The sequence below is a fragment of the Helianthus annuus genome, chromosome 9 (assembly GCF_002127325.2).
Source record: "Helianthus annuus cultivar XRQ/B chromosome 9, HanXRQr2.0-SUNRISE, whole genome shotgun sequence".
NCBI lineage: Eukaryota > Viridiplantae > Streptophyta > Magnoliopsida > Asterales > Asteraceae > Helianthus > Helianthus annuus.
Genome location: NC_035441.2, coordinates 140,281,150 through 140,353,238, shown reverse-complemented (window position 1 = coordinate 140,353,238; position 72,089 = coordinate 140,281,150). Strand labels below are relative to the sequence as shown.

The window sequence follows — 72,089 nt, the reverse complement described above, 5'->3', positions numbered from 1 at the left end:
TTTCCAGCTATGTTTGGTTTTTTGTTGGGTGTCCTCGAAAGAGGTTAAGGGTGGAAACTCAACTTGGTACCCTGGGGAGGAAGGAAACGGAGGTGTTGTCCCGAGCATACAACACTCATTTACCTGGGTAGGTGGATGTCTCGGTCTGGAGGGTTGTGTCTGTTTGGGTTTTGGTTTTGAATCACCATACAGGACATAGTAGTCAAACTTTCCTGATGGTTCTCCAAGCAGACCAACATTTGGATCTCCAGCCTCGTATCTTTTCTTTAGGGCATTTTGGGATCCCTTTTTCTTTTTCCTTTTGGTTTCCTCCTTGTACTCAAGTTCGTATGCTTCGTCCAGGCATTCCTGGCAGTCACATACATCGAACGGGAAGTGTGGTTCCTTTGCCGGTTGCAACATGCTTATCGTAGAGAAAATCTCTCTTCGATCTTGTTTTGCAAATCGAACCTCTACTTGTCCATCCTGGTGGCGGACAAAGTTAGGGGCTGTGGTTGTCTGAACCGGTGCTTGGTGGATCTGTTCATAATTCGTTATCCATTTTTCAGGCAGAAGCTTTGTGAGTTCTTCCCTGGATAACTGTTTTGGAACATATGTGCAGGTTGGTGTGGCGTTGGAGTCGATGTCTATGAGTAGAGCATCGCCAGAGTTATCCTGCGATCCGGGAACCATGATGTCCAAAGAGTGGTTTTGGACACGATATGCCATCTGGTAATGAAACGTGGCCTGAAAGGTATTGACCTGTGGCGTACCACCGATCTGGATCTGGGCTTTCAAGGCTGTTAGCAACGAAGGATCATTAAGTGGCATATTAAAGTTGGGATAGAAGGTGACGAAGACTGTTCCGGCGTTTAACGTGGTCTGGATGGTACCTATGCAGGCATGCTGGTACTCCACGAATCTAGTATCGACTAGGGCGATACGAGAGAACGCAGGTAGACCTTTTCTTCCATGGAAGGTTAGGGCTAGTCTTATGGCACCGAAGTGGATATGTGTATATCCCTGGAATACACAGATCCTTGGAAGATCTGAGGGGAGAGAGAGAGGGACGAGGTGTTCAGAGGTTGTTGCTGGGAGTTGGTGTGAATCAAACTTGGAAGTTTGCACAAACACCTCCATTCCAAAAGAACAACTGCATGACGAATCGTCTTTGCATTTTATCTTCAAGTGTTTATCATTGCATGCAGACCCGAGTCTTCTTCCAGTTTTTTCAAATTCAACCAAAAACTGTTTCTGGTTGCATAACTTTGTCAGAGCATTCTTGATGAGCTGGTAAAGGCCACCAAGGGAGGCTTGAGCAACCATCATGCTCTTGGCTTCTAAGGCTCTGTAAGCTTCATTTGCGAGAGACTCTGGGAAGGAGTTCAGAAACACTTGCTTGAGATTTACATCATCAATGCCTTGGAGACAGTAAAATCTCTCAGACATTCTGTTGTAATGCTTTTCGAGGTCTTTTGGACGGAAGGAACAACATTTCATTTTTAAGAACTCTTCTCGGGCTCGAATTGTATGATCAACAGGATTTCCAATGAATTCATAAAAGATGTTGTTTATGAATTCTTCTGGAGTTTTGCTGTTTAGAATATTCGTCTGTCTGTATTCACCAAGGCTTACGTACCAATCCCGAAGTCGTCCTTGACATCTTGCCAAGAACCGTTTGATGACCATGTCGATGCTATAGTACTGGAGCTCTGCTGTGCACCAGGTCAGCATCTCAATGCTTCTGTCTCGCCATTTTGCTGGGAGGACGTCATCAAAGGTGAACTGTTGCTTTGAGTCTGTGTTTGGAGGAGCCCTTTCGGTTGTCTGAGGCGATGTTTGGGAGGCTTCATCGTCAATGTCAGAAACATAGACCCTTTCAGTGGTGTCCTCATTCATGAACAGATGCTCAAATTCATCTGTTGGAGGTACTTCTTCATAGGATTGGGAGGTGGAGCTTTCCTCATAGACTGATGATGCATCATCACGTGTTAGAGGAGCTATCACCGGAGCTACCATCGGTACGCTTTCTTTGCTTGTCTTGGTCAAGGCTTGCAAGAACGAGGAGATGCCATTTTCTCTGTTAGGCAATTTCTCCGGAGCTTTTGTGGAGGTCATCATCATGACATTATCACTCATGTCATGTTTACTTCCTGATGGCTCTTTTCCTTTGCCTGAGGACGCTGCTTTGCTAGTACTTTCAGAGGATGTGCTTCGTGTTGACGAAGCTTTTCTAGCCTTGATCTTTGCTTGTTCCTTTGCCCAGAGGTTTAAGGATGGGGAGTTATGCAGGAATGAAGACGCTGGCAACGGTTGAGGATCAAAGGATGTTCGCACAAATGGCGTTGTTGGTAGTCTCCATGGATCATCAGCATAGGTGGAAACCCTTTGCTGCTTGTGTTGTCTCTCAAGATCTGCAAGTTGAGCCTTGAGGAATTTCATTTCGGCTTCTTTTTGCTGGAGACCTTGTGGAAGCTGTGGTCCTGAGGAGTTTTGAACTAGCTGGAGGAGTTCGTGATGTAGCTCAAGTATTTTGGCTCTGACCTCATAGATGATACCTTCTAGCTCTTGAACTCTGCTTGTCAGATTTTCATGAGCCTTTGTGATATTGTTTTGGTGAGCTAAGATGGCGTTGAGAGCCTTGTTTTGGGCAACAGCATTTTCACTTTGCCAATTCAGAGTGGCTTCAGCAGCTGTTATTGACTCAGGAACACCAGTTGCACCAACGGTTGTTGGGTTCTTGATTTTCCAGCTATGTTTGGTTTTTTGTTGGGTATCCTCGAAAGAGGTTAAGGGTGGAAACTCAACTTGGTATCCTGGGGAGGAAGGAAACGGAGGTGTTGTTCCGAGCATACAACACTCATCTACCTGGGTAGGTGGATGTCTCGGTCTGGAGGGTTGTGTCTGTTTGGGTTTTGGTTTTGAATCACCATACAGGACATAGTAATCAAACTTTGTTGATGGTTCTCCAAGCAGACCAACATTTGGATCTCCAGCCTCATATCTTTTCTTCAGGGCATTTTGGGATCCCTTTTTCTTTTTCCTTTTGGTTTCCTCCTTGTACTCAAGTTCGTATGCTTCGTCCAGGCATTCCTGGCAGTCACATACATCGAACGGGAAGTGTGGTTCCTCTGCCGGTTGCAACATGCTTATCGTAGAGAAAATTTCTCTTCGATCTTGTCTTGCAAATCTGACCTCAACTTGTCCATCCTGGTGGCGGACAAAGTCAGGGGTTGTGGTTGTCTGAACCGGTGCTTGGTGGATCTGTTCATAATTAGTTATCCATTTTTCAGGTAGAAGCTTTGTGAGTTCTTCTCTGGATAACTGTTTTGGAACATATGTGCAGGTTGGAGTAGCGTTGGAGTCGATGTCTATGAGTAGAGCATCGCCAGAGTTATCCTGCGATCCGGGAACCATGATGTCCAAAGAGTGGTTTTGGACACGATATGCCATCTGGTAATGAAACGTGGCCTGAAAGGTATTGACCTGTGGCGTACCACCGATCTGGATCTGGGCTTTCAAGGCTGTCAGCAACGAAGGATCATTAAGTGGCATATTAAAGTTGGGATAGAAGGTGACGAAGACGGTTCCGGCGTTTAACGTGGTCTGGATGGTACCTATGCAGGCATGCTGGTACTCCACGAATCTAGTATCGACTAGGGCGATACGAGAGAACGCAGGTAGTCCTTTTCTTCCATGGAAGGTTAGGGCTAGTCTTATGGCACCGAAGTGGATATGTGTATATCCCTGGGATACACAGATCCTTGGAAGATCTGAGGGGAGAGTGAGAGGTACGAGGTGTTCAGAGGTTGTTGCTGGGAGTTGGTGTGAATCAAACTTGGAAGTTTGCACAAACTCTTTTACAACTGGGTTTGACACAGAACCGACTAATTGTTTAACTTTTTTGGAGAGGGAATTTTGGGGTTTTTTGAAGACACTATAAGGGTTGACTAAGGGTAGACTCGTAATAGGGACTTTAGATTCATCAGAGATATAAGAGATCTCATATAACTGATCAATCTTTGACGCAGACGACCGACGGAAACTGGAATTTGACCGGGAAAGACCCTGATCTGGATTCATATCTGGGTTTAGACTTCTAACACTTCTTATCTTTATCCTCAAGCCCGTACTTTGAGGAAATTACCGCGGACCCTTCCGACTTACGACTCACCTAACTAGCTTCTTTTGGACTCAAGATAAGAACTACAGCGTGTCGGACCAGACTGACAAGACCTTGTAAGGTTAGTGTTCAGTTGTTGAGAGATCAGAAGCTAAGTCTGCAGACAACAGAGCTTACTAAACAAACCTTAGAAAGGGATGGCAGGAGCGCTATGGCTCTGATACCAGATGTGGGGGAGTGTATGGCTGATTTATATAAAACCAGTAAAAGCTTTGGGGGAGGATAGGCTGACAAACATAAAAGAAAGGTGTAGAAGATAAAAGACTCAAGGGGGTTTGGACTCAGAAGGACTAGACTCAGATGAACTAAGAAGAAGACTCAAGACTCTGAACAAGACTCGATATTAAAATGAGAGAGAGAGAGAGAGAAGAGAAGAGAGAAGATAGAGAGAATTATAGAAGAAGATTTTATTTCTTTCGAAGGATGATTTACAACTGAGGGGGAGCCTTCCTTTTATAGACCAAGGAGAGGCTTGATTACATCATCCATGACATCACACATTCATCACACTTAATAATACATAGAGAAATCTAGAAAAACATGACATAAGCGCTTACGTCACTTTAAGAGTGACTAAAGCTTTTCCTAAGCACACCGTTTACCACTTTAAGAGTGATAAAACTTTATTTAGTCCTAAGCACACTATTAGCACACTTAATAGTATCCGTAGCCCGTGTTTACTTTAGTCTTGCTGGGTCGTGAATCTCGATAGTAAACGGGAGCGTATCTTTGTTGTTTTTGGCAGGATTTGGCACTGGGTCAGTTGGTTGAACGATTATGGGAGGGTGCGTAAATGCATGAATATTACTGAAATATTCGTTGACCGTTTTTTCCCATTCAATCGTCTGAGGGTCTTCTTTCTTCCATGGGTATTCACCATTCAGTATTTTTTGTGGCAAATCTTCAATCTTTATCTTGTTTGCCTTTGCAAGGTTAATGCGAGTTTCCATCCAAGCTTCTCGGTAGTTGATCTTGTAGTAATATCCTGCAGGATTCATATCATACCAAGAGTGTATGAAATTGGGTGGCCCTGTAGGGTTTAGATCATAATTCTTCTTTTTAAAATGGCTTGGCTTGTGGAATAGAACCATGCAGTGCTTTCTTGGGGAGTCCCTCAAGAGATGATCCCAGACATGAATTGGGAGGAACCATTCAAGGAACTTGGCAAAGTTTTCCTTCTCTCCTGATAAGCAGCCCAACTGATAATCTAAAAGATAGATTAACAGTTTGTTGGAGTTAAAGGCCATGGCTATGACAAAAGACTCTGTTAGGTACCACAGGAAGGCTAAGCCTTCATTTGATAACCCACGCAGGTTTTTGAGTCTGAACACATTTAGGAAGGGATAGTCTGGGAAAAACTCATCTCCATCCATTAATGGGCCTTGCGTTTTGAAAGTGAGAGTGAGGAGGTTTTTGTAGTTCAGGAGGGATTCATCGGTGATGGCGTGTTTATTGACCACCTTGATGATTTCTTCAGGGACCTCTTCTTTTTGGAGCTTCTGGATGAGAGGATTCATGACTGCTGCCTTTAGAATGGAGGTGTTTGGGTTGTGGGAGTTTTTAAATTTGCTTGCCTTTAAATAGGCAACATCATCTGGGAGAGAATCTTTAAGGATCTTTTCTTTATCTTCTTGAACCGCTATGCAGGATTCTTGAAGACTGGGTATCTCCTGTGATGATGAACTTCTGGGTTGCTTCTTCTGTTTACTCCCTGTTGCTGGCTTCGTGTGATTGGCTCCACGCCTTTCACGCCCTGATGGTTTTCCTGTTTCCTTTTTGACCCATATGACCTCTTTTGTCGTTTTGCCTTTCTTCCTTAGTAAGCTTCCTTTGTGACCACTCATTATTTCTTCACGTGGGCCTGACTCTTCATCTTTGCTTTTCTGACTGATTCCTTTGTCTGCGACAGGAATCTGCTTTTGCTTTTGCCTTGTAGTCTCTTTTGCTTTTTTGAGCTGAGCTGGAAGATTCCTTTTGGGTAATAGAGTACACTTTTCTTTGAACTGTTCGGACAGAGAATCTTCCACGTGATCCTTCAGGCTGGGGTACTGTTTGTTGTTTTGTGATTTTTGGATTTTCTGGAACATTGCCGCCGTTAGTGACTGGCCGCAGGGGTCACCGTGATCTTCTTGAGGACCTTCTTCCATCATGTAGATCTGTAGTGGCTCTTCTTCAGATTCAGATGTTTCACTTGTTTCTGATTCTTCACAGGAGCTATAGGAAATGGTACATATCATCCTTTTCCCCGGCTCGTCATCTAAAGAATATAAGGATTCGATATCAGAAACATCTACCGGTTCTTCTTTGTTGATGGCTTCAAGAAGGGCTTGGGTCTTTCTTGTGTTTTTGCAGTCCTTTGCAAAGTGACCTTCTTTGTTACAGACATAGCACCGATTTGTGTTCCGACCTCTTTTTGATTTTTTGTTGAGGAACTTCCATCGTCTTTGAGAGTTGTGTTTGCCTGACCTTGAATAGTAATCACCAGACTTCTTGAAGCTGACAAATCTGAATTTTTTGTGAGGCTTCGAACAACTGCATGACGAATCGTCTTTGCATACTATATTGTATCATAAGTTTTGGGTGTTAATATTCACACACGTGTCTCATCTCTCTATATATATATACATAGATATATATATATAGGGGATGGTTCAAATGAAAACCACTTTTATTGTGAAAACTCGAAAACTAACTAAAAAAGCCTAAAAAAACCTAAAAAACATACAAAAAAATTTTCTTTTTTTTTTACAATTTTTTTTAGAAAAATCGCTACTTTTTATATATGGAAAAAAATTTCAAAAAAAAAAAAAAAAAAATTTGTTTGTACTGCACATGTGCACTAATACGGAAAGCCTAAACCTAGGGCTGTAAACGAACCGAACGAACACGAACAAGGCCTTGTTCATGTTCGTTCGTTAAGGAAATAAATGTGTTTACGAACGGTTCATGAACACTTACCGAACAAGATTTTATGTTCGTGTTCGTTCATTAAGGAAATGAGCGTGTTCGCGAACGGTTCACGAACACAAATAAATTTGGCAAACGCGACGAAGGATACAGATAGATGGCCCAGAGAGTAGCACTCGAACTTGAATCCCATATTGTGGAACGGAGGTCGATCTATTCGCCGATGTAAATAATGAGAAACGAAAGGGAAATGATGCATAAATAAGGTGAAAGTGGGTTTCCTAGTTTAATTTTTAGTGTAATAAAATAAATAAAAGTTTAATAATCTAAAAAGTACAAATAAAATATAAGAAAGTACAAAGATCTTCAATTAATACACAAACATGCGAACATAAACGAACGCAAATCAACGAATGTTCACGAACACCTTACCGAACGTTCACGAACATAATCGAACGAACGAGACCTCTGTTCATGTTCGTTCATTTAACTAATCGAACGAAATTTCTTGTTCATGTTCGTTCGTTTATTAAACGAACGAACATAAACGAACTTCCCGCCGAACGGTTCACGAACTGTTCGTTGAACGTTCGGTTCGTTTACAGCCCTACCTAAACCACTTAACCCACCCCCCACCGACACCCCCCAAAAACCTAAACCCCCCACCCCCCCCCCCCCCAAAACCTAAATTCACCCTCCCACCAAAAGCCTAACCCCCCCCCAAAACCTAAACCCCCCCACCCCCCACCCTCCCGAAAACCTAAAACTAAACCCTAAACATAAACCCGAAAAAAACCTAACCCCCCCCCCCCACCCCCCAAAAATCTAAACCCCCCTCCTCCCACACCCAAAAACCTAATCCTAATCCTAAACCTCCAAAAAAACTAACCCTAAAAGCTAAACTAGAATCAAAAAACTAATTTTAAACATGTAATGCACATTGTAGTACATGTTATATTGCACATGTGCACTACTATAATAATAGTATTGAAAACAAGACGACACCATAAATATTTTTTTATGTCATAAAAAATATGCTCGAATATACTTGAATGAAAGATAAGAAAATTTGTGATCTTATGGTGCCATTTTTGTTTTAAAATGATAACGTATGGAGAAATGAGAAATGTTTGAAAAGTTATATATTTTTTGTTCCAATTTTACCCCTCCTTCATTAAAAGTCTTTCCTCCCTCCTTTTTAGTGGGTTTTAGTTAGTTTTCTAGTTTTCACAATAACTAGTGGTTTTCATTTGAACCTTCCCCTATATATATATATATATATATATAGTAAAAGGATGTGAGAATAAGAATTTAAGAATGTGGAAATAGAATGAGCTTAAATTTTTGTTACACATTATGGTTATTATTAAGGTAGTGGAGGGTTCAAATGAGAAGAAATTTTTTGTAAGAAGAAAAAAGAAGAAATTTCAACCAATAGGAATGCTTCATTAGACTTCATTTAATATTTGTACTTAATGTAACTATAAGGGTATACTAGTAAACTTACATACATCATTAATTTGTAGTTTCATCTTTAATAACTAACTATATTAAATTTGTAACTTAATTTTAAGATATATATTTTTCACAAAAAAATAAAAATAAAAATTCATTTATAGTGTAGGATAAATACGAGGCATGTAGGATAAATTACGAGTTGTGTAAGATAAATTTCAATATGTGTAGGATAAATTCCGAAATGTGTAGGATAACTTTTGATGTGTGTAGGCAAAAATATTTAGTGTGAAGGATTATAGTTTTAATGACTAATTAATTAGTCAAACATAATAATAAATGAGATGAGAAAGAAACTATTTAATGTTTTACAATTATAACATTTTATTCTTTTTCTTCTCAATAAAATTTTCTTCTCAAATGAACCTTCCCCTATTAAGGTAATTGATGAAACAATGGTTAACCGGGCAGGGTTAACACACTGGTCTCGTCAAGAAGGGTTAATCCCTTCCTCTCGGAGATCGCTGGCTGGGTCACCGGTGGATGATCTCCTGCACAAGGAAACAAGCCGTGACTCGTAACAAGGAGGATGGGGTGGGGGGTGCTCCTTGTTACCACTCTCCGGCGTGAGAATCAGTAGTTTGCTTGGGAAGCAAAGCAAGATAGTAGTAGTAGTGAGAGAGTTGTGAAGAGATACCTCAAACCTGGTTTGGGGTCGGTATTTATAGCCGAGGAGTGAAGGAGGAGATTGATGGATGGGCTGACGACGAGCTGCACCGTTGCAGGTGTGTCAGTCTCGCCGGCCGTGGGGGTTACGCCACGTCAGCCCGTTGCTTTAATAGCTCTGACAGGGGACTGTCGCCGGCGCCACTTGCCTCGTGGTGTCAGCCACTTGCCTGGCGTGTCAGTCCACTTGTTGGATATGCAGGGTGCGGTGCGAGCCGCATCGCTGCATGCGGTAACGCCTGAAGTTACCGCGTCTCCTACTTGTGATCAAGAAACACGCGAGATGCGGTGTTGGCCGCATCATCGTATGTGGAGACTATTTGCTCGCTTCCCTTGTCGTGACGAAAATGGCCATATGATGCGGTGCCAGCCGCATCGATATGTTCATGTTCTTTTGTACTTAGGTCAAGCTATTCATCTTCGGACCGAATGGGTTCGAAGGATGTGACCGCATGGGTGCGGTTTGCTTACTGGTAGGGGTTTGTTTGATGCGGGTAATGGTCGTTTTGGGACCATACCCCTTCAAGTCCCCCCAGTCTAGTGTTGCTACCTTGTGCAAGTTGCACGTGGGAGGAACACTGGACTTATGGTGTAGGAAGGTAGTTTGGCAGTCTGGAGAAAATTCTAGGCCAGATCAAGGTGGTGATCTGGTAAAAAATCCGGCTATGCCTCTTCCGTACCGGTGAAGGGGTTTCGCTTGATGCGAAATTCTCAGCCGTTGCATGTCATCAGGTGGGTTGCCACCTGTTGTTGTGTTGAAGGCCTGTTAGGGACCTTCATAGTAATGCTGCACAAACTTCGAACCAACCTCTGGGATGGTGGTTCGAAGGTTTGCACATGTTTCGAACCTCTTGGAGGTGGTTTCTTCTTCGAACCATTTGCCAGAATGGTGCACGAAGAAGAAAAGAAAAGCTTTTAAACCAACCTTTGCGGTCGGGTTTGAAGGTTTTGGATGTTGTGTTAGAACTTTGCTCAAGTTCTATGTTCAGCATCCTATGATGAGATGACCATCCCTTTTTTGTGGGGTGTTCGTGTTCGTCTTGATAGCTCTCAAGTAACCGTACGTTCTTTGCGGTTACTTCGTTGCGTCATTGTTGGCCCTGTTTGGTCGAACAATGTGGATCTAAACTATGGGTAAATAAACATGGTCATAGGCAAGGGGATGCCCATCGTTGTTTATTCCATGCGATCCATTGGTAGGTAAACAAAGTCCTAAGCAGACTTGTTACCGCGGTCCGTTGGCAGGTAAACAAAGTCATAGGCAGACTTGTTACCGCTGTTCGGACACTTGCTGCTTGATAAGTGCTTGTTTAGAGCACGTATCTGCGTTCTTTCTGGAGCCACTTTCCTTCACGCTCCAATACCGAGTTTATAACGAGGTAGCCTCGTTCGGTGATGTGGAGTGAGCTTTGCTCTTCCGTAGCAACCACTCTGCGGAAGCTATGGTTATGTCTGTAGCTCTTCATGGGTGTCTGCGATGTTGCAGTCCCATATTCGCTCAAAGTGTGCTTGTTGCACGGATGTAACTCTTGAAGGTTCAGGAGTCAGGGCTGCTGATGTGCGGGCGCGTAGATTCCGTTCCTTCTTTTTTCTGAAGAAGTTGTTCATGCACCCTCTGTGGTTGTGAACCGGACAGGAGGGATTTGAAGCTTGAAGAAAATGAAGGCAATGCGTTTTGCCTGTTCCTGAGATGCGGTTCAGTCCAAAGAACAACACTGGTTCTGAGCATCTGACACATCTGAATGGGTTCATGTGTGTCACTTCCGCATATTTCACGTGTGCTCGTGAGTGATGCGGAAAAGGTAATATATCCCTTTATAGTATAGATAGATATATTTCTACCTATTTTTTGATGAAACAATGGTTAACCGGGCAGGGTTAACACACTGGTCTCGTCAAGAAGGGTTAATCCCTTCCTCTCGGAGATCGCTGGCTGGGTCACCGGTGGATGATCTCCTGCACAAGGAAACAAGCCGTGACTCGTAACAAGGAGGATGGGGTGGGGGGTGCTCCTTGTTACCACTCTCCGGCGTGAGAATCAGTAGTTTGCTTGGGAAGCAAAGCAAGATAGTAGTAGTAGTGAGAGAGTTGTGAAGAGATACCTCAAACCTGGTTTGGGGTCGGTATTTATAGCCGAGGAGTGAAGGAGGAGATTGATGGATGGGCTGACGACGAGCTGCACCGTTGCAGGTGTGTCAGTCTCGCCGGCCGTGGGGGTTACGCCACGTCAGCCCGTTGCTTTAATAGCTCTGACAGGGGACTGTCGCCGGCGCCACTTGCCTCGTGGTGTCAGCCACTTGCCTGGCGTGTCAGTCCACTTGTTGGATATGCAGGGTGCGGTGCGAGCCGCATCGCTGCATGCGGTAACGCCTGAAGTTACCGCGTCTCCTACTTGTGATCAAGAAACACGCGAGATGCGGTGTTGGCCGCATCATCGTATGTGGAGACTATTTGCTCGCTTCCCTTGTCGTGACGAAAATGGCCATATGATGCGGTGCCAGCCGCATCGATATGTTCATGTTCTTTTGTACTTAGGTCAAGCTATTCATCTTCGGACCGAATGGGTTCGAAGGATGTGACCGCATGGGTGCGGTTTGCTTACTGGTAGGGGTTTGTTTGATGCGGGTAATGGTCGTTTTGGGACCATACCCCTTCAGTAATCAATCAATTTTTAAAGCATACATTTCAAGAAGCAAATTTAAAAATCGTTTGTAATTAGAAAGAATAAACGATGATGTAATAGTTATGTGGTAATGAAACATAGTTCAGCTTATAAATGCTCACTAACCAGCTTAGAGCTACATTTAGTTAGGGTGTACCTAAATAATCATAAAAAAAATAGTTGTGTGATGTGTTGTATTTTAAACTTGTTATGTTATGATTCTTACGTATTTGATACTTGGGTGGTTTCAATTCATCAAACATTTTTGAAAGTGACAAGAAAAAAAAAAAATATTAGATCCACCAATTCTTATGTGGTAGAGGCCACTCACATCTAGAGGTGTCAACTTCAAACAAGCTTCGCGAATAACATATTAGTGTTGGAACTAAATTTGTTCATGATATAAGCGAGTCAACATGTCTTAGGGTGGAGAGGGTGCCAAGCGGGTTGGCTAGGCGGGTTGATACCCTAAACGGGTACAACACCGTCACCCCCCGGGTAGGCTGGGTGGGTTGGGTTTGAGAGTGGAGGCAGTGACGGATCTAGAAAATCATTATAGAGGCAACGTTTTAAAAAAAAAAAAATCTAAAGGGGGACGAAATCTAAAAGACGACAATTTTCCCCAAGATTTACACTACCGCTAGAGTATCAAGGGGCAACGAGGGTTATCCCTTGTTACACTCTATGTCAAACCCTGGGTAGACGAACCCGAAGAAAAGGAAAAGAAAGTTAGCGTTGGTAGTGTGTGAAGAGAAGAGAGAGACCTACAGGTTGGGTTCTCTAGGCGGGTTGACCGTCGCCGGTTAAGTGGTATGTGCGTAATTGTCTCCAGGTAGTTGACGTGGCGCGGTTGTATTAGTTGGTGGGAAGGTACCTTTGGTAAGCGTCCCCTCCACCCTAACCAATTTTGTAAACATGTCAACCAATCTAACTGTTTATACTTTTTATTAATGGAGTAAATCTGCCAATAAGTTACAGTATAGGGAGTGGTAGCGGTAAACACTAGTTTACCGAATGTCTAACCAATGCCAACCAACTTTGCCAATCTTGTTTAACGAAATGAAGGGTGTTTTCGGTGCACCTTCACTGAATCGGGGAGAGGGAGGGAAGGGGAGAGGGAGGGGGTGTGGTGGGGTCCATGACTTCTCAACCAATCTCACATTTTTTTTTTATAAATAGTTTACCTATTCTAAAGTGTCTAACCACCGCCAATGTTTTTGAGCAATATGTAAACAAAATAGGTGAAATAACGTGGCACTGTTTGATTGGGTGATTTAATAGTTTACATATTCAAAGTGTCTAACCACTCTATACACCCGTATTAGTTAACACGTCACTATGTGTACAAAATAATTACAACTCCTTAGGGTGAGAGGGGCACTCCCCTCTTAGGGGAGTCCCCTCTCTTACGCACACCCAATCAGGTTATGCCACGTCAACTCCCCTCTTAAACTCCCCTCACACCCCAATTTGATGGCGGTACTCCTCTCTTAGGGGACTTGTTTTTTTTTTATTTGTTGTAATTATGCATGTTTATAAATTAAAAAAATATTAATAAAAATTAAATAAAATTTAATAAAAGAATATTCATTAAATTAAAAATAAAAATTACATTCAAACCAGAAAAATAAAAATTACATTCAAACTAGAAAAATAAAAATTACATTCAAACTAGAAAAATATAACAACAAACTACTCGTTGTCGGAACTCACTTCAAGGTGAGGTAGATCTAAACGTCCGAGATGCTCAACGAGATCGTGTTTTAGTCTCCAATGCGTTTCTTCGTCAATGAGCTCGCTATAAGCTGTATCATCGAAGACGGGTTCGACTGGAGGATCTTGAATGTGTACCGGTGCTATCGCCCTTCCGTCGTCTTTTATAATCACGTTATGTAAAATAAAGCACGTATACAGGATGGACCTTATCTTTTTCACCGTTTTCGAACGCATTGGACGATTTAGTATTCCCCACCAGAGCCGGCCCTTAAGGAGGGCGGGGAGGACAATCGAACAGGGCCCGTGATTTCGTAGGGCCCGTAATTTTAAAAAAAAATCCGATATTATATATGTAAAATTTTTTTTAATAGGGTATAACCAAAAAAATATTAACATAGGCCCACTTAAAAAAAAAATCCTATTGTTTAAACTATTTAGCCCATTAGGTTAGTGAGCTCAATATCCAAATATTATCTAAAAACTAATTAAAAAAATAAAGTGGCAGTGGGCGGCAATCAGGATTCAGGAAAAGAAAAGAAACGTCGGAAGTCGGAACTGAGGATTGGCGATCATCATTCATCATCAGCCGATCGGCGATCATCATTCATCATCAGCAGGCCTTCGATTTCATCATTTCAGTCACAACAAGCAGGTCAGCAGTAGTGCAGTACGCACAGCCTTCGTTTTAGCGTTTATGTTGTTGTCGATTGTCGAACATATGGAATTCATTTATTCAGTTATATGTCGAATTCATTTATTCACAACAGGATTGATTTCGGATTTATATGTCAATTATATATGTCGAATTTCAGTTATGTCGATTTCGGATTTCAGTTCATTTATGTTGTTGTTGAATTTCAGTTATGTCGTTGTCGATTTCGGATTTCAGTTCATATATGTCGAATTTCAGTTCATATATGTCGAATTTCAGTTATGTCGATTTATTTAGTTAACTTATGTTGATTTCGGATTTCAGTTCATTTATGTTGTTGTCGAACATTATTTAGGCATTAATGACTTAATGAAATAAAGAAAAGTTGTATGAAAAAGGTAATTGAAATTGTTTTGTTTTAGTTCCATTTATTCTTACTTAATTTTTTGTTGATTGTATTTAACAGGTAATGGAAATTTCTTGGGTCTAGTTGAGATGTTGGAAGAGTTTGATCCGGTTATCAAAGAGCATGTTTGGCGGATCACTAGTGACGATATTTATAGAGAACCGGTTTTCCTAAAGTGATTGAAGAAGCTACGGAGATTGCTAGTGATATGGAAATTGATCCCATATATAAAGAAAAACGTAAGATTAAAAGGAAAAAAAGAAAAGATGAGACTTCTAGTAGCGAAGAAGTTGCATTTACAATAGAAGAGAATTTCAGAGTAAACTTTTTCTTATATATTGTGGATCAAGCTATTGCTTCTTTAGAGAAAAGATTTGAACAATTTAAATGGTACGAGGGTTTATTTGGTTTTTTGTTTCCACGTACGTTGAGGATTATTAAAGATGAAGATCTTAAGTCGTCTTGTCATCGTCTTGAAAATGCACATAGGTTTAAAGAAAAATCGGATATTGATGGCGAGGCACTTTATACAGAGCTTAATTTATTTCGTGACTCACTAACCAATAAATTTAGCAGTCCTGTAGATGTTTTGGAGTATATGAAAGAAGACGGTTATTCCCCAGAAGCATGCATTGCATATAGGATATTGTTGACTATTCCAGTCACTGTAGCATCTGGAGAAAGAAGTTTTTCGAAGTTGAAGTTTAAATTTTTTATTTAGTTAAAACCTAAGGGCACGTTTTTCGAGCTCGAACAGGGTACATGAATTCTCAGGGTCGGCCCTGTTCCCCACTTTGCCTTTAACACACCAAACGCCCGTTCCACATCTTTTCTTGCGGCCTCGTGTTGTCTCTTGAACTTTTTTTCATTCGGGATGTGAGGATATGGAAAAGACTTCACAAACACGGACCAGCTAGGGTAGATCCCATCAGTAAGATAATACCCGCGTTTGTATAAGTGGTCGTTCACCTGAAATGGACAATTTGGCGCCGTTCCGTTTCGTTGAGTAAGAAATAATGGAGATTGTTGCAGCACGTTGATGTCGTTTTGTGAACCCGCCGGGCCACAAAAAGCATGCCAAATCCACAAATCTTATCTTGAGACGCCACCGCTTCTAACATAACCGTCGGGTATTGATGATCGCCTCTCATATATTGTCCACGCAATTCTGTGGGGCACATTCTTCAGACGAAGTGTGTACAATCCAGACTACCCAACATACCAGGTAGGTGATGCCTCTCCTCATGAGCCTGATACAATAGCGCAACGTCGTGGCTCGTTGGTCTACGTAAGAATTCACCGGCATACATTGTACAGACCGTCTCGCAGAAATATTCAAGGCACTCACGAGAGGTCCTTTCAGACATATTTAAATACTCGTCGTTTTCGTCTGGTGGGTTACCGGTTGCAAGTTGTTTAATCGCAGAAGTAACCTTTTGCAACAGCGTGAAACTTTTCTGCATTCTCCCGTCCAAGCCCTCTTGAAACCACTCGTTATTCGCTTCCACGTCACTAACAATTTTTAGGAACAAAGACTTGGACATACGAAACCTCTGACGAAAAATATCGGCATTAAATTTCGCATTTTCTACAAAATAATCGGGCCATGAGTGTTTCGTGGCCACCCACACGATTTCGACGGACAATTTTTTTTTACTAGACGATGCCGTGTCTAGTAGCTCCGCTTGTTGGATGAGATTTTGGAAGAAAATTAAACTACCATCGCTTGACGATGAATCTTCATCGTCGGGAAAGTCGGGCAGGGGAGAAAAAAACGGGAACTTGGAATCCATTTTTTTAAAGATTGGTTAAAAAAATTAGATGAGTTGAATGAGTAAGAGTTGTTTTGGGTTTGAAAAATAAAAAGGTTAAAGAGGTAGTATTTATAGGGTTAGGAAATTATTTTTATTTTTTATAATACATAACGGCTATATAGCCGTTAACATTCAATTCTTCATCGGTGAACAAGCCCCAACCCACCTCGCCGAATTTGGTCCCCGCCTTGATGGCGCCGGTGTTCCCGAGCGGGGACTTCGGTCACCGCATGGGGTCACCGAAAGTGCCCCGTACACCCTTAAGACATGTCGTGCTGATTATGTGTCAGATATGTCCATGCAAGGACTGAGTTTTCCAATACAAATAATTAAATGAGTAATGTTTGGGTGATATCAATTTGCCTACCCAAACCTAATACAAGTTACCAACCTCTCTCCAACGCAACACCAACATCCTACTCCCCCTACTCTTCAGGCAATATTTAGATCGGTGGTGCCGTGGTGGTAAAGAATATTTTCATGAAAATATTCTTTGTCTACCCCCGACAAATGATATTATTGGATGAAAAATAGATATGTATGATTTGAGTTAGAATATAATAGGAAGACCCATGACATTATAGCCTAGTGGTATTAGGGTGGGATAAGGCTTATGACCATTTGGTCATATGGGTTCGATTCTCACAAAGGGGGTTTTCCCAGATTTATTGGGTTTCCTCCTGAATTGGTGTTTAGGCATTATTGCCTAGTGGAGATGGATATGATCGGGTGGTTCTGCTGGTGGCACGATGATACTCCAGTGGTCCGTCAGTGATCCAAATTTGCCGTTCAAAAAAAAAGAATATAATAGGAAGATCTTTTGGTTAGGAAAGCTAAAAAGTAATTTTGACCATCAATTGATTTAATTAAGAGCTGAGATTAAATGAGTGAAATTGAAGAGAAGAAAAGAGGCGCGTGGGTTTGTGTAACGGCATTCTAGTCAATCCAGAACAATAGTTTCTCTCTCCTCTAATTTTCCCCCATTTTTTAAACGTTAATAACTTTTTCATACGACATTATTTTTTTTATAAAAATTGCACCAAAAAAATAAGCGTTTTTTAATCTTTAAAATAAGTATACTATTGCTATATTTTCGAATTTTTTTTTTTTGAAAACCCAGTTGCCTAAAACGCAATGGAAAAAAAACCCAGTTGCGTAAAACGCAATGGAAAAAAAACATAAAAAATGATTTTTTTTTCTAAAAAGCAATGCACCAAAAACACAAAGAAATGTCTTATTTCTAAAACACAATGGCTAAAAAACACTTAAAAATATCTGTTTTCTAAAACGCAATGGCCAAAAAACACAAAAGAAAATGTACTTTATAAAACGCCCAAAGTCAGGAGGTGGATGGTATGGTTCATCATACACCAGTGATAGGTATTCCTCACCCGGGTTGGTTTCGTACCATTTAGCCCAGCTGGATACGACTTGTCTTGGACGTAGGTTTGTGGGTGGAAGGTTTGTAATGAAGTTTGTTTAACCCTCCCCTAGTCGCAGACGATCAAATTGAAGTGGTGCCATGGTGTTCGTTGGAATAGTAACTATTTGAAAAAAAAATAGTTGTTGGAACATTAACCGTTTGAAAAAGAATAGACGTTGTAACAGTAACCGTTTGATAAAAAAAATAATATTTAAATAATTTATAAATGAAAAATTAATATTTAGATAATTTAAAAATCTTTAGTATCAAATACTTATAATTAAAAAAAAATTATTGTTTAGATAATATATAAATGGAAAATAAAAAAAAAAGCAAAAAACAACACCACAAAACTCCTCGCTAATCGATGTCTACTCCCCAATCACCAGGATAAAAAAAGGCCGGATCCTTGGGGGTTGTTCTCGGATGGGACCGCCTTCACCAGCCTCCCCGATCCCTTCCCCGATCACGACTCCATCTACCCTAATATAAAATATTTGAGAAAGCATGAAAGTAGCTATCTTCTTAAGGTGGACGGTGTGGGGGTTGGGGAACGCCTTGTTAAGCCTGACCCCGTCCAGAAACACTGTCCCCGAATCCGGTGACAAAATGGCCACGGTGAGTGGGGAGTTCTCAGCGATTCTCGATAACTAGGAGAGTAGTTGTTGGCGCACTACATCTGTCGACTTCGTCTTGGATCGAGTCCTACATTGTATTGTATAGATTAGGGCACGTTTTACGAGAAAACTGGAGATTGTATGTGTTTAGTAGGGAGGTTTCGCTCATATGGTCAAAGCATGTAGTTTCGCTTATGTGACATATGAGGTTTCGCTTATATGGACATGTCCATATAAGCGAAACCACTGGGTCTATATATAGTAGTCCATTCAAGCGAAACCATAAGCATCTCCTTATATTCCACGCCGAAGTGCTGCCGGTGTGAAGAACTGCGTGTAATCGAGTGTTAATCAATACAATTAGCAGTTTTAGTGAAGATTCAGCTGTTTCTACCTCCGTTTCTTGTAATTCCGCACCTGAAACGTAGTTGAACGCCTCTGAACGACTCAATCGGGTCAGAACACGATCCTACAAGTGGTATCAGAGCTCAGGAGGAGGAGTTCTGCAGAGATTAGCTGGAATTTATCTTGTTTTCTTGCTTCTACACCTTCTTTCATCAATTCAGAAAGTTTTATCGGTCGAAATTCGCTCAAAATTTCACAGACTGTGCGCTATTGAACATAGACAAATCCTGGAAAGTTTCGGATCAAAATACGGACTAAAAATGGATCAAATGACTTTCGAACTAGGTTTCACTCTTTCGGACATAGTGTAGTTTCGCTTATTTGAACCACTAGTTTTGCTTTTGTGACCAAAGATCAGAGGTATCGCTCCAAATTGTATGAAGGTTCCGCTCTTGTCACAACATAGGTTTCGCTCCAAGTGCACATTTGAGGTTCCGCTTCTAAGGATATCAGTAGTTCCGCTCTTCTGAACATATGTAGTTTCGCTCATTCGAACATCAACTAGTTTCGTTCTTGTGAACATCAACTAGTTTCGCTTTTAGGGTTCATCAAGGTTTCGCTTATTCAGACAAACTTTAGATTCGCTTATTTGAACATCAGAGGTTTCGCTCCAAGTACACATCAACAGGTTTCGCTCCAATGAACATCTGGGGTTTCGCTTTTTCAGACAAAATCCTAGTTTCGCTTTTGTGGACTATCTGGTTTCGCTTTTGTGTACAAACACCAAGTTTTGCTTGAAAAATGTGTCAAGTCATCATGGATACCGAGTTCTATAACGCGTGCGCAACACCATCTGGTCCAGCCGCCGTTGTTCAAGCCATGAATATAATGAGACGGGAACCACCCAAAAGCCCCTGAAATTGATGAGTATCGAAGAATATTACGGGTGGAAAGACAGATTCGAGAACTGGGTTCAGGCAAACCATCTTAGGTCGTGGGAATGTATCCTGAAGAAATACGTGTTGCCTCGAACAGAATTGCAGACTACCAAAAATCTATCAGAATTCACGGAGCAGGAACGGGTTATGTACAAAGCTGAGAAAATGATGATAAGTCTGCTTCAGCAAGCGATCAAAGAAGACATCTTCATTTTGCTACAGCACGACAAAACTGCAAAGTCAATCTGGGATGCACTTAAAGTCAAATTTGAGGGAAGCGAGAACATGATAAAGAGCAAGAAAGCGCTGCTTAAGAAAGAGTTTGATCTGTTCAGTAGTCTACCGGGTGAAGATACAAAGAAGCTGATTGAGAGATACTGCCACCTTGTGCGATCAATGTCGATGTTAAGTATTGAAAAAGATTGTGAAGAGTGGGTAGAAAAATTAGCCGATGCACTACCTCAGAAAGAGTGGGGAACATATCTGATGATTCTGAAGAACACGGGTGTTTATGATAGGCTAACTATCTCACAGTTTATCAAAAAGATAGAGAGTCAGGATCTGGAACAGCAAAAGATCGCGAGGATGAACACTCTGAGTGGTCAACAGGATGTTAAGATGTACTATAAAGGTAGTATTCCAGTTCCAGAATCTGAGAGAAGTCCGAAAATCCAAACTGCATTCAGTGCTGGAGATTCATCAGAAAAAGCTGATCAGGGTTCAAACAAAATCAGCAGGGGATTCTCATCATTTCGAAGTGTCAATCCTAAAGAGTCAAACACAAGCTTTCAGTCTCAAGGCACAAAGACAGGAAATGGTTATGTGATTCAGTGCAACATAGCTCTAAATCTTCCAGAAGGTCAAAGTTTTTCTGAGGAAACTGCGAAAGACCACATGGCTCTACTTGGTTATGTGTTGCTTTCATATGAAGGTCTTGTAGCTGGACGGATCGGAAATCCTATGCTCACCAAAGAGGATTACGATCAGATAGACGCCGAAGAGATGGAATTAATGGATATCAAATGGTGTCTTGCAAGTTTACTCAGACGTGCTGAAAAGTTCAAGACAATTACTGGGAGAAATGACTTTCTTGATGCTCATGTATCTACTTTAGGTTTTGATAAATCTAAAGTTACTTGCTTTCGATGCAGGGAGAAAGGCCATTTCAAGCGAGAGTGCAAGGGTAGAGAAGCTAATGGTGCTCAGAATCCGTTCGGAAAAGACGACTATTACAGGAAAGCCATTTATCAGCAGGTTGGTCAATCACAAGATTCACAGACGGCTCATGGTAGGAAGATTGAGGATTCCAAAAGAGCTTGTTTGGTGGATTTCAATTGGAGCAACTACATATCTCCTGATAGCAAAGCCTGTTTAGTTGATCAAGATGATGAAAAACTACCTGAAGGCTTCAGCTGGGATATGTTTGTTGATGAGAAAGGTGATTTCAAAGCTTTCATTGCCAAGATTGTCAGAGAACCAGACATGTTTACCACCTGGATGAAGTCTATTGGTGAGACAATGGAAAGTGTGGAGGAACAGTCTGTTACGTCTGATGAAAGCTCAGAAAGTGTTGATGAAAGTTCTCAGAGTGTTGATGAGAGTGTACAGAATGATGTTACTTTAGAAAAGGAAGTTGTATTTGATCAAACACCGTCTGATTCTGGTGTATCAGATGCTGATTCCGAAAAATCTGTACAGTTTGATCAATTACCAGTTGAGAGCAGTAGTGATGATGAGGAAGAGAAACATATCAATATTGCTAAAACTCATCTTTCTCCTGAAAGTTTTCATTTCTATTTTGCAGATCGCATGGAAAAGCTGAAGGAAAATAGAGCTACAAAGGAGCAAATGGAAATGAAGACTGAAAGTGTGGCTGAGGAGAATGATAATACTGAGCAGGCGAGTGAAGAAAAGATGTCTGTGTTAGGATCTGAGGCTGTCATGATTAGTTTTGTTTGCATAAATGATGAAGTGCAGCGGAAATGAGTAGCAAGCTTTGTAAACACAATCAAAGGAAAGAATAGATTGATAGACAATTGCTTTTCATTGTGTCAAATGATTTACATAGAAGCAAAAGATTACAGTAAAAGTTTACAATCTAAACTCCCCCTCAGCCTGATACACCAGAGTTGGTTGCACAAGATGAAAGGATGAATTGAGGAGAAGAACTCACTCAAAACGATCAAGTGTAACAGTACAGAGTACTGTCATACTTATAGGCAAACCAAACTACTGATATACTTCAGCTGACGTCACCATGATAGTGACATCTAACGACCCAACAAACTACAAATACTGTCCTGTACAAACTACTGTTATGTAACATCTGATATTCACTAACATACAAAACAAAATGAAAACTACTGCTACACGTTCCACTGTTGTAGCCTTAGCACAGATGTTGAGTCTTTAATGCTTTCTTCAAAGGTGATCAGTCTTTGAGAGGGCAGTGCTTGAGTCTTCAGCAGCACTTCGGAAACAGCAGTAGATAGAGCAACAGAGTTTGTCTTTAGCAGTTGTTAGGTAATCATCAGAGTTTGGTTTATCAGTTGTTGTAGTTGAGCAGCACTTAAGATTATCAGTTGTTAGATAACCACTGTCAAGGGGAGAGATTAGAGTAAACTGCTGCTTATTTGAAGTCCACTGATGGGATCCGGTTTTGGCTTTACATTATCTGTTCCTCTGTTAGGGTTCAATCCCAACAATCTCCCCCTGGAACAGATAATGCCAAAACCCTTCCTTATTCAGGACCTTTATTCTTCATCAGAAGTTCCTTTGCTTCTCTTTTAAATTTTTCCTCAAAATCCTTGGAACTTGTATCATCCTCATCCCTGCATAGTGTAAGCTCAAGGAGATCCTGTAGATCTTCAGCACTTAGGCCTAGTGCCTGATTCCTTGATATATGCTTCACATCACCATTGAATCTGAGCAAAGTCAATACGTGGGTCTTTTGATCAGACATCCACTTTAGTATTTTTGAACTCAATGGGTTTCTTGGGAGAGATTTATTATCTGATGAACTTGAAGTGATTGGCCTGGAGAAGAAGTGCAGAGCAGTATCATGAGCCTCAGACACTCGTATGAATGCTTGGTCAATAATTTTGTTGGCTTCAGCTATGTCTGCTTCAACTTCTTTGTCAATCAGCTCACTCTTTGTGAGATTTGCTGATAACTTTTGGCTTACTACTTCAACCTTTTTGGCAAGGACTTGTAGTTTAGCCAATCTTTCTTTATCTGAAGCTATTTTCTTCATGGCTTCTTCAATCTGTTCAGCTTCTTTGTTCTTATCTACTCCAGCAGACAGCATTTCCTTCTTTTCTTTACTCAGCTTTGAGATAAAATCTTCTGCTGTGCTGATCTGTGTTTCGAAAAGTTTGACTTGTTCTTGAAGCTTTTTGTAGTCAGACTTTTTGGGAGGGTTAGAGGCTTTCATCCTCTGCTTCTCAAGTCTTTCATAAGCCTCATCAGTTTGTTGCCTAGACCATTTTGATATGGCTTCAGCAGTGCCTATCTTAGCATCCACCAACTCCCTTTTCTTCCTTTTGTACTCAGCAGTGAGATCAGCAATGAGTCTTTTGTACTTACTCCAGTTTGGAGCAGTTTTCTTCTTTGAGGGATCATTTTTGACCTTTTGGATCCTTTCAGCCTCATGCTTCAAAGCTACTAATGGCCATTCTTTAAACTGGGATTCTTCAGCTGGATAGAACTTTTCTTTCATGATGAAGGCTAGAAGCTGTTCTGTCAATCTCTTCTTTTGATCAGCCTTTTCTTTGTCTAGCTCTTGTGCATATTCTTCCATCTGTTTAACCTTTGCAAGGTAGAACTCCAGTCTATTCGCAATGCCTTCTTCGCTTAGTTTTTCTTTCTCACTGTCAACCTTGGCTTTAACTTTTGCTTGCCTTGCCTTTATTTTGAGATAATCATTTATATCTTCTGGAGCTATATAGCCGATGAGTGAGGAGAATTTTCTTTTTGATGGGTCTGCTTCTGTATAAAACTGTCTCATCTCATTTTTGATGGCATCAAGCTCTAGTGGATATTTTTCAGCATTTGGATCATGTATCCCTTCATCGGCAGTAATTGGCTTTCTTTTTCTTTTTAGGAGCTGTGGTTGTGATATGGGAAGAGATATAGGAAGAATTAGGGCAGTTGTGGATGTCTGACTAACAGTGGTTGAAACAACTGGTGTCTCAACTGCTGTTGTCATTACAACTACTGATGTATCAGTTGTTGTCTTCTGCTTTTGAGCAGGGGATGGAGAATGGGAAATGATATTTGAATGTGGTGATGGAGGTGGTGACTCATCATCAGGAATGAAAACCCTTCTTCTTTTTGAAGAGGAGACTGATGATGTTTTGGGTGGATCAGTGGTTTGAGATTGGATGGCAGTGGATCGTGATTGACTAACAGTGGTTGAAACAACTGGTGCTTCAATCACTGTTGTCACTACAGCAGATGTTGTAACATCTGCTGTCTTCTGCTTTATTGCAGGAGGCAGTGGTGGTGATGTGATTGTAGATGATGATAGTGGTGGTTTTTGTGTTATAGACACAGGTGGTGGTGGAACAGTAGTTGTGATGGTGTGTGATGAGGTGGTGTGTGTTGAAGGTGTGTGTGTTGATGAGATGGCAGCTGTTTGGCTACTTGCAGCAGTTTTTGTAACTGCTGGTGTATCAGCTGTTTTGGGTTTCTCAGGTTTAATGTGCATCCCATCTTCTATACCTTTCTTTTTCAACCTGTTTTTCTCCCCCTTTTTGGCATTATCTGCCAGGGGTGTATCCATGAAGAAAATGGCAGAAGGAGCTTTCTCACTTTGAGCATTCTGTTGAATGCTGGCCTTTATAGCCTTGATATCAGCTTGTGTATCTTTGAACCGAGATTCAACCATGTTGGTCAGCATTTTTACTTGATTTGCGTGCTGTTTAGCAGCCAATTGTTGCTGATGTTCAAGCAGTGGTTGGAGAATATTCCATAGCTCATTTGCAGCAAATGCTTGTGGAGCAGGTGCTTGAGCAGGAGGGGCAGAAGATTGGGCTATTTGAGCTTCTAACAGCTGCTGCACCATATCTTTTATTTCTGCAACTGAAGATTCCAGGTTTTCAACTCTGGCCGTCGATTCATTATATCTTGAATCATCACCTGAATTAACAGGATCATCTGAATCCCCACCAGCAGTGGTTGTATCAATGTTTGACTTAGGAAGTGAATCCCAAATATCATCCATTGATGCCCCTTGTTCTTGGTACTGGGGACTTTTTTCTTCAGCAACCGATAGACCTTTGATGGTACCAGTGGTTATATTTAACTCACTGGTGGTTACCGATGTTGCCATGGAAGAAATTGCCTTCAAGGGAGTCTTAGTTATGAAACAACTGTCCAACTGAAGATCTGTTGATCCATCAGTTGTAGTTGCTGCTCCACTTGAACTACCACCAAGAGTTACTTGTAACTCAAGGGGTGTAACCTTCTCAACTGTTGCTGGGATAGCAGAGGTATTAACATCAAACCCAGTCACTTGTGGAGGTATGCTCTCAGTAATAGGTGATTGAGAGGAACTGGTTTTTTGTCTGTGCAATATCAACTGCATGCAACAGGGGTATTATTGATTGTGGCATTATTATTGGTGAGGGTGTGGGGGTAGAAAGAGACATGTCCTTGGGATCAGGACTGTGGAAGATAGATCCGAGTGGACCTAGAGCTTCATATTGTGGTGTCCCTGTGCTTACAACTTGATCCTTTTGTGAGGATGCAAGAGGAGTTTGAGGTTGGGGTTGAGATCTTTCTACCAACTGCTGTGAGGAAGTAGCAGCAGTGGTTTCTTGTGACTTTTGTGTTGTCACTGGCAGTTGCTCTGGGATCTCATCTTCCAGAGTTGCCTTTGTTTTGGGTTTGGTGGGTTTTCTGGATGGTTTTCTTTTGGTCTTTTTGGTGGTGGCAGGTGTGGGTTTCAGAGCAGTGGGTCTGCTACTCTGATCACCTGGAGCAGTGGGCTCAGCAGTGGTTGCTTCTGGGTCAGTGGCAGTTTCTAAAACCTGCTCTGCCTCTTTTGTTTTTAATTTTATTGGTGCCATCATTCTTGAAAAAGTTTCTATTGTTAAACTGTTTATTTTGAATGAGACACCTTGTTTGGGCAATTCTGCGTCTTCCTTTACAAAATTTTGTTCAAAATAATAGCTTAAAAATCTTGGAAAGAGCAGAAAAGCTTTATTGTCAACATTTTTTACCATGTCATTAAAAATTTTCTGGGAATAATTGTAATCTTTATTATTCAAAATAGCGTATCCCAGACATTGAATTTTTAATGGTATTTCATTAAAAGATGTTGTTTTATTTGAAGCACACATCAAAAGTGTGTGAAATAAAAATTTGGGTGCAGAAGGAAAATAACCTTTTTGTAAGGTATCCTTTTTAGGTTGTTCTGCATACCCTCTGTTCAGAAAATCAGCTTTTAACTCGGTTTTATCAAAAGAAGTTTTACCTTTCAAATCATCGAGTTTGAAGACCTCTGAGATAGATTTTGGGGTGATTTGGAATGCTTTACCCTGTATCGAAGAGTTAATGGCTACCGCTTTATTGTCTTGTGTTTCAAGATTTGCGTTTTTCCAAAACTCATTCTGGGTCTGCAAGTAGATGGGAGCATCAGCTGTCAACAAAGTTTTGTACTTTGATGCAGATAATGTATCGATGATGGAGTCGAAGGTGTGGTTTTCGGTAGGTTTTGTGAGAAGACCTACGTAGTTATGAGGTGATTTGTATGGGATTTCGAAGATATCTTCGGTCATTTCAACGACTTCTTTTGAAGATGATGGCTTCGATTTTGTTTTCGATTTTGGTTTCGTCATTTTGGATGAAGAAGATCGAAAAAGATTTTGGAGTTATGAGAGGGAAACTGTTATGAGAAAAGAACTTTTGGAATTCAATTCGACAGTAAAACCCTGTTTTGGTGTTAGGGCAGAGTTTTATTAAGGAAAAAGGTGAATGCTGATGAGTGTGAGCAGTTATAATGATCTAACGGCTAAAAACTGACCACGTGTCAAACATCTGATGAGATGGTAAATGATGGAAGACAGTTGTTTTAACAACTACTGATGAGTCAAGTATCAGTAGTTACAACGGTAATAAAATGAAACAATGGATGTATCAGTGGATGAAACAATGATTTTAAACATCAGTGTGTTTTGGAAGAGCAGAGGTTGACACTTTAGAAGTGGACAGACTTTAGAGAGCAGATGTTAAAGCACAACAGCATTTTAGAGACAACAGTGGTAGAATAATGAAGATTTTTGTCTCAACAACTGATAGTGCAGCAGTGTTTTGACTTTTGACAAATATTTTAGCATCTGTTTGTTTAGATGTAGATATTGATTTTTGTCTTTGTGAAAACACAATATCTTATCTATCATCTGTTGTTTACAGAAATGCTATTCTTAACAGGATACATTTTAGATGTATCATATCAAGATTAAATTGTTAGCAGTGATTCTCAGAAATTTTGTTCAAGGTTTTGCCATCTGTCTATTATTTCAGACAGTGGTTTAGCATCCCAGATGATGAAGTCTTGCTCTACTTAGAACAACTCATTTTATGTCTAATTACTAGAACATGAGTGTCTTAGTAGTTTAAAAAATGAATTTACAATCAATTTCTGATCTGTGACAAACTAAACTTGAGCTCAACATGACCTTGATGTGTGAGTCATTTCCTTTTGACCAGTTTTAAGGATAGTAATTTCACACAAAAAAAAAATAAGGAGATTACATCCTGACCAGAGATGAACTTTCACTATTAAAAAAAAGTTCAAAATACATTTTATAGAAATTAAAATGCATCTGGTTTTATTAAAAGGAAAACACCTTAAAAAAATAAAGGATGTTTTGGAGCTAATAAAAAAGGATCTGACACTTTTTTCAAGTAAATGATCAAATTATTCTCAAGTTATTCTGACCATTATTTGGGTCATTTTCATGTCAATTGATTGTAAATTTCTTTTAAGCACAATCACTGGATATGCCATTGTTACTAGAACAATTTATGTATTGATAAATGCACACAGTTGTATGATGACCACTGAAGATCTAATTCTAACCTCACAAGTGTTTTATGCTAATACTCTTTTCTTTTGATTTCAAAAGTTTTGAGATAGCCACACTTTGAGATTTTTATTTCCCTTTTCCCTTTTTACCCTTATTATTCATATGTTCAGAAATACTCACTAGGAGATTTTATTTTGAACATACCTGTTCCATAATCACTTTGAAGCAATGTTTTCGGAAATCTGACCATGTTTGAGCATGTTTTAGTTCAGATCTCACATTACTTATGATTAGGACTGTTTTGACAATTTATTTTCTCATTGTGTTTTGGACAAAGTAGATTTGGTCCTTTTGAAGGTACTCAACTTGCCTTTGAACACATGAGAAATTTTTGACTAAAGTTTTATTCCCTCTTTTCGATATCAGCAGTATGCAGGTGTTTTAGATGAACACAAGTTTTGCTGATCTGAGGTACATAGTTTAGTGTTTATTAATAAAACATCACAAATATCGAAACAACAATTGTAGTTCATTTTGAAACATTTAACGATCTCATAATTTATCAGATATTTTGGAAATCTGAAAACTATAAGTGACATATGTATGAAAACATTTGTTGTGTGAGATTTGTGTGTCATATGACATCTTGGTTGATTTACAGAGTTTTTGAACAATCATTTTGACCATGATTCGTTCATTACTCTGTTTTTCAACTGAATGCAACGAACCTTAGTATCAATGAGTTTTGAGCTGAACTGTTATGTCAAATTGATTGTTAGGTCGAATTTGACTGTCCAAGCTCTGATACAAATTGTTAGGATCTGAGGCTGTCATGATTAGTGTTTGTTTGCATAAATGATGAAGTGCAGCGGAAATGAGTAGCAAGCTTTGTAAACACAATCAAAGGAAAGAATAGATTGATAGACAATTGCTTTTCATTGTGTCAAATGATTTACATAGAAGCAAAAGATTACAGTAAAAGTTTACAATCTAAACTCCCCCTCAGCCTGATACACCAGAGTTGGTTGCACAAGATGAAAGGATGAATTGAGGAGAAGAACTCACTCAAAACGATCAAGTGTAACAGTACAGAGTACTGTCATACTTATAGGCAAACCAAACTACTGATATACTTCAGCTGACGTCACCATGATAGTGACATCTAACGACCCAACAAACTACAAATACTGTCCTGTACAAACTACTGTTATGTAACATCTGATATTCACTAACATACAAAACAAAATGAAAACTACTGCTACACGTTCCACTGTTGTAGCCTTAGCACAGATGTTGAGTCTTCAATGCTTTCTTCAAAGGTGATCAGTCTTTGAGAGGGCAGTGCTTGAGTCTTCAGCAGCACTTAGGAAACAGCAGTAGATAGAGCAACAGAGTTTGTCTTTAGCAGTTGTTAGGTAATCATCAGAGTTTGGTTTATCAGTTGTTGTAGTTGAGCAGCACTTAAGATTATCAGTTGTTAGATAACCACTGTCAAGGGGAGAGATTAGAGTAAACTGTTGCTTATTTGAAGTCCACTGATGGGATCCGGTTTTGGCTTTACATTATCTGTTCCTCTGTTAGGGTTCAATCCCAACAGTCTGAAGCTGAGAAGGTGATAGAGACAGAAAAAGTGATAGAAGTGGTGAAGACAATCGAGATTGAGAAGATTGTTGAAGTTGTAAATCCTTGCGAGAAGTGTTTGGAAGCTTGCAAGGGATGCCCAGCAAAAGACGAGATAATTGCTGAGTATGAGAAGAAGAAGGAGCAGTTACTGTTCAATCTTAACTATGTGAAAGAATCTTATGATGTCTTGAACAAAACAGTAACTGGTCTTCAAAAGACAAATTCTGAAAGAGAACAAGCACTGACGATGATGAATGCAGTCATGATGTCAAAGCAAAAAGCCATCAATTTCTACATCGAAGAGAGTGCTAAATGGAAGCAAGAGTTGGAGACCGAAAAGATCGAGAATGAGAGAATTAGACGTTTGTTTCAAAGTTATTCTAGTTCTGATTATCTCATTGATCGTATTTACCCAACTGTTGCAGGTATGGAAGCTTTTCAAGATGAGAAGCCAAAGAAGAAGAAAGATTGTGGTAAGAAACCGACTGTTAGCTATAACAAGTGTCTGCCTCCAATATGGGAAGGATATTCATCTAGAAAACCAAACGAGGAGCAACTTGAAAAAGCAGTCAATATAAAGCTAAAAACCGACACAACTGATGAATTACCAGAAAACATTGATGTCACGTTTACCTCGTCTGACACTGATCATGAGTCTGAGTTAATCAAAAAGGTGGTCGATCAGGTGTTGGATACTGATGAGGATGAGTCAAAGTCAGAGTCTGGAGGGTCAAATACATCAGTCAACAGTCAAAAGTCGTCGGTTAAACGGTCTTACAGTAAAGTGTTTTTATTATCAAAAGCAAATTTGGATGATGAAACATTTGAAGTCGCATACACTTTAAATGATTCGGACAAATTATATTCAGACAAAGAATTTCCAATAAGAAGTGTTTGTTTTGACAAGATCAAAAAGGTTTTCAAAATGTCAGAAATTAATATTTCTGAAATAAAAGATTTAAATCTTACTGAAAAACCTAAAAAGTACACTTCAAGAGTTCAACAACGATTAAATAAGAAAAAAGGTTACAATTCTAGTTCGGGTTCTCAAAAGAAACCAAACCAAAATTGTAGCTACAAAAAGAAAGGTTTAGGCTTTATTCCACTAGAAAATCATAAAAAAATGAAAAATTCTAAAACAAAAACTGAATTTGTGTCAGGTGGAAGTTCAGAAGATGAACAGAAGAAACCGTTCTGGAGACAGTCAAATCAAGAGTTTCTTGCTGATAAAAGAAAGAATGGAACTGAAGTGTGGCAACCAAAAGAAACTCGTACCTGTTACAGATGCAATAAAGTTGATCATATTGCATGGAACTGTCAGAAAAATGCCAAAACAAAATAGGGAGTTTCTCAGAAGTTGAAAGAAAAGATTGTTGATGTTGAACCACAAACCGAAAAACTTAAAGTTTTTGAAAACTCAACTTATGATGTCGGTGAGTGTTCTAAAAAGAGTGTTTTCAAACAGAAAGCTGAGAACAACCAAGTGTGGGTTGTTAAAAAGGTTAGTGAGTAAGTCGGCGATGAATCTGGTTCCACAAAGCCAGAGGAGCCACAAGGTGAAGTGAAAATTTCAGTGACTGATGATGATTTTCCATCACTGAAATTTGAGGAAATTAAAAAGAAAGTTGCTAAAATTGAAATCTCGAATCAATTTTACAAAGAGAAAAATGAATTTGATGTCGAGAAAACATTTAATGGAAGTGTAAAGAAATTTTTTGGAAAAATGTTGAATGGGAAAGCAAAGGGGGTTAAAGATTTTTATGCAACTAAAAAGGCAACATACAACCCTACTGCGCAAGAATTGAAAGCCATCAAGTCTGAAAAGACTTGGATGGAAGTCTGTTTCCCATAATAGTCTTAGGACTATGCCGGAGATCCCAAGTTTTTATCGTGAATCAGGAATCGGCATCATTCTAGTGATTGTAAAGTTTGCTTGAAAGATTTTGAAAGTGTTTAAATTTTACAGGTGAAAGGACTGCGCCGGAGCTTCCAGGTTAGTAAGTGCGAAGCAGGTATCGGCATCCTGGTTGGAAAATGTAGACGTAACATTCCTACAGTGGGTGATTGTGTGGTTATACCTACAAGTGGTATTGTGTGTTTCTACAAGTGGTTATTTTTTACACGTGATACAGAAGTTGCTGAATTGCAAATGGTAAATCAGGGACATTAAGTTGTACTTGATTTACTAACATACAGGTGGTTGAAGAACAAAATGATGAACCATATCCCCGTAACTTACAAGTGGTAAAAACAAAATCATTTTCCGGAAAAATCATTTTGATTAAAACAAACTTAAGTGTTTTGAAATCTAAATGAGAAAATGGTTTGTGAAAGGGGGGTTCTGATTGTTTATGCGCTAGTGAATGGTGAATTGATGTGATTCGATGTCAGTTGTCAAGTTTTTGTATAGTTTGTTTTGTGTTCTAGTGGGTCAAGAGCTTAGTGAGTTTTCAATTTTTTTTAATGTGTTTGCATTTTAGGGGGAGTAGAGAATTTCAGAAAATCCAAAAACATTAGAAAATTTGAAAAATACAAAAACATGATAAAATTCAAAAACGAGTTTTGTTGTGAAAAGAGGAAATGATAATACATCAGTGGACTGTCACAGCATGCTAAAGAAATGAAAATCAAAATGTGATAAACAATTTTACTGTGGATGTGTCAGTAGGTTCTTGCACATTTAGTAAACTGTAACGAGATATAAACCTAAAATCAAACTTGCCTATTCTGTGGGTTAACAACTGCTTGGATATATATGTAACCCCTGAAATCTTGTTTGAAAGGTACCTTATTCTGAGATACTAGGTCTTTATGCTCAGTGATATCTGGGGTATTATCCCGAGACTTCTGCTGTATGGAAGTACTGACCTAGTCCCCGGATAATGCTTTCCAGAAATGCTTAAAACATAGCATCACCCTCAGCAAGCTGATGAAACAATAAAATTGATAGTCGCTGCTGTTGTAATCAAAAGATCCTCTAAAGGGAACATACCAAAAGTCGAAGCCGTCATCTCTTTGCGTATACGGAAGTATCGACCTGAGCTCTCACGACCCTCGTATTTAACCCCTGAACAGATATCATCTGTGGTATACTCACCTGTAAGACTGAATATTGGGATCTGGATACAGGAGTATATTCAAGTAGTGGGACACACGAATAAGTTTAAGTGTTTAAAACATTAATTCGTATCTCGTATCATTTGAAATTTGTGTGAAAATTTAAGTGGACAAATATACTGACAATCTAGGTGAATTGTTTAGAGCCTAAAATGTAATCAAGCTTAACGGTGTTAGTGACATGTCTCATAAACTGATATGATCCTCTTACACAATCTCGCAAAAAATATTGTCTGTAAATATTTCAGTTTCTGCTTTATTCTGATTCTACAAGTGGTGTCATTTACTTTCTTTCAAGAAAAATCCAAAAAGATTTTGTGTGTGTTTTAGCATAAACCTTTGAAAAAGTCAAAAAGATTTTCGACAACTGATGTTGGAAAGCTGATTTCAAAATTCCAAGTGCTAAACATGATGGCATTGTTGTGAGGGGGAGTGTGTTTTGAGTGTCAAAATATGTTTTCTAAATCAACAAGTGGTTCATCAGGTGTGATGAGATCTGAGAGAGAGTAATTATTGATGCAGATAGTTAGCTTTGAGGGGAGTCAGTGTTGGTGCATTCAAATTGTTAAATTTAGGAAATTTATTTCTGGGATAAGAATGTGCAGGTTTAGCCAAGTTTCGATTCTGGAAATTAAAGACTCTGCAAATAGAGCTTGAGCCAGGTATCAATCCTGGAACATGAAGAAGCAGACAACGATCCTGTTACAGATTTTGCTGAAGAACAAAGGAATGCCAGCAAATCGAGAAGGAGAGTCTGAAGATAGGGAAAGAAAAGCCCAGAGATTGTTCAAGACTGAAGATGTGAAGACACAGCATTGTCGTGACTCGATAGACGACTCCATCAACATCTGAGGGGGAGTCTGTTGGTGCACTACATCTGTCGACATCGTCTTGGATCGAGTCTTACATTGTATTGTATAGATTAGGGCACGTTTTACGAGAAAACTGGAGAAATTGTATGTGTTTAGTAGGGAGGTTTCGCTCATATGGTCAAAGCATGTAGTTTCGCTTATGTGACATATGAGGTTTCGCTTATATGGACATGTCCATATAAGCGAAACCATTGGGTCTATATATAGTAGTCCATTCAAGCGAAACCATAAGCATCTCTTGTATTCCACGCCGAAGTGTTGCCGGTGTGAAGAACTGCGTGTAATCGACTGTTAATCAATACAATTAGCAGTTTTAGTGAAGATTCAGCTGTTTCTACCTCTGTTTCTTGTAATTCTACACCTGAAACGTAGTTGAACGCCTCTGAACGACTCAATCGGGTCAGAACACGATCCTACAGTAGTTATTATTATGATTATTATCAGAGCCGGCTATGATGGTGTGCGGGGAGGACCTCCGCACGAGGCCCGTGATCTCAAGGGGCACGTGATTTTCTTTTTTTAAATCTATATATATATATATATATATATATGTTATTTTAAAAAAAATTATAAGTATATACCAATTCTAATATAGGCCATTATCAAATATTATTCTATTGTTTATAATTTAGCCCATTTCACATTAGATTTATTGGGCTCAATACTAATATGATTTTAATAAAAATAATAAAACATGGTGGCAATTGATGTTGAATCGTCGTTGATTATCGAAAATTTCTTGGTCTCCTAGAATCTGAAAGAACGAACAAAAAACTCATCAGTTGACAAACATCATCAATTTATAATTCATCAGAACTTCGTTAGCCTGGGCTGGGCGATTCAGACACTGTTGGCCTGCTGCGAACAAGAACAACATCACACGCTGATTCTGAAATTCTGATTTCCGAACATAACATCAGAAGATTCAGAACTCAAGAGGTCCGTTCGTTTAGTGTTATTGACTTATTGTGTTAAACTGTTAGTCCGTTAGTTGTTGTTAAGCTTTAGTTGTGACTGTTGAGTATAAGATTAAGATTATTTATTGTTGTTGAGTATGAAATTCTTGATTAATCTCGAAATCGTGACTGTGAAACGTCAATCATTCTTGTTAGTTGAACATTGATTATTCTTGTAAGGCGTTAATGGGTCCTAAACAAGCATCCGGATGGCAAAAACAACAAAAGAGGAAACGAGCGATATGTACGAATGCTATAATTGGTTAGCTATTAACTTATTAGTTATTACGGTATTTAACTCATTAGAATACTATGATTTTGTTATTATCATAATTGCATTGTTTATCAAATAGTACAATTTTTGTTATTTTCGTAACTGTATTGTTTATCGTTAAAGTATATGGGCACATTTTTTGAGCTCAAACAGGGTACGTGAATTCTCAGAGACGCTACTGATTATTATTATTATTTTGTTTTTCCGGTTGTGTGTGTATGCATATCATGGGTGTGTGTGAGTTTTGTTTGTGTGTATGTATTTCATGTGTATGTGTGTGGGTGTTTTTTTGTTTCAAGTTGAAGAAGAAAAAGAATGTGTGCGTATGCATTTTGTTTTAATTTATATTTTAAATTTTAAAACATTTTAATATATAATATTTTTAAAGTTTAAATAAAATTAAAATAATTTGGTTTTGGGGAAATCTGAGATGACACCATGTAATCTTTTACATGGGAAAATCCGAAGAAAATTGAAAAAAGTTAATGTGAAGCTAATGTGCTAAACGGGATGACACCCTCCACCCTTAGCATGCTATATCGGTTTTTTTATTATTCTAGAACAATTCTACGCGTATAGTAGCGTTATACTATTACTCGCATAACATTTTAATAAAATATATATACTAGGCATGAATTAAATAGTATACCATAAGGTTTATAGCACAGAAGTGTAAAACCGTGTAGTGTTGGAAATCAAACCTTCTTCAATATAATCAAATAACGAATTCAACAAAAAAAAAGAGTAAACTTCCGTTTTGCTCCCTGTGGTTTGGTCACTTTAACGGTTTTGCCTCAAACCTTTAAAAATAGCCATTTTACTCCCTGATGTTTTGATTTTGTCTCCAGTTTGCTCCAAGACTCTAACTCAGTTAAAACATTCAGTTGAAAGTAAGGGTATTTTAGTAACTTTATATATAGGTATTTAATTACTTATTAGTAATTCCTAAAAGAGTTAACTAATAAAAATAAAAAGATAAAATCATTGCTATTTATTCATATATACAGACGCATATCAAACATCACCCACTTTATTATCATTAGCTCTCACCTTCAAACATCACCCACAACCACCATTACCGCCACCATAATCCGCCACTGCCACCATAATCCGCTGCCGCCACCACCTCCACAACTTCTCTCTCTCTCTCTCACACACACACTTACCACCACCATAATCCGTCGCCCCCAATATAATCCGCCGCCGCCGCCGCCACCATTACCGCCACCATAAACATTATCATTATCATCTTTCATAAGACTCTTTAGAGAAAACACAAAAATGAAGGAAACGAGGAAGGGGTTTTACCGGAAATTATGTCGGACCGAGACTCCGACCGCCGCCGACGGGCAGTCGCCGGACTACTCCTCCGTTTCTCTCTCTCTCTCCCCCCTCTCTCTCTCGTTCGCTCCCTGATGTCTGTCGCCGCTCACCACCACCCAATGGTGGTGGTCGGTCCTCTAATTGAGTAAAAAAAAGCTGCAATGGTGGATTTAGGGTTTTCTCCATGAACAATTGTAGAGAACAAGAATGCAGGTGGTGTGTGTTTGACGGAACCAGAAGGGGGGGGTGTCGAAGGAGTCGCCGGAATGGCGGCTCCGATCGCCGAGAGAGAAGAGCAGGTGAGGTAAGGGGTGAGGGGTGTTGCCGGTTAACCGGCGCCGGTGGGGAACCCGTCGTCGGTCAGCACATCGAGGGGGAGAAAGGGGGTAGCAGGGTGGAGATGAGATGGATTCATGTGTTGATATGTATAGATCGAGAGAGAAGGGGAAGGCAAACATAATAAATAAATAATTAAACTTTTATTTTTAAATATTAAAATAAATAATTAAATGCTTATGTGTAAAATTACTAAAATACCCTACTGATTACAAGTAAAATTCCTGAAATACCCCTACTTTTAACTGACCGTTTTAACTGAATTAGAGCCGGGGAGCAAACTGGAGACAAAATCAAAAAATCAGGGAGTAAAATGGCTATTTTTAAAGGTTTGGGGCAAAACCGTTAAAGTGACCAAACTACAGGGAGCAAAACGGAAGTTAATTATATAATCTCTATTTATACTAAACAACCCCTTAGAGAATAAGTAACCTACTTTTATAAGAAAAAAAATAAAAGAAAATTAGTATAAATCCAAAACCTTCATACTAAAATAAAACACAAAAAAAAAATCATTTAAATCCTTCAACTTATAAGTATTGACAAGATTTGTTTCAACATGTAGGATCAGGGTTCCAACATAATTGATGTAAAGAAGACCCGGGCTAGAATAAATATTTTATATCCCCCACTATGGTGCTCTGGGCGATTTTGGCGATTTGGTGAAACCCTAGACGATCCAGTCAATCCATGATCTCGATTGATCTTGGTTAGTATCTAAGGAATTCGATTTCAATCCTTAATCGTTCTTTAGGTTCCAATCACTTGAAGTCAGATTAGGGTTCGAGTTCTAGGGTTCCGTTTTTGGAGTGAGCGGCTGCTTCATTAATCTGCTTTGATTAGGGTTTCCGTATTCTCATTCCAATTGTTGCTGACTAATCTGCGTCCAGTTGTTTGATTTTGCTAATTGAATCGTGTTCTGGGATTACACTCTGTGGTACATCAGGTTAGGGTTGCAAAAACATCTGTGTAGACGGGGGTGCGGCTGGTTCCTTATTTGAGAATCGGCAGGCTCCTGCCCTAATCGTTGCTGTTGGTGTTCTAATCAGGTTATTGCTGATTGTTTCTGAATGGATGATGGTAAAAGTGATGCGGCTGCTCATCAGAAGGATATCGGCAAACCCGTATATTCCTTTGAGAATTTAGAGAGCCGGGTAATTGATGTGGACGGTAACACGTGGAAGCCTCGTAGGGGAACAGTCCAGACACGCAGATTGTGCACACAAAAACGAATATTATTGATGAACTGTTGAAGGTGTCTAGTCCAGTTCCGGTGGGGAATGTGCCGGCTGATATGAAGGTTCCGGTTAATCTCGAAGGATGTGCAGGGTCTCAAGGGAACCAAAGTGATCGAAACAGTAATTCTAAGTCAATGTCTTATGCAGATTCAGTTTCTGCAGCCAAGGTTAAGGTAAATTTCAGGTTTCTTGCAAGCACTGATTCGCATGAGGGTTGTGATGTGGTGTTGCCTCGAGACTCTGTTAGAGTAGTTCAAGAGAAGCTAGCAAACACTCTTTATGGTTACTTCCTAGGGGATCGAGTTGCGTACCCGGTGGTGGATTATTTTGTGCGGACAAACTGGAAGAAGTATGGATTGCAAAAACCCATGATGAATGCGAATGGATTCTTCTTTTTCAAGTTTGCTGATAAAGACGGGATGACGAATGTGCTGAAAGAAGGACCATGGATTATTCGAGGTCAGACTATATTTCTTAATATTTGGTCACCCACTTCGAAACTAGAAATGAAGGAGGTTAAGAAATTGCAATTGTGGGTCAAAATCCATGATGTTCCGATTGCTGCGTATACGGAGGATGGATTGAGTATGATAGCCACGGCTATTGGTGATCCGAAGATGTTGGACTCATACACTTCATCCATGTGCACTGATACTTGGGGAAGAAGTAGTTATGCTAGAGCGTTAATAGAAATCTCAGCCGATAATGATTTAAAGGAGGAGATAGTTATAGCGGTTCCTGACCTTGAAGGTGAAGGTTTTGTCACACAGAAACTGTATGTGGAGTATGAATGGAGTCTTTATAGGTGTGCTCATTGTAAAGTGTTTGGGCATTCTGATGATACTTGCCCGAGGCAGACTAGGAGGGAACCTAAGGAGCCGGTCAACATTCAGAATCATTATGAAAGGAATGCTAGGCAACAAGTAAAATAGCCGGTAGTAGACAAGGATGGGTTTATGGATGTGGTTCGTAAGAAAACGGCTAGGAAAGCAGGTTTTCCTGTAAACAAGCAGAAACAGAAGTTTGAGTATAGGCCGATTGGTCCCAATGGGGGGACCAAAACATCGGCTTAGCAATCGAAAATCTTATCTAAGAACTCCTTCGATGTTTTACGGGATAAGGGTCTTCATATGGGTCAGACTAGTGGTGAGGCTCATAATGAACAGCAAGACTCGGATGATGAAGATGTCACAGAAGTCTACAATGAAACAAATAAATTTATGACCTCATCGTCTGCAAGAGTAGGAGCTAGCACATCTTCCTCAAAGTTATTCAATGGATAGAGTGTCTCGGGGTCGTGTGAAGGGGCTGCCGGTTCTCGGCAATTTTATTTTTGATGATGGAGGATGATACTTGATGTTGTTTTATTTTGTTTTATCTACTAGATAGTCATCTTTGATGTTTAGTAGGCTAGGTTATGTGATGTTTTAGGGTATTTGTTGGTTGGTTTTACATATATGGGGCATGTCCTATATATGAACTAGTGTGGAACTCTTCCTCACTACTTGTACTTATTTGCGGATGTTTTAATAGATTCACCGGGGTAACCCTTTACCAAAAAAAAAAACATAATTGATGTACATTAGTGTAGATTTAGAAATAAATTTAGAGAGTGTTTTACTTGATCATTAAAAAATTTATCTGATACACTAGCACCAGGCCAAGAGAAAATTTTATTGAGGAATCCTAATCCTAATAAAGGGTCCACTGAAGTTCATATATTTTTAATGTACAAATATCGTTACCAGAATGATAGCATTAATTGTGGACATGTACATGATCTGTCACGCATTAACGATAATTCCTTGTGTGTCATGTGTAGTGGGGGTGTTCAAAAAAATCCGAATCCGAAACCGAATCCGAAATATCTGAAAACCCGTATCTGAAATATCCAAATTTTCGGATATCCGAAAATTCGGATTCGGATTCGGATAGTGATTTTGAGAATTTTCGGATAATCGGATTATCCGAAAATTTAATTTTTATTTTTTTCGGATATCCGAATATCCGAAAATATCCGAAGTATCCGAAAAATATCCGAATTATCCGAAAAAATATCCGAAATATCCAAAAAATATCTGAAGTATCCGAAAAAATATCCGAAATATCCGAAATTTATATTCGGATATCCGAAACTATCCGAAAAATATGGTTCCAAATATTAAAAAATAATAAAAAATAGAAATTAAATAAAAAGTTGGATATTCGGATATCCGATTAGATATCCGAACCCGAATCCGAAATTTCAGATATCCGAAACTTCGGATTCGGGTTCAGATGTCAATATTTCACTATCCGAAATTTCGAATATCCGATTTTCGGATATCCGAAAACCGGATTATCCGATCTTGAACACCCCTAATGTGTAATAGGTTTGCTACGCGTACAAAACAAATTCCTTACAAGCGTTACATGCATGCTTCACAAGAATTAGATAAGAATGCATTTGCCCATTTTGATGTCATTAATATTATATGTAAATAATAATTTATTCCAATAGATTCCTGAGGCTACACAGTATGGGTCCGTCGACCCACCCGTCCTGCTCCGGCGACAGGAGCTACACCAAACCGCCCCCTGGCGTCCCGTCCTCTTCGTCGTTTTCTCGCCGTTTGCGACGGTCCAAAAAGTGGGGCCCAATCTCCAAAAGTTACCGTTATTAAAAAAAATTAATTTCCACTTTTATAAATCTTACTCTATCATGGATCCCTTCAACAACGCGAACAATCCGAACAACCCGAACAATCCCAACAATCCGACCCAAGCTAATGTTTTCTCGGTTCTCGGATATTATCTGACGCTAGAACCGAACCAATTCTCGCAATATTCATCAAATGCGTTTGCATCATTCCAACACTCGCCAAACCAATTCGCTCAATTCTCTCAAAATCAAGCCCTTCAACAAATGATGATGCGGGGTGCTTGGAATTTCCCACCGAACCCGACACCACCCGTTCAACCCCAACCGATCCCTACGCAACCCGTTCAACAATCCGAACCCGACGATAATATCGAGGTTGTTCCCGAAACCCAACCGTCTAACGAAAAAGGCAAATGGAAAAAAGGCAAGCAAGTGGTAGGTGAGCAACCGTCCAAACCAAAGTCGACTAAGTGGACGCCAATCGAAGAAGAAGCCTTAGCCAAGGCTTACATAGGTACGTCTACACACCTGACAAAAGGTTATCTTTTTTTTTTTTTTAAGTTTATACATTTTTTTTTATTTTTTCTTAACAGTTTGTTTTTTTTAAAGTTTAAGTTTTTTTTTTGTTTTTTTTTCTTAACAGTTGGTTTTTTTCTAAAGTTTAATTTTTTTTGTTTATTATTTTCTTAACAGTTGGTTTATAATGCTCGAGTTTATGGAACACTTAAAAATGTACAATGACGTCTCGGCCCAAAAGACGAAGGTGAAGGAGCAGGGCGTCGAAGAAAAAACTCGTGTAGCGGAAGAAAAGTTACGCGAGAAGGTCCGATTGTCGAATGAGAAAATCCGAATTTCCGATGAAAAAATTCGGCTCAATGAATGGGAAATAATTACGATGGATATCGATCAGTATCCCGAGCCGAAACGTTCGACATTGAAAAAACTACAAACCGACATCATGAAGAAGCATGATATTATTTAGAGTAAACTTCCGTTTTGCTCCCTATGGTTTGGCCGTTTTAACGGTTTTGCCCCAAACCTTTAAAAATAGCCATTTTACTCCTTGATCTATTGAACTTATCTCCATTTCACTCCCCGCCTCTAACTCCATCTAAAATATTTATTAAAGATGAGGGTATTATAGTAATTCTATAAATATGTATTTAAATTGATTTTTAAAATCCATTTATTTTGTCTTCTTGTTGATATAAAATTAAAAAATATAAGCATCTATAACAAAATCAATCAATCCCTTTCTTTCTCACTTCATCACCCATTTTCTATCTCTATATCTCCTTCTCTCTCTCTCTCTACCTTCTGCCTTCTGTAACACCCACACTAGACACTGCCACCACCAGCCCCCGCCATTACCACCCCTCGCCACCACCACCCACCAGCTCCCGCCGCCGCCGCCATTACCACCCCTACCACCACCATCGCCGCCGCCACCCTTGCCACCACCACAGACTGACAGACACCATCTCTTAGTCGGCCTCGCTCAGATCTGAAAGGAGGCATCAAACCTACCTTAGTTCCGTTGATCTGTCTGTGTATGTTCAGATCTGTTTATATTTGTTTCAAGATCCAATTTTGCATCTGTTTTACCCTCTCCTTGTTATGAGTTTTGTATTATATAAGGAGATGTAAGTGAGACCATGCGTAATGGTAAACAAGAATAATGCCCCCAACATGGGGCATTATGCGCCACGTGTCGCCTAGTCATACTTTGGGCATTATAGAAAAAAAGGTGTAGTGGGGCATTATCCCAATAATGCCCACTCAATCATTTGACAATTATTTTTTTTTTAAATATAAAAGATAAAGTCTTCATTAATTTAAAATATAAATTACAATACTTGAAAAAAAATACAAAAAAAAAAACAGAAAATTAAAAAAACAGAAAAAAAAACAGAAAAAAAAAAACTAGATGATCTAAAGTCCATATTTTTCACGTATTTTTTGGCGACGCATTTGAGCCAAGATCAACGCGTCGCCTTGGAGGTGGTCGATCGGTTTGGACAAAAACTCAATGTCCTTTTCCATTTGTCGCGCCTCTTGCAACTCGTTGAACTTTTTGGTTTCAACTACTCGGTCTTTCATAATCTCCCAACGTTTGTGGCCGAGGTCGTGAATATCTTGGAGACGACGGTTCATCTCCTCGAAATCATCCTTTAGGCCGAGATCGGAAGACGACTCGACCGTTTTTTTCCCGGTTCCCTTTCTTCTACCGGTGGGTCGGGCCAACTCGTCTTGAAATTGCTCGTCAACGTCCAACGTTTCATTTAAATCAACATTACGGGCATCGGATGTCGGAGTTGACGGGTCGGCGGAGGATGATGTTTTTGACCTTTTAGCCCGGCGTCTACTACTTGTCGTCATTGGATTAACAAGCGCCCACTTTGGACTTTTTCGTAGTAGCTCCCAACACTTATAGTACGTGAAAGGGCTTTTCGTCCTATCGAACTCCTCCAAAGTCTTTGTTAAAACCCCGACGTCACTTTCACCGCTCGGGCGATTATCGTAGTTTCGTTGGTAAACTTCTTGAAACGCGTGACATTTGTTGTTGATGTCGGTCCATTTGCTAGAAATTGAATCCTTGTCCCGATGTTCGCCTTGACCCCACGAGCTATAAAAGAGTGCACGCACCCTATCCCAAAAAACGGGGCCCGTTTGAAAGTTTGCTACAAATTTAAAAACAAAAAATAAAAATATAAGTTGAAATTTAAAATATAAAAAACAGAAAAAAAAAAACAGAATATATGAAATAGAAAAAAAAACAGAAAAAAAACAGAATATAAAAAAACAGAAAAAAAAAAATAAAAAAAAATAACTTACCGGTATCTTCGTCCTCCGAAATATCGAGCCACGCCCGAGTCAACGTGTATTCCTCGTCCTTCGTCCATTTAATGGTTGTTTTTGCACGTCGAGGCTCATCCTTTTCCTTCTTTTTATGCGACCTTCTGCCGCGTTTCGATTTGTCTTGCACCGGTTCGGGTTGCGACTCCGGCACGACCTCGACATCGGGTTCGGATTCGGGTTCGGGTTGTGACGGTTGCGACCCGCCGGCTTGACCAAAGCCGTAGGTGGGAGAAACAAAAGGAGGGGCGCCACTCAAGTAAGCCGCGTAACTTAAAAAGCTCGGGTCCATGTCTTGTAGGTTGTACGGGGTTTGCGGTTGGGTTGTGTTCGGGTTCGTGGGTCTTGCGGGGCCACCAAACGGGGGTCGGTATGGATGCATGTTTGTAAAAAAATAGGAGAAAGTGGAGGTTTTTTTATAAAGTAATAGAAGAGAGTGGGTGAGAAAGTAGTAGAAATTTTATAAAAAATTGGAGAAAATGGAATGATATATATATAGTGGGTAAAATTTAGAATTAAAAAAAAAAAAAATAAGTTTTTGACCGTTGCCAAACGGTCGAATTTTTGGCATCTTTCGAATTCACAGCGTTTTTAAAATCACGCCGGAGCCATTTTTTTTCAAAAAAAACGCCCGGAAACGCCCCATGTAATGGGGGTTCCGGCGTTATGCAGCGTTTTTTGGCAATTTTTTTTAAAAAAAAACGCCCCGTTACGGGGGGTCTGATGCATAAAGCTAATTAAGGATGGCTGACCAACGCATTGCATTTTTTACTGATTGCTTTAGTATCAAATGGTCCTTCCTAAATTAATAACTATAAGATATATTGGTTTAATGTCTTTTTTTAGTTTTTATAATTTTTATGTAGTTGAATTGTATTGGCAGATGATGATTGTAACTGATGCATACGCATCTTCACGGGTCGCTATTGATAATCATGATGATTTCTGGTAATGTGTTGTGAATTTGTACAGTAGATTTTGTTGGAAATTTTATAAATAATATTATATTAATTGTTAATGTAATGATTATTTAATAATTAAGCCAAGATGAATGAGAGATCTTGTGCATTAAGTTTTGTGTGTTGGAACCATAAACATGTGGGAAATTGAGCTTGTCCCACATAGGTGGAGAGATAAATCTTTTGTGAATTTATAATTAGAATTCTCTACACGAATGTATTCTTGTATGACAACTCACACCCAGTGGTAGCCAGGAGGGTGCGAAGCACCCGACCCGCGCCCGGGCACGGGCTCGGGCACGGGCACGGGACCGGGACCAGGGCGATGGGCGCAATGTGGCGCTTTGATGGCGCACTTTGCACTTTGCACTTTGCACTTTGCACTTTGCACTTTGCACTTCGCATCGCCGCGAGCCGCTTGGAGCCGCCTTTAGTATTTTTTAGATGTGTCTTGGCTTGTGGTCAACTAGAGACTATTCAAGTTCCTAACTGAAAAATAGTTAAGTCTAAGAATTTATTCTTATTGAATTTTGTATTCAATAGGAACTGATCATTTTCGAATTCTAGTTGGTTGTTATATACAAAGCTTGGTGCTTTGTTTGAGATACGAGAGTCTGAAACTCGTATGGTTCATACAACAAACACAGCTTCTAACGAATTTCCGAATTTTGGATCTCTACGCACTCTTGTTTCAGAAATGGCTACTGTCGCAGCAACCACATCAACCACCGTTGGATCCACATCCACTACCATGGGACCATTGGTTGGTACCCAAGCGGCTCAAGCAGTTGCTAACCATGCTGAAAAACCAGAGAAGTTTACTGGTTTGAACTTTAAGAGATGGCAACAAAAGATGTTGTTCTATCTGACCACTCTAAACCTTGCGAGGTTTTTGACAGAGTCTCCTCCTGTTCTCGTAGAAGGGACATCTGATGTCCAATCTGTGAATGCTATTGATGCTTGGAAACACTCTGAGTACCTATGCCGCAACTATGTGTTGAATGGCCTATCAGACGCCTTGTATAACGTGTATCTCAAGGTTCCAACTGCCAAAGAGTTATGGGAGTCATTGGAACGGAAATACAAGACTGAGGATGCGGGTACTAAAAAGTATGTTGTGGCTAGGTTTTTGGACTATAAAATGATTGATTCAAAAACAGTGATGAGTCAAGTCCAAGAACTGCAGATTATTCTTAGTGATATTCTGTCAGAAGGGATGAATCTGAGTGAAACATTCCAAGTGGCAGCAATTGTTGAAAAATTGCCTCCTAGTTGGGTGGACTTCAAGAATTACCTTAAGCATAAGCGAAAGGAAATGACTATCGAAGACCTTGTGGTTCGTCTTCGTATTGAAGAAGACAACAGAATAGCACACAAAGGAGGTCAAGTTAAAGCTTCTGCAAAAGCGAACCTTGTGGAACATGGTCAATCCTCAAGGGGTCACAAGGGTAACAAAGGCCACAAGTTCAATGGAAAATTGAAGAACAAAGGTGTTGACCTTGGGCCAAAGAAAGGTGGTGTGAAGAAGAAGGTTGGTCCCTTTAAAGGGAAGTGTTACAACTGTGGTCAAACTGGTCACCGTGCTGACCAATGCAAAGAGCCTAAACGTGACACGGCTCTTATGGTTGATGATGATGGTATGCCATTAGTGGCCATGATTTCAGACCTCACTGCCATGGCGGAGGAGGTAAATTTGGTGGGTAACGAGCCAAAAGGGTGGTGGGTTGATACTGGGGCAACCCGCCATGTATGCCCAGATAGGACCCTCTTTAATACGTTTAAAGAGGTGGCAGGTGAAAAGTTGTACATGGGAAATGCTGCTACAGCTGATATCAAGGGAGAAGGTGATGTGATCTTGAAGTGGACTTCTGGGAAAGAGCTCACTTTGAAGAATGTGCTTTATGTTCCAGACCTGCGCAAGAGTCTTGTGTCGGGTTGGATGCTTAATAAGCATGGTTTTCGTTTGGTTTTTGAGAGTGATAAGTTTGTTTTGACTAAGCGGGGTATGTTTGTTGGAAAGGGCTATGCCCAAAATGGCATGTTTAAACTAAATGTAATGGCTGTTAAGAAAAACATGAATAAAAGTGCGAGTACTTCTGCTTACTTGGTGGAGTCTCCTAATGTTTGGCATGGACGTCTTGGTCATGTAAATTTTAATTCGATGCGTCGTTTAATTAAATTAGATTACATACCAACCTTTGCTATTGACTCTAAAACAAAATGTAAAACTTGTGTTGAAGCCAAACAAACAAGATCATCCTTCAAATCAGTTGAAAGAATAACTGAACCCCTTGATCTGATTCACACTGATGTGTGTGACTTAAAATCAATTCCCACCAGAGGTGGTAATAAATATTTTATTACCTTTATCGATGACAATACAAGATATTGTTATGTTTACTTACTTAAGAGTAAGGATGAAGCAATTGACAAGTTTATCTTGTATAAAGCTGAAGTTGAGAATCAACTCAACAAGAAAATAAAACGTGTGAGAAGTGATAGAGGAGGTGGATATGTTTCACCATTTGGGGAATTATGTGCAAAAAGTGGCATAATACACGAGTGTACCCCTCCTTATACACCCCAATCAAATGGCATCGCGGAGCGAAAGAATCGTACACTAAAAGAAATGATGAATGCCATGTTGATAAGTTCTGGGATGAGCCAGGACATGGGGGGGGGGCATTTTGTCGGCTAATTTTTTGTTAAATAAAATACCTTTCAAGAATAAGGACATAACACCTCATGAGTTGTGGTGGGGACAGAAATCATCCTATAAATACTTGAAAGTGTAGGGGTGCCTGGCTAAGGTGATTGTTACACCCCCCAAGGCACTTAGAATAGGGCCAAAAACTGTTGATTGTATCTTCATTGGATATGCCAACAACGGTAGCTCACATCGTTTTCTTGTATATGAATCCAAGAATCCTGATGTGCACAAGGACTCTATCATAGAGACAAGGCCAGGAAATGTGACATACTTTGAAGAAGAGTTTCCAATGTTAGTACAAACTCATGCGAGTTCTTCAACAACCAATCATGCAAGTTCATCAACAATGGTTGATGAGACTGTTCGAGAGGAAACTCAAGAACAATTAGAGGTTGAAGAGGGTGAGCCAATAAGAAGTAAAAGGCAAAGGACTGAGAAATCCTTTGGGCCTGACTTTCTTACATTCATGGTTGAGAGTGAGCCTCAAACCTATCGAGAAGCAGTTACCTCTTCAGATGGACCTCAATGGAAAGAAGCCATCAAGAGTGAAATTGATTCTATCTTGCAGAATCATACTTGGGAGCTAGTAGATCTTCCACCAGGGTGCAAGCCACTTGGATATCGATGGATATTCAAGAAAAAGATGAAAGCTGATGGCTCTGTCGACAAGTACAAGGCAAGGCTTGTGATCAAAGGGTTTAGACAAAAGGAAGGTCTTGACTATTTTGACACATACTCGCCTGTGACCAGAATAACCTCAATTAGATTTGTGCTTGCAATTGCAGCTTTGAGAAATTTGGAAATACATCAAATGGATGTAAAAACTGCATTTCTCAATGGGGAATTAGAGGAAGAGATTTACATGGAGCAACCAGAGGGTTTTTCTGCTCCTGGCCAAGAGGGCAAAGTGTGTAAACTCGTCAAGTCATTATATGGCTTGAAGCAAGCTCCAAAACAATGGCATCAAAAAAAATTGACCAAGTCATGCTTAACAGTGGTTTCAAAATAAATGAATGCGACAAATGTGTCTATGTGAAAGACACCTCTAAGGGTTATGTGATTTTATGCCTTTATGTAGATGATATGCTTATCATTGGGAGTGATGATAAGATGATCAGATCTACTAAAGACATGTTGAAAGCGAGATTTGACATGAAAGATATGGGTCTAGCTGATGTGATTCTTGGAGTAAAGATCATTAGAACCCAAACTGGTTTGGTGCTAAGTCAATCTCATTATGTGGATAAGATTCTTGAGAAGTTCAATCCTGGGGACACGAGTGTAGCTCAAACTCCAATTGATACGTCTCAACATTTGTCAAAAAATAGAGGCGAGAGTGTTGCTCAATTGGAATACTCAAGGATCATTGGTGTAACAACCCTCACAAAAATCAATAATTAGGATAATAATTAGTCAATAAGGAAACCCTAATTGAGACACCCAAGTAATTCTGCATTAATCCTAAAATTTTCAGAACAAGCGGAATCAGTATCAGGGCCCCTAAAACTCAGGGGGGGTTAAACCCTACTTAATATTTATCTTCAATTTACGTTGTAAACTGTTGAATGTCGAATTTAAATGAATCACCAAGGCTATGCCACTGACTAGGCTAGTCTACAAGCTAAAACGCACCCTTTACGGACCGTAAAGCTTAGTCCTTACGGACCGTAAGCCAACCGGCTCCCTTACGGACCGCAAGGGTCCAGTCATACGGTCCGTATGCGAATCAAATTTTGGGCTATAAATAGCCGACCTTGGAAGTCGACTGATGATAATAAAACGTCGACCAAACTCTCTGTGTACGTCGTTATTAGGCCAAATTACTACAAATTAAACATACACTACACACGAGGTGCTGCTACGATGCCGGGTATTAACTCAATCATTGTTCAATTCTTTTCTTTCCGTCAGCTTTTATTTTTGTAAATAATAGCTCGGGATTTTACCCTCTAAATCCCTAAACTCTTCTCGTTATTAAGGTAATAACTCTAATCACTGGTCATTAAAGTTGAATTGAGTTAATACAATAATACGAGTTCTTGTGTCTAGAAATTAGAATTCATAATCAGTAAGCTGTTAAACTAGTATATCAAACTTAGCAGTTAAGTTAACTGAGTAAATTAAATCATTTGTTAATTAAGTTTGGTATGATTAATTAATCAGTTAATCAATATTAATTAAGCTAAGCAAGATTAATTAAGCTAAGTAAGTTATTTAGTTAAATAGTTAAGGAAACTTAATAGTTAAGGAAACTTAATGGTTAAGTAAAACTTAATAGTTAAGCAAACTTAATAGTTAAGATAAAATTAAATAAATAAAAGTAAAACTTAATAACTAAGAAATCTTCCTAGCTAAGTAATAAATCTACCTATAAATAGGAAGCTTAGGATTCATTTTTCTTTGCTCATTTCTTTTCTTCTTCTCTCTATACGTTGGTGTTCTAACCAACAATCACTCAATCGCTATTACGATTCATTTTCCGAGATCAATATATCCAAAGAATATTTAAGTGCCGCCCACATTGGGTTATACTTTGTCGTTTGTCGTTAATTCGATAAATGAGTTGAAGTATTATACTTTGTCGTTTGTCGATAATTCGATAAATGAGTTGAAGTATTATACTTTGTCGTTTGTCGATAATTCGATAAATGAGTTGAAGTATTGCACTTTGTCGTTCATTGTGAGAATTTGATCTCGTGAGTTATCGTAAAAGCTGTATTGATCATTAACCCGGTTTTTGTGAAATTCGTTAAGGTTCGAATCTCATGACTACCGTTAAGGTTTGATTTGGGTTCTACACCGATACGTATTCCATTCTGTTAAACTATGTATTTAACTACCAAGAATACTCCCAACTACACCCTCACAATCAAACAAACTATTAAATCATCAGAAGATCCAGAATAATAAAGTGCATGCCTAATTATCGGAAGAAGTAGAATCAGGAAGTTTGTTAACTCAATCCTGCATGCTGATTTGTGAGTCATTCCTCTTTTATAAACTCTTTTTCTCACAGATTGTGAGTCATTCTCTTTTTATCAACTGTTTTACAATACTCCAAATTATTTTCCAAAAGTTATAATTACAGTGATTAAGTTTATGTAATCACCAAATTACAGCCGGTATGTGGGGTATTGTGCACAGTATTATTATTATTGTTTCCTTCACATTAGGTGGGCGAGCCTAAATGTGACATACGTCACTCATTGGGACAGCCAATGGTGATATGACCACAGTCACAGAGCTGGTCTGTGACAAATACCTATTCTTGAATGTTGGTTGATAATAAACATATGTAAAAACCCTTAATACTGTAAATTATAACAAATTTGTCGTTTTCAGTAAAATGAATGAACTCACTCAGTATTTCCTGCTGACAAAACCTTTTTAAAACGCGTTTCAGGTAATTACAGTAGATTGGAGTAAAGATTGGATCCGGCACTAAAAGACTTCAAGAAGTGGCTTATTTTATTAATTAAATCAAATTAAGAAATATTGTTTTTATTAAAAGCTACCTTTGTAAAACATGGAATTTATTCCATCTATTTAAATAAAATCCGGTGTTTCTAAACTCTGATATTTTCCTAACTCACGGTCCTGATGAAATTTCCGCTGCAATGTTTTTCAAATTAATCACCGGTACCACTGGACTGCTCACGGCACCAATTCCGGCCAGATGGGGTCGGGGGTCGTGACAGTAAAGGTGGTATCAGAGCTAAGCCACTACTTTAAGCCTATAAGTGTTGTGATAACAATACTTAAGCTTAAATAAAAGAGTTAGGAGATTGCTATTAACTTAACTGGTAGCACATCTGATAGCATTTAGACTTGCACATAAGAAAAGATGCCTTAGTATAAGCTAAGCCACTTGTTTACGCAAATAGGTGTTATAATAATACCTAAGCTTAAACGGAAAGTTAGAAACTTAAAAATTATCTGATAACATTCTGAATGATATTTAGACTTGAACTTAAGAATTTTGCCTTAAAATAAACTTTAAGGTAAATTACTTATATAAGTATAATGTAATGAATACTGGTATGTCATAAGAATGACGGTTAGCAGGCAATAGCACTTAATTGCTATTTATTCTTGCTTATTGATATTATCTGGTCTAGAATAAGATATGTTATGGGAATACAAATTTCTTTGATTCTGGATAAAAGTCCTAAGAAAAGAGGCACTTTTAAAATCTTGAAAAGATACTATTTATGGGAAATAGAAAATTTTATCCGGCAAAACTGGGTATAGAGTAGCAGACTCTCCAGCTTGTCCGGATATACTGAGGTTACCTCTCCGGCGTGAACCGGGTAAGATGGGGTATATATAAAATGTCAAACAAGTGACAAGATTTCCCTAAATAAGTATCATGGCCTGATATCAAACTTGTTTTTGGAAATAAGAATCTGTTAAATACATTAACCTTATAAAGGGTATGTATATTACAGCATGTGAAATATATGATTATATAGATATGTATATCTATAAGAAATTTCAAAAGCCATAACAATTGATAATTAGGGATAAAGCACAAGTATATGTGTCAATAATAAATTTAGATTCCTTTATCAAGAATCTCTTACCTATATCGATATCAAACATTATTTTGTTTGATCATCTACCTCGTAACTCGAGCAACAATAATAAATGGAAACCCATTAAGTTGGGACACCATCAAAAATATAAGAATTACCAATACGTTACCATAAATTATTAACGCCATAAATTATGAACGCAAGTAAGAAGCATGTCAAGTTGTGCTAATGCACAAGAAAACACATGAAACTTAAAATTATACGTCCACAGACGTCAAAGTTTATCACACACAACTTCCAAGGCAAGACCTTTGAAAAATATAAATTAGGCACGATGACACCAATATTAATTCCGTCGGTAAAAGTACTACTAATCAAAAAGCGGTATTTTGCCACATGATCTTACAAACAAAATCTCGCTGAGGTACGTTGGAACAACATTTCACAAACATCGGTATATAGTTTAACCTGAGTCATAATTATTAGTACTACAAAAGAAGTCATATAGTTTTGCACATTCCCTATTTCATTTCACTTCATTCGACATTCTCTGATAATGTCATTAAACAAATAGTTATCACACGAAATTCCAGATAAGAAGTTCTTATATTCCCTTCATTGCAATTCTGACCTCTATAAATAAACTTTTGCTAGTTCCCCTAACGGTCATCATACAATGAGGATTTCTTTCATAGTGACAAATATTGATCTATTTCATTTCTTGGTAAATCCACACTTTACACATGCACTGTTTGTTGCGCATGTGGTTCGTTTGATTTATGAAGACCACTGGAGGCTTCATTCCAATTTGTTATTTTTATCAAAAGTCCAAATATCATATCACTATACTTGCTCTTTGCATTTATAAACCACGTTTATTATAAAACGTTGACTCTTTGATAGCAAGTCAATAAGTTTCTTGAAAAACTCAAATTCCTTTAGCATACATGGTTTTGTTGTAACCATATCCAAAATTTCTTATTGATACATGAACTCGTTTTATTTACACCAAGTTCAATTATTTAAACTTGCTCGCATCATGTATTCAATTCAAAGTCCCATATGATGGATTGAAGCCATCATATTCAAAATAGTCCCGACAAGCACTTCAATTCTCTTGAACCATAGCATGCTTGTTTAGTCTTCGAATTCATCAAAACATTTATTTGATTACAAACACCTTGTGATGACATTTTTTTACAACATTTGAAAATTTCGCTGATCTCGTTTAAATTATTTATTTTTAGTAAATATTTAAATATTAATAACAGTAGGTATTAACATTATTTTAAGGGTATTATCAAGACAGATATTGGATAGCGCAGCCTTAGTTAGGCATGGACTGATCACCTATGCTTAAACAAGGCAGTACTAACCAATATCCAACAATGATAATAACTATTTAATATAAATTAAGTCATCATACTTATTTAGTAAATTTCAATTATATATACAAATATTTTTATAGAAATATATATATATACTTCGTACTGTGAAGAGAAAACATATTTTCATAAAACAAATACAGAGACGAATAAAATTATCTAAATAATCGCCTAAATATTCATAAACAAGACATGTTATAAATAAATTTTTGGTTAATATTTCACAACTATTAAATACTTATAGAAATATTCCTTTATAATATGTACATATTAAAATATCAAATGTCATTTACGCAAGCCAATATTTAAGTATGCTCGATATTAAAATAAACATTTATTATTCTACTTTCATGATACCCTAATCTTATAGTAAACATACTTGATTTTAAAAATAATAATCATGAGTTCTACGATATTGGGTAAACCTATTTATAAAACATATATTATTATTATTACGGGTTTTGATATTTTAAACCTATCTATATTTATTTATTATTCTACTTTATGATAACATAAAAGGAAAAGGTATTTAGTAAACCAAAATATCACCTATCTTTAAATCAAACATTTTGATTAAAATCATCTGAATACAATTTTGTATTAAGACAAAAATACTCTAACTTTATTGTCTTTTTATGTATTCTTACAAATCACCCATCGCAACACATTGATTTTCTCATATCATAATTCAATATTTGCCGAATCATTTTCATGGTTTCATTTTTAACTGGTCAATCTTAAGTCTTCCTTAGGTACCAATCAAGGTAAGTTTTCTTCTGAAAAAGAATTTTACTAATTCCAAAAAGTTCTTCACATTCATTTTAAGAATCTATAGATCATATATCTTTTGGCTTGAACCCAATCACCTTGAAAAAACTATACCATTTCATCTCATTCGTTTGAACATTTCATCTTTTGAAATATCTAGATTTGCTTCCTTGAAACTCACAATTTTGAAAACGGTGAATTTATTCGGTCATCATTATTGAATTCTTTCAATCATTACAAACACTTTGTAGCATCCGAATAGATTTGTAGCCTGTGCTAAACCCTATTCATACGTCATTCGTTTAATTTATCATATTCTTGGTACAATTATGTACTCAGATTACAATACACTAAATCCTGTTGTCCATTACCATTTAAGTAAACAATACTGATTTTCGGATAATCATTAATAAATCATTTTCCATACTCCCATTCACAAATAGATATTTATCGAATCGGAATCTCCCTCAATTGATTAAAGTAAGTTCATTTCGAATATTGAATCCAATTGTTTCTATAAATCATTTTTACTTTCAAAACTCATACCCCTCAAAATATCTTTGGATTCCACTCCACGATACATTATTTCTCTTAATTAAAAAAAGAAACATAATCCCAAGAAAATATCATCGTCCAAATCTCGAGGACGAGATTTTTATTAAGGTGGGGAGGATGTAACAACCCTCACAAAAATCAATAATTAGGATAATAATTAGTCAATAAGGAAACCCTAATTGAGACACCCAAGTAATTCTGCATTAATCCTAAAATTTTCAGAACAAGCGGAATCAGGATCAGGGCCCCTAAAACTCAGGGGGGGTTAAACCCTACTTAATATTTATCTTCAATTTACGTTGTAAACTGTTGAATGTCGAATTTAAATGAATCACCAAGGCTATGCCACTGACTAGGCTAGTCTACAAGCTAAAACGCACCCTTTACGGACCGTAAAGCTTAGTCCTTACGGACCGTAAGCCAACCGGCTCCCTTACGGACCGCAAGGGTCCAGTCATACGGTCCGTATGCGAATCAAATTTTGGGCTATAAATAGCCGACCTTGGCAGTCGACTGATGATAATAAAACGTCGACCAAACTCTCTGGGTACGTCGTTATTAGGCCAAATTACTACAAATTAAACATACACTACACACGAGGTGCTGCTACGATGTCGGGTATTAACTCAATCACTGTTCAATTCTTTTCTTTCCGTCAGCTTTTATTTTTGTAAATAATAGCTCGGGATTTTACCCTCTAAATCCCTAAACTCTGCTCGTTATTAAGGTAATAACTCTAATCACTGGTCATTAAAGTTGAATTAAGTTAATACAATAATACGAGTTCTTGTGTCTAGAAATTAGAATTCATAATCAGTAAGCTGTTAAACTAGTATATCAAACTTAGCAGTTAAGTTAACTGAGTAAATTAAATCATTTGTTAATTAAGTTTGGTATGATTAATTAATCAGTTAATCAATATTAATTAAGCTAAGCAAGATTAATTAAGCTAAGTAAGTTATTTAGTTAAATAGTTAAGGAAACTTAATAGTTAAGGAAACTTAATGGTTAAGTAAAACTTAATAGTTAAGCAAACTTAATAGTTAAGATAAAATTAAATAAATAAAAGTAAAACTTAATAACTAAGAAATCTTCCTAGCTAAGTAATAAATCTACCTATAAATAGGAAGCTTAGGATTCATTTTTCTTTGCTCATTTCTTTTCTTCTTCTCTCTATACGTTGGTGTTCTAACCAACAATCACTCAATCGCTATTACGATTCATTTTCCGAGATCAATATATCCAAAGAATATTTAAGTGCCGCCCACATTGGGTTATACTTTGTCGTTTGTCGTTAATTCGATAAATGAGTTGAAGTATTATACTTTGTCGTTTGTCGATAATTCGATAAATGAGTTGAAGTATTATACTTTGTCGTTTGTCGATAATTCGATAAATGAGTTGAAGTATTGCACTTTGTCGTTCATTGTGAGAATTTGATCTCGTGAGTTATCGTAAAAGCTGTATTGATCATTAACCCGGTTTTTGTGAAATTCGTTAAGGTTCGAATCTCATGACTACCGTTAAGGTTTGATTTGGGTTCTACACCGATACGTATTCCATTCTGTTAAACTATGTATTTAACTACCAAGAATACTCCCAACTACACCCTCACAATCAAATAAACTATTAAATCATCAGAAGATCCAGAATAATAAAGTGCATGCCTAATTATCGGAAGAAGTAGAATCAGGAAGTTTGTTAACTCAATCCTGCATGCTGATTTGTGAGTCATTCCTCTTTTATAAACTCTTTTTCTCACAGATTGTGAGTCATTCTCTTTTTATCAACTGTTTTACAATACTCCAAATTATTTTCCAAAAGTTATAATTACAGTGATTAAGTTTATGTAATCACCAAATTACAGCCGGTATGTGGGGTATTGTGCACAGTATTATTATTATTGTTTCCTTCACATTAGGTGGGCGAGCCTAAATGTGACATACGTCACTCATTGGGACAGCCAATGGTGATATGACCACAGTCACAGAGCTGGTCTGTGACAAATACCTATTCTTGAATGTTGGTTGATAATAAACATATGTAAAAACCCTTAATACTGTAAATTATAACAAATTTGTCGTTTTCAGTAAAATGAATGAACTCACTTAGTATTTCCCGCTGACAAAACCTTTTTAAAACGCGTTTCAGGTAATTACAGTAGATTGGAGTAAGGATTGGATCCGGCACTAAAAGACTTCAAGAAGTGGCTTATTTTATTAATTAAATCAAATTAAGAAATATTGTTTTTATTAAAAGCTACCTTTGTAAAACATGGAATTTATTCCATCTATTTAAATAAAATCCGGTGTTTCTAAACTCTGATATTTTCCTAACTCACGGTCCTGATGAAATTTCCGCTGCAATGTTTTTCAAATTAATCACCGGTACCACTGGTCTGCTCACGGCACCAATTCCGGCCAGATGGGGTCGGGGGTCGTGACAATTGGCAGTCTTATGTATCTCATGTCATGTACTCGACCAGACTTAGCATATGCTGTGAGTAGGCTAAGTAGATATACTAGTAATCCTAGTTCAGATCACTGGAAGGGTATGACAAGATTGTTAAGGTATTTGAGATACACGAGAAATTATGGACTGCATTATGGCCAAAATCCAGCTGTTGTGGAAGGATTCAGTGATGCCAACTGGATATCCGATACAAAAGATTCTAGATCTACCAGTGGTTATGTATTTACCCTTGGGGGAGCAGCTATATCTTGGAAGTCGTCCAAACAAACTCTTATAGCTAGATCCACGATGGAATCTGAATTTATCGCGTTAGATAAAGCTGGAGAAGAGGCAGAATGGTTGCGTCAATTTTTGGAATATGTTCCAAGATGGCCTAAGCCTTTGACTGCTATTTGCATACATTGTGATTGCCAATCAGCTATTGGTAGAGCTCAAAGTGCAATGTATAATGGCAGATCAAGGCACATGCGACGTCGGCATAACACGATACGACAACTACTCTCAACTGGAGTTATCACGATTGACTATGTGAGGTCAAAGGATAACATTGCGGATCCGCTTACAAAAGGCTTAAGCAGAGAGGTAGTACATAAGTCGTCGATGGGAATGGGTCTAAAGCCCTTGGAGTAAATTCGTACAACGGAAAACCTATCCTAGAAGATTGGAGATCCCATGATCTAGGCTCAATAGGACCACCTAACTGTACGAACTGAGATCACTGTGGGGGAGAACCTCAACATACAAAGGGAGTTACAAACTTCCTAGTCCATTCCTAATTAAAATCAGTGATATAAAGAGAGGTTAAGCATATGGCTTTTAATGATTTGTAAATCACCTATGTTAGAGAGAAGTGGGGTCGCTTCAAATGGAATTGGGGGCACAATTCCTAGAGCTCTCGCAGAACCAGGATGGTGTTCCATGACCATAACGGACACAACTATGAGGGGTTAGCTAGACCAGGAAGAGTAATGTGTGATGTGTAATAACGTCTACGTAAAAAGGGGTTGGTTCAAGGACATCACGTCTACTAACCACTAGGAGACTAAGTATATGTCACAAAGGAGGGTTCAAAGGGAAACCTACCTATCCTGCATTACTTAACCGCTGAAATTTTATCATGACACTTGAGTGTATGGGACGATCTCCATTCATGTGGGGGATTGTTGGAAATTTTATAAATAATATTATATTAATAGTTAATGTAATGATTATTTAATAATTAAGCCAAGATGAATGAGAGATCTTGTGCATTAAGTTTTGTGTGTTGGAACCATAAACATGTGGGAAATTGAGCTTGTCCCACATAGGTGGAGAGATAAATCTTTTGTGAATTTATAATTAGAATTCTCTACACGAATGTATTCTTGTATGACAACTCACACCCAGTGGTAGCCAGGAGGGTGCGAAGCACCCGACCCGCGCCCACACCCGGGCACGGGCACGGGCACGGGACCGGGACGAGGGCGATGGGCGCAATGTGGCGCTTTGATGGCGCACTTTGCACTTTGCACTTCGCACGCTCGCATCGCCGCGAGCCGCTTGGAGCTGCCTTTAGTATTTTTTAGATGTGTCTTGGCTTGTGGTCAACTAGAGACTATTCAAGTTCCTAACTGAAAAATAGTTAAGTCTCAGAATTTATTCTTATTGAATTTTGTATTCAATATAGACTATTCAAGTTCCTAACTGAAAAATGATTAAGTCTAAGAATTTATTCTTATTGAATTTTGTATTCAATAGGAACTGATCATTTTCGAATTCTAGTTGGTTGTTATATACAAAGCTTGGTGCTTTGTTTGAGATACGAGAGTCTGAAACTCGTATGGTACATACAACAAACACAGCTTCTAACGAATTTCCGAATTTTGGATCTCTACGCACTTTTGTTTCAGGTATTGTTTCAGGTGCTAGGCTAATCCCGGCAGTACAATCTGCTTAGGCTGTTGTACCCTGGGAAACAGACGGGTTCACCTGGGTGGCCCGAAATCTGTTTTAAGGGAAGCGTGATCTTCACGTGCCTCAGTCACCATTGGTTTTCGTTTTATTCCTTATTTTTCCTTGTAATCTGTTCTTAGTTTAATTTAAATTTCTTGTATTGTAATTTCTCTCAGTTTACTTCTGTTCTTCTTTATGTATTGTAATCAGAATGTTTATTAATAAAATTTACTATTTTATTTATTTTGTGAACGGTCTCCTACAGATTTTATGGGTTTAACCTTGATGTTAATGGTGGAATGTTTAACCTTGATGTTAATGGTGGAATTATGCATCAGTTAGTTATAGTTTATATATATGGAAATGGGGATATGGGAAATTAAAAGGGAAAAGGGTAAAAGTTAGTGTGCATTAGATGGTTGTATGTGTTATATATGTGTAATCTGTTGTTTGAGAATTTGATTTGTATCGATTGCTTTAATTTGAATTGTTCAACAATAGAGGTCTTCGATTAAAGCTCAATCGAGGATCTCGTGATTACAAAAAGGAAGTAATGAATGAATGTGAAATGGTTCCAGAGGAAGATAAAGATAGAGATAGATGATGAGTTTTAAAGAGATGCAGGGGAATGGTGCACAGAGAGAGAGAGAGAAAATGTGTGAAAATTAAATAGGGAAATGAATAAGTTTGAGTGGAAAAGACTAAAATGCCCCTCATGTGAGAGGCATGTGACCAGTATTTAACAGTTGAATTGGATGGAGTTAGAGGCGGGTAGTGAAATCATGAAAGGCTTCAAAGATCAGGGAGTAAAATGGCTATTTTTAAAGGTTTGGGGCAAAACCGTTAAAGTGACCAAACCACAGGGAGTAAAACGGAAGTTTACTCTATTATTTAAGGCCCCCCTTATTCCCACACCCCCTATATCTTATTTTCACATCCCTAGTATATACGGGCCGTATACAAAATATACGGCACGTATAGAATGTTTTTGAATAGGAAAATGCGCAGAGAATGTTTTTTGATTTTACTATATACGGCCCGTATATAGTTATACGAGTCGTATACATGTTTATACGATTTGTAAAATTTATACGGATCAATTGAATTATTTTGGTAGGTTTTTGATGTTACCAAATGTATACGGGCCGTATAACTGTATATGGGCCATATATAAGGATGTTTTTCAAGTATCACGTTTTTTCCAGTAAAAACACAGTCATTCTAGGGTTTCTAAACTCTTCATCACCTTTAACAAACGTTGATCGAAACACTCCGCTTAAATCAGAGCACAAGTAGAGTAACGTTACCGATCAGTCCGTTGATCGAGTAACTAGCAGAAGAACCCGACACAAACAAGTTCTCCACAGTTTGTTATTCAGATCTCTATTCGGTCATCTTTCCAAACTACAACACACGATAACTTTAAACTTTATAGTGTGTGATTTGACCAGGAGGTGATTTGCTACTTTTAATAAGTTGTCATAGTTGTCAAATTCGATTTCAACAAATCTTTTCCTTTTCCTTCAATTTCTAGAACATTCTCCGTAACATGAAGACGTGTCGGGTTCTTCTACTAGTGGTATTTTAATGAAGTATTGAAGATTGAATGTGCAAACCCAACCGTTTTTTACTACGGAAACGATGGCTATGCGAAATACAAACCGCAACCGTTTTTTACTACGGAAACGGTGGCTATGCGAAATACAAACCGCAATCTTTTGTGACTATGGGAAACACAAGCTTTCTTTTTGAGATTGATGGATGTCCGTTATCTCAGTTGAGGCGGACATTGTTTAAATCTGAATATAAGTAGATGTTACGTGTAACTTCATTAAACCAAGAACAAAGCCTATTTTCGAAACACTTGTGTTCGTATCAGCGTTGTTTATCACCCTGTGTGAGCATTGGAAACCCGACAAACAGTCTTGACAACTGTGACAGCTTATCTATCTGTGTGTGTCACATCCATCCTGTTATAGCAATTGATATGATTAATTTTACAGATTTTTTTCTAATTAGCGTTGTTAACTACCAAAAGAATGCATACACAAATAGTTCTAGTGGACGAAGCAAAAAGACCGTTGTGTATATGAATCACGTTTTTTTTCTAATTAGCGTTGTTAACTACCTAGAAATTGATATGGTGAGTTGGTAATCAAAATCAAGATGTCAAACAACGTGCCTTTCGAGATCCAAGAGGAAATAATCAAACGGCTTCCAGTAAAATCACTGATTCGATTCCGATCAGTCTCCAAATCATGGAAAGCTGTTGTTGTTATTGTGCCTATCCCGGTTGTTCAGTACTTTCGTGATAATAAAACAAGAAATAATCAAACGGCTTCCAGTAAAATCACTGATTCGATTCCTATCAGTCTCCAAATCATGGAAAGCTGTTGTTGTTATTGTGCCTATCTCGGTTGTTCAGTACTTTCGTGATAATAAAACAAGAAATAATCAAACGGCTTCCAGTAAAATCACTGATTCAATTCCGATCAGTCTCCAAATCATGGAAAGCTGTTGTTGTTATTGTGCCTATCTCGGTTGTTCAGTACTTTCGTGATAATAAAACAAGCAGGCATTGATTTTGCCAAGATTGAAGGAAAGAATCTGGTCATAAGCGTTGCGGATTCTCAGCGTTATTCGAATGTAAGTGGATTGGGTTCTGCTAGTTATTCGGAATGTTTCGAATCATCCCAGAAGACAGACGCGGTTTGCATATTCAACCAGAAACCAAAGGAAAAAGGGCAGATAATGGCTGATTGATTCTTCGTTGAGGAAACCGAACGTAGACGGAGATGATAGGCCTGGTAACCGGAAGAGAAAAAACCCTAGTGACGTCGTCGACGATTATGAACGGATATTGGCCATTATTCAACTGAGTAATCAATTGTATTTTTTTAGTTGCTTCTCTTGTTAAGTTTCTGAACCAACCTAAATCCACAAATTCCAACAGTTTCTTCGTAGATTCCATCCGATTTGCATATTCAATCTTCATTGCTTCATTAAAATTACAACACACGATAAAATGTTTGAAAATTGCATCAATTCTCCTATATCAACATACTCTTCTCCAGACGCTATGTTGTTATGAATGACAACTTGAGGGGTCTAGTTAACTTTTAGATTCAGATTCAGATTCAGGAAGCATATGAAACCGAAGCTGTTATTTCTGTTGTTCAGTACTTCCGAGATCTGAACCAACCGAAATCCACAAATTCCAACAAATTGCATCAGGAAGCTCAACTTGAACGGACAATATGTATCTTCTATCATGCGACGGACCCAATTCTTGCAAGTTAAATCCACAATCAACGTACACAGGTGCAAGAGAATGGCTAGTTATTTTCAGTTATTTCTGTTGATCCACAAATTCCATTGTTTAAATAAGAATCAGGTTCTCAAGACAAGGATCGTTCTAATAGATTAAAGAGAATAAACCATTTTTTAACCAATTTTTACCCATATTATACGAGCCGTATAACAATATACGGCCCGTATACAATAATCGTATACATTGTATACGATCGGTAAAAAAATTTTTTACCGAGAGTATACGGCCGTATAAACCGTATACGGCCCGTATACATATGGTAAAAAATGGTAAAAACCTATGTAATCTTTATATAGTGTGTGATTTGACCGGTTGTATTAAGTTATCTCTGTTGAATTTGATTTCAACAAATCTTTTCCTTTTCCTTCAATTTCTAGAACATTCTCCGTAACATGAAGAGAAAAAACCGCAGTGACGTCGTCGATGATTATGAACGGATTAAATATAAAAGTGCCGAGAAAGAACCAATTTCACCATTTTTACCCACAGTATACGGGCCGTATAACAATATACGGCCCGTATACAATCATCGTATACATAGTATACGATCGGTAAAAATATTTTTTACCAATCGTATACGGCCGTATAAACGGTATACGACCCGTATACGCATGGTAAAAAATGGTAAAAACCTCTTTAATCTATTAGAACGATCCAATAAACGAAGAACAAAGCCTATTTTCAAAACACAGGTTCATACAGTGCTGTAATAGGTTGTGGTTCAGCCAAAATGACATCTAGCATTACTAACGGTTCAAGTAAGTGTCTAAAATTTTGAAAATTCAGGTTTACCTTGTTAGTTTCTCAAACACTAATAAACATCTGCTTCCTGAATCTAAATCAGAATGTTAACTCTTTCACTCATAAACATCTATTTCCTGAATCTAAATCAGAATGTTAACTCTTTCCTTTTCATGAGGTAAAACCGGTTTCAACATCGAGGGTTGTATCGGAATCAGGCGTTGGAAGGATTGTAGTAGTAGGACATTGGTACCACTGTGAAAGTTGCATTAGGAAGCTCAACTTTAACGGACCGGTTATTCGACCGAGTAATCAATTGTATTTTTTTAGTTGATTCTCTTGTTAAGTTTAATACTGACCCAACCAAAATCCACAAATTCAAGTCAAGGATCGTTCTAATAGATTAATGAGAATAAACCCTCGTTTCTTCATCTTCAAGAATAATGATGAACAGATGATGTTTTTTTCGCAGAACGTGGTTGATTGCGGTGGTTTGGGTCTAGCTTGTCAGAGAGAGAAAAGGAGGTGAGGTAGTCTGATACAATAAGGATGTTGGGAATTAAACGCATGTACGTGACAAAACAAGGATCGTTCTAATAGATTAAAGAGAATAAAGCAAGGATGTTGTGAATTCGCATAAACATATATTCGTTTCATAACCTCCTCCTATAAATCAACCACAACTGACAAAGAGTCTGTATTAGAAACCATCCTATGTCTTTTACCAACCGAAGAGGCAGCAAGGACAGATAATACTTCATTTATCGAGAAACCATACTATCGATAAACTACCATCTTTTACTCATAAACCCTTGAATCCCAACGCTTCTCTAAAAGAGCCTGTATTAGAAACCATCCTATGTCTTTTACCAACCGAAGAGGCAGCAAGGACATATAATACTTCATTTGTCAAGAAACCATATTGTCAAGAAACTAACATCTTTTAATACTTCATTTGTAACCGTAATGATAATGCAAATTTGTACGTAAAGATCTCTACACAAACTGTGTATGTGCTTGTGCTGTAGAAACCGGTGATGAATTTGTGTATCTAAATCAGGTTCTCTGCCTTAGATCGGTCATTCCTTGTGATACATGAACGCTGTATTCTTGTCTTTCAGAAGAGTTGGTATTGAACCAAGAATACTTCAACATTCTAAACCCTACTTGGAAACAAACCAACAAAATCCTTATACTCTTCTAGCAGAACCCGACACGTCTTCTATGATGATTCGAAACATTCACGAACCACAATGGACTCAGACTCATACTACTCACCCTCCCCTGAGAAAAAGTTTTCCCGACGCCTCAAGAGAAAGCAGTTGGTTTGGGTTCATATCAACATTGTTTATCACCCTGTGTAAGCATTGGAAGCCCGACCACTAGCAGAATCATTGCATTACATCCCCGTTGAAAACAACTGATTAAAACGCTTCTCCGTACAACTCTCATCAAATGCCTCACCCTTCCTTTTTATTACATTCATACGACACGTTTTTTTGTTTTTCAATCTTTGTTACTTGTTAAAGTTTTATTTTTTTCTACTTTTAGAAAGATTTGACCACCTAACGACTGTAAAATTTCTCGTGTGATTGACACCTTAAATCTATTAAATACTTTGGGTAAAATCTAATTTTCTTTTCATACGGGCCGTATACAGTTATACGGCCCGTATACGTTATTCGTATCCATTGTATACGACCAGGCAAATTCTTTACACATGGTGTATACGGGCCGTATACAGTTATACGGCCCGTATGGAATGAAAAAACTGACAAAGTCTGAAGGCACAGACTTTGTTAGTTTTATTTTATTATATACGGGCCGTATAACTGTATACGGCCCGTATACACCATGTGTAAATAAGTTTTTGCCATGTATTAATATTAGGACCCTTATTTAAGTCTATATTTTTTTATTAAGTTTATGTTTTGTTTTAAATTTATGTAATGTGGTTTTAATATTAATGAAAATATTTTGTTAGTTTATTTATTCGTTAAAAAAAATAGAAGATTAAAAAAATAAACATAAAAATGGTGGGAGGACGATGACTAGGACCATCCTCTCATACCCTCTACTTTTAGGGGATGGAGCATCCTTGGGAGGACTATGACGTGACGCCTACGTGACGGATCATCCTCCCTTGAAGGATCATCACCATACCTTATAGCATGAAAACAATACATTGCAACTATAACATATATTTTTTTTCGAGATTTGTAACCAACTCACAAAGGTTATTTTTTATTTTCTCAAAAAAAAAAATAATTATAATTTACCTTTCTGTTAAGTTTAGTATAAAATTAAATATAACGTTTTCTTATATCTTTTACTATATGTTTTATCAAAAAAATAACTTGGTATTGTTTACAAGTAAAAAAACTTTGATAGGAAAAAAGATTTAAAACTACAATAGTTTTAATTAAGATTATTGACGTTAAAGCAAACATATTTTTAATGAAAAAACATTAAAATAAACATGTTCAGTCATGTTTTACCAGAATTAACATTGGTCAAAACAATATATTTTCTAAACATTAGCTTTTGGAACCAGTTAATAAAAAAAACACGTATACATATTTCGTGCATTTTGACACAATAAAAGAATCATCTGAAAACATACTTTCAGAAATTCACAAAAGAGCATTCACAAATGAAATGCACGTACGTAAATTAATTAAAATACACATTTATTCCTAAAATTTATTTACTATTTAAAAATCTTTCATATCCAATTCGCAATATCTATTCATAATAAATTAAATTAAATAAATCATCTTTCCATCACAGCTACTTAAAAAATAGTTAAATGTGAGGTAGCTTACTTGGTAGAGGCATATGCCCCTTAAAGAAAAGATCTTAAGTTCAAATCTCAACAAAAGGTATTTAAATAAATGGTGTATAAGCTAGTTTTGCAGTTAAATAAAAGCTAGTTAAAAAATAGGATCAAGGAATGAATAGTGAACATCCAATACTTTAGTTTTTCACATAACTAGTTGATGCTCGCCCGTGTTGCGAGACGATGGTCGAATAATTCTCAATTAATTAAAAAACACTACTATAATTTTGTTAGGAAAAAAACTAAAACGATGATAAGAACGTAATTTTGGGCTCAGGGCAAAACTGTAATTTTTCAGGATTAATGAGCGAGTGTTAGGCAGCTCCTTGATACGAAAAAAAATAAAATAAAACGAGTCAACCAATTAAAACAAAAAACTTTTATAGTTTTGCTAAAAAAACTTAAACAATGGGAAAAATCTTCTTATGAACTGAGGGTGAAATCATAATTTTAATTCAGGGATAAAATCGTAAATTAAATGGACCAATGTGGGAGTGTCAGGTAGCTCCCGACATGACTGTATTTTTATACTGGGGGCAAAATTGTAATTTAACCAGGAAAACAAACAAACGATGGAGAAAATGTAAATTTAAGTTGAGGACAAAATCGTAACTTGGCTGTGAAAAAATAAAACTAATGGCAAAACTGTAAATTTAAACGAGGTTAAATCGTAATTTTGAACCGATGGCAAAATTGAAATTTTTAGCTGAGAGCAAAAGCGTAAATGTATTTTTAAGTGAGGGTAAGAACATAATTTTGAATGGATGACAAAATCGTAATTTTAAGGAAAAAAACTAATGGAAAAATTGTAAATTTAAACGGGGTAAAATCGTAATTTTAAACCGAGGGCAAAATTGACATATTTAGCTTTGAGCAAAAGCGTAAATTTAATTTTAAGTGAGGGTAAAACCATAATTTTGAACTGATGGCAAAATCGTAATTTTAAAGCAGGATAAAATTGTAAATTTGTTGGGCCAATATGGGAATGTCAGACAGCTGCCTAGCCGTATTACCCTAGCCGCCCATTTCAGCCAACAACTGAAAAGCACTATTACCGCCCTTCAATGTATGTATTGAAAACTAGTTTTTGCCCCGCCCGCGTTGCGGGGCAATAAGCCAAATATTTCTCTCTCATAACATGTATGTCTGTACAGAGGGCAAAATCGTAATTATATTTTAAACTGGAGGCGAAATCATAATTTTAAACTGAGAGCAAAATCATAATTTTGGGCTAGGGGAAAAACATAATTTTATTTTGAACTGTGGACAAAAACATAATTTTGAGCTGAGGGCAGAATTGTAATTTTGAGCTAGAGGAAAAAACAACATTTTATTTTAAGCTGGGGGCAAAAACATAATTTTAAACGGAGGGCGAAACCGTAATTTTAAACTGGGAACAAAATAAAGAAAGAGTTTTTGACCCGAGGGCAAAAGCGTAATTTTGAGCTAAGGGCAAAGTTATAATTTTATTTTGAGCTGGGGGCAAAAACGTAATTTTAAACGAAGGACGAAAGCATAATTTTAAATATGGTCCAATAGGAAAATGACACACAGCTATGTGTTTTGCACTATTCCCCCAAATGTTTTTTGTATACGTAGGGTAATTTAGGTATCGAGACGAGGACTTGCATTTTTTTCTAAATTGCTTTGGATAGACACAAATTGAATTCATCATATAAACTTACACACATACACCGGGAATTGCTTTGGATAGATACAACTCACTCATGAATTTATCATTTAAACTTGCATACATCGGGGAAAGATATAATCAAAAGAGTAAAATATATATAGAAACTGATATATCATAAGTATAAATATAGTTTTTGATAAAAACCAGGGCCGGCCCTGAGAATTCATGTACCTTGTTCGAGCTCGAAAAAACGTACCCTTAGGTCTTAACTAAATAAAAAATTTAAACTAGTTTTTCATACAAATTTGAACCATTGACAAAAATATAGCATTCGATAAACACTGCAATTAACAAAATACAAAATTCTCAGGGCCGACCCTGACAAAATATAGTATTCAAATGAATGGCATACCGTAAAAATTTGTGACTTCACCAATTCATCTTGTCGTTTCCTCTTTTGACGTTTTTGCCATCCGGATACTTGTTTAGGAGCCATTAACGCCTAAATAATCATTAATCGACAAAGTTTGTATCAAATTAAGTTAATGCCTAAATAATGTTTGACAAGATAAATGAATTGAATTCGACATAACTTAACTGAAATCGACATAACTTAACTGAAATCGACAAAAGTTAACTGAATAAATGAATTCGAGATAATAACTGAAATCGAAAATCAATCCTAAATCATAAGTTAAGTGATTTCGACATAAGTTAACTGAATTCGACATAATAACTGAAATCGTAAATCAATCCTAAATCATAAGTAAACTGAATTCGACAATTGATTTTTAGTTTTTTTTTACCTCTAGTGAATTTAAATCGAAGGCCTGCTGCTGGTTGTCTCTCTGATGTCTGATCGAACAACACCTAAAAATTGCAGAATGATGATCGAAGGCCTGCAGTCTGATCTCGATTGTCATGATTCCTGTGCGTCGAAGGCTTGCAGAATTGAGAATTCCTTTTTTATTAGTTTTTAGAAAATAATTGGGTATTGGGCTCACTAACCTAATGGGCTAAATAGTTTAAACAATATTATTTTTTTAAGTAGGCAAATATTAATATTTTTTTGGTTATACCCTATTAATTTTTTTTTTTACATATATAATATCGGATTTGTTTTAAAAATTATGTGCCCTACGAAATCACAGGCCCTGTTCGGTTGTCCTCCCCGCCCTCCTTCAGGGCGGGCTCTGATAAAAACAATTTCACCCTCACTAGTAACGGTGTGGGGTCTGTTAGATATTTTAGTGTAATCGGAGATTGACTTGATGATCAAAGCGAATAATAATACACATCAAGCAAGTTAGGAGGTGCGGGAGTGCATGCTTGTTTGAGTTATTATTATTCGAGGTGTACGGGGCTTCCAAGGGGGCAGCGCCCACTTGGCGGGGGTCCGGGGGCAACGCCCCTGGGAGCAGGGTCCAAGGGGCTGCAGCCCCTGGCGGGGTCCAAGGGGCAGAGCCTTAGAAAATAAAATTTTATTTTAACTAAATTGCTTTACGGAAAATGCCTTAGAAAATGAAATTTATGAAAATTCGTCATAAATTTTTAGACAAAAAATCATGGCAGTTTTTAATGCAATTTAATTGAAAATTCGAAAATAACTGCCTCTGGCAGTTACCTGCCTCTGGCAGTTACCTGCGAAAATCCCAAAAATCCGTATTGAGTTTTTTGGTCACAATCCTCTGGTTCATACAATTCACGCAAACACATACACTGGTTCAATTTCTCATAAAATCAGAGTTGTATCCGATTGAATTTTTCGGGTGAACCACCGAAATAATTTGATCTGAGAGTGATTACACGCCTCTCTGATCATCCGGCAAACTGAAATTCCCCAACAAAGATCAAATTAGTTTCTGTGAAGATGGCAAGCGGATCGATGAAGGATATGACAAACAAGGTTGACAAACTGGAGAAGTTCGAAGGGGTGGACTTCCGAAGATGGCAGAAGAAGATGCATTTTCTTCTGACTTCGTTGAAGGTTGTGTACGTGTTGACTACTCCAATCCTGGAGATACAGGAGGAGGGCAATCTGGAGCAAATCAGGAAGAGGTCGAAGTGGAAGAACGACAACTATATATGTCTTGGCCACATTCTGAATGGTATGTCTGATCCCTTATTTGATGTTTATCAAAATGTTGAAACTACAAAGTTAATGTGGGACACGTTGGAAGCCAAATACATGGCAGAAGATTCTTCTAGTAAGAAGTTTCTTGTCAGTAATTTCAATAATTACAGAATGGTTGATGAAAGGCCTGTGATGGAACAATATCATGAATTGTTATGAATTCTGGGGCAGTTTGCCCAACATGATATGAAGATGGATGAATCCATCTCTGTTTCGAGTATCATTGACAAGTTACCTCCTTCCTGGAGAGATGTTAAACATAATCTGAAACATCAGAAAGGAGAGTTAACTTTGGTTGAACTTGGAGGCCACTTCAGAATTGAAGAAGGCTTGAGAGCACAGAAAAATGTGTTGGTCAATGATGATAAGAAACGGGCTGGATCAAGTTCTGTGAACATGGTTGAAACGGGTGAATAATCCAAAGGAAACAGTAAGTTCAAAGGGAAACGCAAGTTTCAAGGAAACAACAATTCGGGTTTAAACAAAAAGTCGAATTACCCTTGCTGGAAAAGTGGTAAGGTTGGTCACTTTAAGAGGGACCATAAAATGATGAAGAATAACAATAAGTCCGGTTCAAAGAACAAGAATGAGGCTAGTTCTGGCGGGTCCAAGGACCCGGGCAAGCAAGGTCAGAATTTAATACAATTTAATAATTCAGTTAAGAATTATGTGTCACTAATTTCTGAGGCATTTTATGTGCAGGATGATGACATTGCTTGGTGGGTTGATTCAGGTGCAACAAGTCATGTATGCAAGGATCTTCGTTAGTTTCAAGACTTTCAACCAATCGAAGACGGATCTATCATCAAGATGGGGAACGTTGCAACTGAACCAATCAAGGGAATAGGAACTGTGAATCTTGTTTTTACTTCTAGAAAATGTTTACTTTTGAACAATATGTGCCCGGAATTCGAAAGAATCTATTAAGTGGATTGTGTTGAATAATTGTGGGTACAAACAAGTATTGGAAAGTGACAAGTATATCTTGTCAAGACATGGTACCTTTGTTGGTTTCGGTTATCTATGTAATGGTATGTTTATGTTGAATGTTGATGTCTCGTTTATGAATGAATCTGTTTGTGTTGCTTCAACTAGTAATGCAAATTGCATAGCTTCAACTAGTAGTAGAAACAACTTGACCGAATCGGAATTATGGCACGCTAGACTAGGACATGTACATTATAAAAGAGTTAAAGAAATGTCTAAAATGAACTTAATTCCGCCTATTAATATAAACAATGATAAATTCCATGTTTGCAAGTTGAATAAGATAACCAAAAAGCCTTTCATGCAACATGTTCATAGGGAAACTAAAGTGTTAGATTTGATACATAGTGATCTATGTGATTTTCATGCTACACCATCTCTAGGTAATAAAAAATATGTAGTAACATTTATAGATGATGCTACTAGATTTTGTTACGTTTATTTGTTGCATGCTAAGGATGAAGCTCTTGAAAAGTTTAAGATTTATAAACAAGAAGTAGAGCTTCATCACAGTGGGTTGATCAAAACCCTACATACGGACAGAGGTGGTGAGTATTTTGATCCGGTATATTTCCAATCTACTGGAATATTACACCATACCACAGCTCCTTACACACCGGAACAAAATGGTGTGGCGGAAAGGAAAAAATAGGACTTTAAAGGAAATGGTTAATACCATGTCGTCCTATTCGGGCCTAAGTGAGGGCTTTTGGAGTGAGGCTATGTTGACAGCCTGCTATTTGCTAAGTAGGGTTCCAAATAAAAGGAACAAGACCACCCCTTTTGAGCTTTGGTATAAAAAACCACCTGAGCTGCATAAGCTGAGAGTTTGGGGTTGTAGAGCCGTGGTGAGGCTCACTGATCCTAAAATAAGGAACATGGGGGAAAGAGGTATAGACTGCATTCTCATTGGGTATGCGGAGCATTCATTTGCTCATAGGTTCTATGTTATAGAACCAAATGACTACGTGTCAGTGCATACGGTTATTGAGGCAAGAACTGCAGAGTATGATGAAAATAAATTCTCTTCAATACCTAGGCCTAGAGACATGGTTCCAAGCTCTAGTAACTCTCACGTGGCTGATTAAGTGATTGATACTCCTCCGGAACCTAGGAGGAGTGGTAGAGCAAGAAAAGCTAAATCATTTGGTGATGATTTTCAGCTATATTTGGTTGAAGGATCTAGAGATGAAATTAAAATTCAATATCAATATTGCTTCAATATTGAGGAAGATCCTAAAACCTATAGTGAAGCCATGGCATCTCGGGATGTAGCTTTCTGGAAAGAAGCTATAAATGATGAGATGGACTCTATTATGCAGAATAATACTTGGAAACTATCTGATCTACCCCCTGGGTGTAAACCACTTGGTTGTAAATGGATCTTCAAGAAGAAGATGAAAGTAGATGGTTCAATTGAAAAGTTTAAAGCCCGATTGGTTATCCAAGGCTTTAGACAAAAGGAAGGAATTGACTACTTTGATACATATGCTCCTGTAGCAAGAATATCCACTATTAGATTGTTAGTTGCCTTGGCTGCAATACACAATCTTGTGATTCACCAAATGGATGTGAAAAGCGCTTTCCTGAATGGTGATTTGGATGAGGATATATATATGAAACAACCAGAGGGTTTTGTTATGCCTGGTAATGAGCATAAGGTGTGTAAGCTAGTTAAGTCATTATATGGCTTAAAGCAAGCACCAAAACAGTGGCATCAAAAGTTTGATGAAGTGGTTTTGTCTAATGGTTTTATATTAAACCAAACAGACAAGTGTGTATATAGCAAATTTGATGATTCTAGGAAAGGAGTCATAATTTGTCTATATGTAGATAACATGTTGATCTTCGGTACTAACCAGGATCAAGTTGATAAAACAAAGAAATTTTTGTCATCTTGTTTTTGATATGAAAGACTTGGGGGAGGCTGAAATGATCCTTGGTATAAGGATCTAACGGGAGAATAATGGCATATCTATCTCTCAATCTCATTATATTGAGAAGATATTGAAAAAG

The 72,089-nt window shown here is 38.1% G+C and overlaps 2 protein-coding genes across 3 annotated transcripts; one reads left to right on the top strand and one right to left on the bottom strand.

Moving 5' to 3' along the window:
• Positions 1 to 42,159: 42,159 nt before the first annotated feature.
• On the bottom strand, positions 42,160 to 43,787 carry LOC110878975 (glutathione S-transferase T3-like). 2 transcript variants are annotated; one of them, XM_022127379.2, is made up of 3 exons: positions 43,239 to 43,787; positions 43,072 to 43,193; positions 42,160 to 42,917 (listed from the first exon to the last, which is right to left on the bottom strand). In XM_022127379.2, exons 1-3 carry the CDS (start codon positions 43,472 to 43,474, stop codon positions 42,169 to 42,171), a joined length of 1,107 nt encoding a protein of 368 aa, XP_021983071.1. In that variant the 5' UTR covers positions 43,475 to 43,787; the 3' UTR covers positions 42,160 to 42,168. The 2 variants fall into 2 exon arrangements, with proteins under 2 accessions (XP_021983071.1, XP_021983070.1); XM_022127378.2 differs by having other exon boundaries at positions 43,072 to 43,787.
• A 25,035-nt stretch (positions 43,788 to 68,822) lies between these two features.
• On the top strand, positions 68,823 to 69,503 carry LOC110876500. The gene is made up of 2 exons (XM_022124671.1): positions 68,823 to 69,173; positions 69,258 to 69,503. Exons 1-2 carry the CDS (start codon positions 68,823 to 68,825, stop codon positions 69,501 to 69,503), a joined length of 597 nt encoding a protein of 198 aa, XP_021980363.1.
• Positions 69,504 to 72,089: the final 2,586 nt, after the last annotated feature.

Bases quoted from the DNA above. Each gene is read 5' to 3' on its own strand.
- LOC110878975 (XM_022127378.2), bottom strand. From the start codon at position 43,474: ATGCATCCATACCGACCCCCGTTTGGTGGCCCCGCAAGACCCACGAAC. The intron at 42,918-43,071 runs GTAAGTTATTTT...TTAAATTTGTAG, and splicing joins TTCGGAGGACGAAGATACCG to CAAACTTTCAAACGGGCCCC.
- LOC110876500 (XM_022124671.1), top strand. From the start codon at position 68,823: ATGGCAAGCGGATCGATGAAGGATATGACAAACAAGGTTGACAAACTG. The intron at 69,174-69,257 runs GTCAGTAATTTC...ATTCTGGGGCAG, and splicing joins CTTCTAGTAAGAAGTTTCTT to TTTGCCCAACATGATATGAA.